Below are 72089 nucleotides of genomic sequence, written 5' to 3' on the forward strand. Positions count from 1 at the left end.
AGTTTCAGATTTCACAGTCTTCAGATAACACATACTAATGCAAATCATGTTACTCTAACAGCATTGTAAGTTTATAAGAGCAATAATTAAAATCTCTCTCTGATTTTGGGCCTTTGACCCCTGTTATTTTTCGCTTTGTCCAGATTTCTTGTTCTATGAGATTGAGAGGTATGCCACTGTCCTTTGTGTGTTTGTTTACCACCATAACAAGGTGTATCTGAGATCCCTGGGGTAATATGGAATGCAGGTGGGTCACCAGCATTCTAAGTAATTGCACCATTACTGCCATGTTAGATGACTCGGTTCTTTCACAGTACTTAGTGCCATTTATAGTTTAAACACTATTAAACTAAGAATTACCTCATATGGCACTGACTACTACTCAGTCTGTTCCTCATTATTCACACTTCTCTGTTACCAAACAAGGAAGCTGTTTCTGCCTTTTCTCGCAGCCTTCACAGAAACCACCACCGTGAACAGAAGGGAAAAAAAAAACATTCCACAAATTCCAGACAGCTACCTACACCTGCACATCATAATCTCTTTAGATTTAATTTAACTCTGTACTTCCTTCTCTGGGTATACAGCTCCTTGTACAAAGTCATTCCACAGCTGTTTCATTTACTTCTAATGTGATGAGCTATAAAACTGGAGCAGTGTCCTTAAAATGTGAATTATAATTCTACAACATGACACAGCTTGTTGGGCAGACTGTATGATGTAAAGTAATCCTAAGCAACCTCAAAAAGATTCTGCAAAAGTGCAACGAAGAAGCAAATTAAGGGTGGTATTCATAACTGTTGCACTGAAATGCAGCAGACATATGTGGTGGCTGCATATAAATGCAAGTGAGGAGCACTTCAGAGACATAAGATGGGCTTATGAGCAATAGTTAGAAACCGATTTAAAAGTCCTATGCAAATGAGAGAATAATGAGATGGAAATGTGTGCAAACAATGTGACTTATTTACTTACTTTCATTTATTTATTTTATGTTTGTTTACAGGATTAGTGCACTGATTCATACTGACCAAGTTCAGGCACAGCCCGGGTGAAATACAAAATATTTCACAAACAAAAAGGCAGAAATATAAGCAATAAGTGAATTGTTCAGATATGTTGCATAGAAAACTGTATATGTGTAATATTTACATTAGTTTCTAAAGTGGGTCCAACCTTCAGCAATTCTGTGAGAGGAGAAGAGACATGGAAAGGAAATTGGGATAGTGGGGTTGGTGATACGTCCTGCATTGAAGCAGGAATATTTGTCTTGGAAGAAGAGGTGACTTTTGAGTTGCATTCTAAATATGGACTAAGTGTTGATTTCCTTTAGGTTTATGGGGAGTGGGGGTGCATGGCAAAGAGTATATGCCTGAGAGGAAAATGCACATGCGGTGTGGTTGATCCTCAGGGTAAAGTGAGATGGTGTGGCCTGTGAGTCATGTCTCATGTTGCATGAGGAGCATTTTTTTTTCTATCAGGTTCAGCTGCAAGGGGAGTAAGTGTCTGAAGTTGGCATCATTTGTAGAGTTTGGATCCAAACAGTAGGTCTGATCTTTGTTTTATGGGTAGCATTTGGCTTTTTCTGGGTTAATACAGTAATGCACAGAGAGGAGTGGGTTTGTAATGAATTGGCAGATGCTGCTGGAGACCGTTTGGAGTTGTTTTTCTGCAGGACGGACATGAAAATCGATAGCACATATTCCAGCTGAGAGAGGTGAATTCCTTTGCCAATGGCTGCACTGGCTGTTTGAGATAGAAAACGGAAGGTCATTTTGTCCCAGACAGGAGGAAATTTATTTTTGTTAATACTCTCAGGGAAACGGAAGTTTAAAGATGGACCAAGCCATAATTCTATGTATAGGGGTTCGTTCTATGAGATTGTTGTGTAAGTCAAAGACAATTAAGAGTCATGTGCTTGGTGAATTTTTTGTCGCGTTCCAAAAAATCAGAGTTTTGGTTTTGGAGGGGTTGAGAATTATTCATGAACCATTGGTGGAGCTCATGTAAGTCTGATTGGAGTTGGGATAGACTGTTGACAGAATTGATTGGTAAATGACTATACTGTTTGCACTGCACAGAGGTTGAGTGCAAGAGGAAGGAGGTCACAAGGAAGTTTGTTAATGAAAATGGAGAAGAGGAGGGAGTAAGAATGGAGCCTTCTGGTATACCACTGATAATAGATACAGATTTTGATATGGAGGATCCTGTTTTAACTCTGAAGTGTCTGTCAGTGAGTATTTGTTTTTAAATCAAGGAGTGCTGTCTGGGTGGATACCAATTTCAACTAGTTTGTTTAGGAAAAGATAGTGGTCAACAAGGTCAAATGCCTTTAACAGGTGTATAAACAGAGCACCTGTATGGAGGCCTTTATCCGTGTTTTGGTTGGGACAAATGTGCTGTCATTATACTTTGTCCAGGCCAGAAAACAAGCTGTTTGGAGGAGAACAGGTGATACTGCATGATGCAGTGAGAGAACTGTGTGTAGAATATTTTTTCTAGCAGTTTTCCCAGACGTGGGAGGATAGATATTGGACAAAAGTAAGAGGTATCTTTTTGGTTGGTTTGCTTTGGGAGGGGTTTAATTAGAGCAGTTTTCTAAAGGTGTGGCATGATGTTTTGTGATAGACATAGATTATACATGAGTGAGAGAAAGACAGGTGACCTCTACTGTGATACATGAACCAATGGTTTATGTTGTCAAATCTAGGAGGGGTATTGGGGGAGAATATTTTCAAGTGCATTAGAAACTTCTTTAGGGTGTATGTGTTTGAAATGGAAGAGGGGGGCTGAATAGCAGTGGGAGTAATTTATAATCTGTGGGGGGAGGGTTGTTCAGTTTATTGATGAGAGATTGTTAAATTCTTTAATGAAGTCTTCTGTGGAATGTTTTGCTGTGCCAAATTGAATGGTCATTGTAAAGTTGGTGTTATGAGGAAGTTCTGTTCCTGTAAGAAGGTTAACTTTTTTTCTACACACGTTTGGGGAATGTAAGAAAATGATTTGTTCGTTTGCTTGGATATTGCTTTTGTTGTGCCTTCACATGGACTGCTTGGGTATGTTATGTAAAAATATAATGGAGGCTTGGTTTTCAGTTGAGGGGTGTTTATTTCCATTTCTGCCACAGTTAATCCCTTAGAGCGAGAATATGTTTCAGTTCAGTGGATACACATTCAATTTTGGTGGTTGTCAAAATGTCTGGGTTGTGCTGGGAGATAAATCATATGGACACTGAGGAAATCAAAGGTCAGTGTAGAGAGAAAGTGGTTCAGTTGTTGAGAAAAGGTAGTTTTTGGGCCCAGGTTGGTTCAATGTTACTCTTTAGGAGTAACAAGATTAAGGAGGATAGTCTGAAGGAAATCTTTGGGGTATATAGTGAGAGGGAAATATATTTCAGAGTCTTACTTTTTTATTATATACAAGTGTGATCCTAAAACATACTAGGCTAAGGTGGATGGGTTTGGGCCTGAATACTTGTGCAAGTGAGGTGTTTTCCTATATATATATATATATATATATATATACAAATGATCTGTTCACATGACTACTGCAATTTGAGTAAAGAATGCTGAACTCATGTCTAGAACACTGTTGTACCTTTCTTTATACTTGTTCTCTTTTAAATACACAAAGGAAAGGAAACGGTGAATAAAGAAATGCATTTGCACATTCTTATATAGCTGATCAGGTCCCTATCAGTTTATCAAGTTTTCAGAAACTCAAATTCCATATGATCGAGTTTTTGAAAACTCAAAGTTTTTGAATGGAGATTGCAGTACAGAGAAGATCGGGAAATTTACTATTTTCCTCTCTGTAGTGTGATCTTGGAGTTGATATATATAATTTGTAGCCCCCCTGCTGGCAAAAACGTAAGATTTTTGTTTTTTAGGGGGTTTTTCTTGCTGTTGTTTTTTATTGATGTTCAAGTTTTCGTAAACACAGTCTTATGGTCTCTTCGATATTTTGTTTGAGTTTCCAAAAAGTCGATCATCTGACATAGACCCAGCTGATCAACAATATATTTTTGTGTGCCTGTGCTAATGTATTTATGTTTCAAGTATTATGCTTTTCTTACTTTTTTTATATTCTGTATCATGGTCTGTTGCTGAGAAATAATCCTAATGAATTATTTGGGCTTAACTTTATGAGAATTTTTATAGTAATGTTCGCCTAATTAAACCTGATACCACTGATAATCTTCTTCTTCTTTCGGCTTTTCCCGGTTAGGGGTCCCCACAGCGGATCACCTGTCCGCTCATGATACCACTGATAATATGAGCTGTCAAATCCCAAAATTAGCTAAACTCTTAGTATTTACCACAGAATATATAGCCATCTTTTACAGTTTCTTAATCGTCTAACATCTCTGCTCATGTCTTTGCATGCAACCCCATGCCTTTGCTCTCTAGATTTCTAGTTTTGAGACTGTACGATTTTCTAGAAAAAGGAAAACTTAGTTTTCTTAAATACATCAGTTTTCCCTTTCCCGCAAGTTGATGCAAAATCACAGTATATTTAGAGTTCAGGGGTGTAGAGATGAACCCCCAGATCAGAAGGGTACAAGGAGGTACAGCCCCCTTGTAAGTACACATCACCAAATTATTCTACTTGTGAAACAGGATATGGCTACATTTGAAAATGTTTTTTTGTTTGATAATTTCATAATGTATATTTAAAGTCAAGTAACAATTATGACCCTAAATTCACATTACTATTTATTTTTACTCAAACTTTTGCAAATCTGTGGCATTAAAGTTTTTTTCTTTTACTTTTTAAAAAAAAGTCATTTTTCCAACACAGTATATTTCATGGCTTAAAGATACTGATAAAGAAAGTTGAAATCAAAGTAAATGTTATTGTTATACAGATTAACACAGAAGAAAAAGTACATATCACTGCATGAAATTTTGATAGTCAGGCTCGTACCATAAGAATGACAGTTTACAGAAGGAAGATAGATTAAATTAGTAAAACTTTAAATAGTAAAAATAAAAATAACAATAAAAATAAGATACTATAAATAAATAAAGTAAAAAACTGAAAGCTTTTTTTACAGCAGAAACTAAACATTTACAACAACAACAGGAACAGACTCACAAGAAATATAAGGATATATAAAAAACAGTACTATAAATCAATAAAAGAGGCACACATAAAACTTGCCCACCACCAGTATATGCCATAAAATTAAAGTCTGCAGTTTTCATAGTGCAGATAGAGATGTATAAAGTGAGTTATGTAGAGTTATGTAAATAACAATGACTGATTGCACATAAATAATGTTTTACCCATTTAGCGGGTTAGGCTACAGGTTTGTTGTTCAGCAGTCTGATAGTGTGTGGGAAGAAGCTGTTATGGAATCTGGATGTCCTGCATCTAATGTTACTGCAGCACTTCCTTGTTGGCAGGAGTTTGAACAATCCATAAGTCAGATGGTGTATATCCCTCAATAGTTTTCGAACTCTACCATAGCATCTGTGTGAATATATGTCCTGTAGGGATTGAAGGTTGGAGCCAATGATTTTTGTGGCCTGTTTAACAATCTTATCCAGTGCCTTTTGATCAGCTTGACAGCAATTTCCATACTAGTCAACATTGTTGTTTGTCAGTACGCTCTCAGTAGTGGCTCTGTAGAAGGTAAGTAGGACCTGTGGGGGGAGGTTAGCTGTACGAAGTCTTTGGGTCTATGTTAGATATTCGAACGCTTAAATGTTCGAATCTCTAAAGGTCGACCTTTAGAGATCGAACATTTAAATGTTTGAATATTAATAAAAATAAAAATAAAAAAACAAACTAAAAAAAAAAAACTAAAGGGTGTAAGCAGGGGGGCTGTGCCCCCCACTCTCCCTGCTACTTAAATATACCAACTTCGAGATTGTGCTACAGTGCAGGGAATGGGAAATTTTCCATTCCCGCACTGTAGTGCACTGAAGTGCGATCTCGGAGTTGGTATATTTACGTGGCAGGGGTGTGGGGATGCAGCCCCCCACATCGGGGGTGCAGGGGGGCATGCCCCCCTGCCTAAACCCTTTTCTTTTTTTTTTTTAATATTATTTTTATTATTATTTGAACATTTAAATGTTTGATCTCTAAAAGTTGACCTTTATAAATTCGAACATTTAAGTGTTCGAATATCTAACATAGACCTGAAGTCTTCTAAGGAATTGAACATGTTTTTGGGCTCTCTTTATAAGGAAGTGTTTGTGGCCCAACTTAGGTCTTACAAGATATGTACCCCTAGGAATTTGGTGCTATTTACTCTGTCCACTGCGGCACCATTGATGATGATAGGGGTGTGTGGCTTATTCTCCTTCCTAAAATTGATGATGATTTCCTTGGGTTTCCCAACATTTAGTGCTATATTCATTAGAACTTCATATTTATTAGTTTCACTTGATATAGGTTATTACATGATAGATGAGTTAAGTCTTTTTAAACCTACCCACTGCAATCCCACTAGTACACCTAAGTAGCTTACCCCAACCATAAAGGATGGGGGGGGGGCTATGTCAGGGATACATTTGAGGTGTCTGATCCATTTGTCCAAGTTAAATTTGAAGAGAGTGAGGGACATGTTTTGTTTTGGAAAAAGTGGATAATTTTTCCCCAGAGGTTGAGACTTCTTTGGGAGAGATATCCATCATGTTGAAAAGTCCTGTTTATGCTGGAGTATAGACTTGGGTCCCTCGATCTTGTATTTTTTTACAATTGGTTTTATGGTATGCAGTAGATCAAGCATGACTTGGTCCTTTTCAGCTTTGTAGGCCAGCCAGAGATCACTCCTTAAGAGTTTGTGAGAGACAAAAAAGAGAAACAGGGCATTTAGATGATGTAGGTAACTTAGGGAGCTCATACCCAAGATTTATTTTTAGAGAGAAACTACTGTTTTTTTTCTTAAGTTGGGTTAGGTGTTTGGTCAGTTAACTATTGAAAAGGGTTTTGTATTCTGGTATGGGCCTGATAAGGGACAAGTAAGTAACGGGGAATCATGATCTCATCTGACCTAAGGAGATGCCCTTAGTAGTCACTTGAGTGAGGTAGATTTTCCAATTGACATTGGATAGATGGTGGTCAAAGGAGAGTTCACTAGGTCTCCAATGACAATGCCTGTTTTAAGGGGGGAGCTGTCATTTATATGGTAGGGTGTGGCAGTATTAGTGTCTCAAGCCATACAATGCTACATTTTTTTGGTGTTCAGCTTTACACTATCATCTTGAGACCATGTGTTTGTCAGAGCTAGGCCCTCCTGGGGGATCAGTGCATCTTTAGAGGGTCTTCAGAGGATTTGAAGTTATCTTCAAGCTTGCAGCCATCTGTGAGCTTGGTCAGACAAAAGCCTTTAATGTCAGATTTGACAGAGAAGTAGAGGACAAATAGAAGTGGGTCCAACACAAAATCCTGTGGTACATCACTGATGGCATAAAATCCTGTGGTACACCACTGATGGCATAAAATCCTGTGGTACACCACTGATGGCACAAAATCCTATGGTACACCACTGATGGCAACTCTCTTACAGGACAGTGTACCAATAAGTCTAATAAAGTGGCATATGTTGACAATCTGATGGGCTATACAGGGAGTTATATTGAATTTTTACAAGTTTATTGATGATACCAGAGTGGGGGATAGTGTCAAAACCATAGCTAAACTGAGGAAAACTCTGCACAGAGTTACCCTAAATCAATGCTTTACTGTCATGATGTAGCTTTTTTCAAGGCCAAATTACTTAAGGTCTATGGATTCTAGTTTTCCTGTGTCTCTGTTTATGAGGTCCACAATGAAGAGGCCCATAACCATATGCATGATGCTGATAAGGCTGGTAAGTCAATAATTGCCAGGGTCTGTGGCAAGCCCTCCCTTATACATGGTGAAAAGGTATTTAAAATAAAAGATTAAATATCACTGACAGTCTTGTCTTTTCTTACTGAAGCTGCTGACTGCAGCTCTATGTTGGCACCTAATTAAATGCAGATGTTTGTTAGTGCCTTGTAGAAATAAATACAAAGCAGCCTTTGTTTACTGGAACCAAAGTCTGATTACTGCTGATTTAGTGCTTTGTAAAAACAAAGTCTGGTTAGTGCACATAAACTTTGCAAATTATTAACATTTTAAACTGTATACTGCGCAGAAACTAATAAAGTAAATTATCTATATAACAGACGAAACGTACAATAATGTACAGTTTGCAGGATGTACTGTCTTCAAGTTTCTTCTCAGTACAGCATGAATGATCCCCAGTGTGCAGATCTAAGCAGATCTCCCTAGAAATCAGATTACATCTCATATATATGTACATTCTTATGAAATAAATCTTTCGGAAACCCTCAAAGTCATTACTTTGGTATTTTCTGATGTCATTTAGGGAGTCTTTTCTGTTTCAGAATGTTTCTGTGTGAAACTAGTCTTTCGATGATGTCATGCAATCTGTTAACAAGCTCCTTTGTGTTCTTGTTTCAAGGAGAATTACATCTTGTACCTGAGTCCTTATCTGTTTTCCTTGAAGCTTGTTACACACAACTGAACATTTAGCTAAATGTCTTTTTTAAGGAGTTATACTTAACAACATTTTCTCAAGCTGTACCAGAACCTGAATCATGTTACATTTCTCATAAATGCCATCATTTTTAATTGATTTTTTCCTTGCTTCTCAGCTAAGAATAGTTTTACTCTTTTTTTTTTTTTTTGCAAACCGAAATACATGCATCAAACTGACTATATTATTCCTACATATATTATAGCAACAGACGTGTATATGCATTTAACGGGTCTATATTACATCACCGAATGCTTAAAAAAGCGAATGGTGATTAATTGACCCTATGTAAGTGAAAGCTTACAATGTCGAACTGTCAGAACAGCTAAATCGCTGTTTCAATAAAAAAAAAAAAAAAAGGAAAACACTTTAAATATTACATTAAGTGAGGGGGGGCTGTGCCCCCACACCCCCTACTTAAATATACCAACTCTAAGATCACACTACAGTGCCGAAAATGGCAAAGTAAGGATGCGGCCAAGCAAATTCTTTCCCAGGGAAAGAATTCTCCTAAAAGCTGCTTCGATATTTTGCCTTTTCAGTCTTTTCAAAGTAACAGGTCTTCAGCAAATCAAAAGACTTGGATGAAAAGCAGTCAGAATTCCAATGAAAAAACACAATCCAAGCCACCGTTCGAAAAAAAGTTTAATAACTCAGAATATAGACAGCATGAATAGCAAAACAAAGCTTTTGAGTAAAAAACTCTTCTTCAGTGTTACACTGAAGAAGAGTTTTTCACTCGAAAGCTTTGTTTTGCCATTCATGCTGCCTATATTCTGAGTTATTAAACTTTTGTCGAACGGTGGGCTTGGATTGCTTTTCAGTCTTTTAAGTTTGACCAAGATGCATTCGAAAGAAAAAAAAAAATATATATATATATATATATATATATATATATATATATATATATATATATATATATATATATATACATATATATATATATCTATATATATATATATATATATATATATATATATATATGTAACACAGGAAAACCATTATAGCTGTTCCCCAGGATTCTGGGACATACCCAGTGGAGATGCTGTGGTTGAATAATTTAAGAAGGAGGTCTGATATGAGATATTTGCTCACTAAGACAAGGAAATTATTTAACATTGGATTTATACCAGAAAAATGTTGATTGGATCAGTTTACTTAACCCAGTAACCAAATGAATAAACAAAAAAGTAAATATTAATAGAGGTTACCAGTGTTGCACTGGGGGTGAACAGGACTAGAAAATCCATGGATATATGCTATCAGTGGTATATTTAACATGTAACTTACTAGGCATTTCTTAAATTTAGGAACAAACACCTGAAAGCCAAGGTAATTTACTAGTTCACACCAAAAAAACCTGGCCGATAAACTAGTAAAGTGTTGGACAAAAGAGAGGAACCAAAATTAGCACTTTTGTTCCTAATTTATTCAAACAGAACTTCTTCAGAAAAAAATTATATTTAAACTAAGTAACCAGTTAAAATACAAAGCTACTTTCCATCAAAACTACCAACATCCAGTCACATAATTTAAATCAATAATGTCATCACTATCTCCAAAACATGTTATTTCACTGGCTAACAAACACATTTGTTAAAATATAAGTGCTGCAAACATTCTAAAATTTCTTAAATTTACTTGATGCGCTGATTGATAAAAATAGTTGAAAATGCAAAGGTTTATAATAGCTAGATGGTGAAAAGTGGGCTACCCCCAAAAAAACTTGCACAATGCTAAGTATCTGTATTGCTGTAAGTGAGAGAGAATGCACACGACGCTTGAAAATGTAAACATGAAAAACAAAAGCTTTTGGTTCTGGGAAAGATCAAGAAAGTTAAGTATATGAAGACATAACTATATGTAAGGGAACTTTTTAAAACAAGCTGTGCCTGAGATGCTTAACATCATGAATCATTCAATGACAAAAGCAAGAATATCTATATTTTCTTTAACCTGAGGTCCCAAACTGAGAATGGAAAGACTGTCTAAGTTAAATGCCAGCAATCTATGTGGTCACTGGATGCCCTCAAATAAAGAGGAAATCTAACTGAAGCAACTCTTAATTTGAGTTTTTTTCTTAAACTGTTATTTAAATGGCAAAAGCTTGTACAGTACTCCATACAGTTAATAAGTCAAATAGGTAAGAGAAAGACTCTGATAAGGTGAAGAATCCTAATGATTTACTACTTCTGATGCTTCAAAATTCAGACACATCTATGGCTACACTGAAACATTCTATCTATAACTGTCGGTGCATAAGCCTCAGGTGACTATCAAGAATGTGTATATGTGTGGTGCGTCACTGTTATAGGATTAAATGTGTTATATGTCCTTGACTCTATTCATCTTAATAGGGGGATCCCCTAACTCAGCTAATCTAGTCTGGCAAATGTATCTAGGATTATTCTTAGCAGCAGTTCACTTCTCCAAAAAGCACTTCACACTGAAAATTCCAGTCTCAAGCTAATTTGAGCAAAAGTAAAAAAAAAAAAAAATTTCATGAGTGGGGGTCTGCACCCACCATACCTCTCCCAGCAGAAGACTTTATCACCTATACCCTAATACTACTATAATCAACCACTTTTTTGGAAGTTGGGTCAAAAAGTTGTGGAAGGGGGCCAACTAGACAGACCATGGAAACCCATAAGTGTAATGAATGTGTCCTTGGAATACCAGCAGATGTTTCTGTGTGGGGTGAGTTCATTCAGCTCCCTCCTTTGGAACAGCTTCTCCCAGATACTGCGAAAAGAGAGAGAGACACAGAGTCTGAATGAATTCTGGACAAGAGCTCAGTAGCTGAGGTCTGAAAAACACTGTAACTAAAAATGTATTGCCATGACAGTAAACCAACAACCTGCTGGTGGTCACCACTATTAAGAGAAAGTGTTAAGTTAAAGAGGCCTTCTGTGTATCATTGCTATGCAAGATTCTGTCTAGATTTGACTAAGTACTGAAAACTCAGACAGACATCAAGGTGCAGCTGAAGTTTGAAGAGTATTCGGCTGTGGATGTGAAGGCTGCTTCTTCGCTATCTGCAGATGATGATATCTTGGACTCAAGTGACTGTGATCTCCAGCATGTATTGGATGGTGCACTTCTCAGTGTAAAGTGGTTGGGATGAAAATCATCAGATCCAGATCAGAAGCCATGGTTTTCTCCTGGAAAAGTACGGCATACTTCCAGCACTGAGGGGGAGAAGCTGCTTCAAGTGGGAGATTGCAAGTATGTTTTCTTTTTGTTTGTTTGTTTGCATTAATTAAGTCTGTTTTAGTCCTATTCATGAGTGAGGGTAGACATGATCAGGAGACTGACTACAGAATGGATGTTGTGACAGCAGCACTATACGTTTTGTACTAAACTGCAAGACCCAAGTTACTAGAAGACACACTAAATTTACTGAGAATTTTATGTTTCCACCAGTTCAGAGAATGACAGCGAGGATCAGATGACTAATACAAGTGAGGGGAGTATTATTTCATAGGACTGCTGGACACACTCTCCATGACAGAGTGAGAAATTTAGCACTCTGGGAGTATCCATTCTGGGAATAGAGCTGCTGCTCCTCTTGTCTGATGGGAATCAGTTAAGGTACTTTGGTCACATAGTGCTGTCCCAAGGGCACCTTCTGAGGAAAGTGAAGCCAGCGCAGCCAAGATAAGACCTAGAACACACTACAGAAAGATTATATCACTTAGGTTGATTGGGAACTCATGGATGACCCTACAGGAAGAGCTGGGAGATTCTTGATGGAAGCAAAATCTAGTCCTACTTATTCAGAAGGTGCCCTTGAGACAGCACTATGTGACCAAAGTACCTTAACTGATTCCTTTCAGGCAAGAGGAGCAGCAGCTCTATTCCTAGAATGGATACTCCCAGAGTGCTAAATTTCTCACTCTGTCATGGAGAGTGTGCCCAGCAGTCCTATGACCAGTGGCCCTCACAAGAGCAAGTGGTTTAGAAAATGGTTAGATGTTTGTTTACATTTGAAAAAGGAAGAAGATGCTCACTGGGAGAAGGACACAAAGTGATGTTTATAGGTGGGAGAGGGGACATCTGTTGAAGATGAGTGAGTGGAAGTGGACGTGATGTTGGATGTCCTCTAAAAGTGTAGTAATCAGACCGAACCAGTTTCTGGTAAGATAATACCAAGTGAAACCTTACTGGCAGCCAGCATCAATTAGACATATAGAACATGGGTGCCGGAACTATAGGGTGAGGATGGACAGGAGCTCCCCCACTTTCAACAGCTGCCAGTGAGCCCTGAAAGTGCTGTCAGAGTAGATATTACATGGAATCATTTGCAATGGCATTTCCAAAAAAACAGCAAGCTCAGGCAGCTGGAAAAATGACAATTTGAGTAATAAATCAACTTTTTCTGGCTGCCCAGGCTTGCAGTTACCATGGAAATATTTGTGTGAGTGTTTCTAAGGCATACTGATTGTCTTTCATTGAGACTTTTGTTTAAATCCAAAAATAACAATTTTAAATGAAGGTTCAAAACTAGGGACAATTTTTAACTATTACTTATTCATTTAAAATTTTAACAGAACAGGTTTTGCATCAACATGCATTTTCTGAACACAGGCTCATAGGATGTTACTAGGCTAGTAGTGGCCCTAGAGCCTTTACAAGCCTAGCCATGTTCATCCCAAGTATCCGCATTTGTTCTTTTTGGGTAATTCACAGAACAAATTTATGAACAGAGAGAGTCTGTGATCAACACTAGCTACCACTGTCCATGAGGGACATGAGTGCCAACCCAGGGGTGAGTTTGCAGTCTCCCATCTAATTATCTAGGTTGCGTTTGAATAGGTTCAGTGAGGAGCTCTGTTTATGTGAATAGGAAGTCTACTCCAGAGAAGCGGCAGTATCTGGCAGACATATCTGTCTGTCCATCATGCGCTGATAATGTCACAGGCTATGTTGAGATCCCTAGAGTGAGTGACTCTTGTGCCATTTGACTTGCAAATGTGCAACATTTCCATTAAGGCAGGATCGGAGATTACCCTATAGACCAGGCACAAATTACCTCTCAGCAGCCTAGAAGATACAGAGTAAAGTGACAGGGCTTTCAGCTTGTCCACGTAGATCATGGTTTGGAGTTCCTGTATTTTCTTAGTGAGAAACCTCTGAGGTCTCTCCAGCTGCTGCAGGTGTCTGGTGAGGCACATGCAAAAGCTAGCATTATACTCTATTAGTAGTCTGATGAGGGTTGAGTACAGTGGAGTTATAACATCCCTTGACCTGGATGCTATGCCCTTGCTTATGAGGTGTGCTGCGTAGAAGGCTTTCCTTACCACTGTGGTAACTTGGTGGTCAAAGTTCAGATTGCTATAAACCTGCATTCCCAAGTCTCACACCACTGGGTTGGAACTCAGGGGACTGCTGTCAATATTGTAATTTGTAGGGAATTCCATTTTGCCAAAGGGAATAATAATGCATCTTTTTGTATTTAGTTTCAGACCATGGCTTTGGCACTAATCATTTGTTTGTGTTAGCCCTTCTTATACTATGCTGACATCATTGGGGGACTCAGTGATTGCTCCAAGTTTGCAATCATCAGCAAACCCGGTGACCCAGAGGCAGTTTACCTTCACCTAGGCTTCTGAGAAATTGATGCCAAACAAGTAAGGGGCCCCGCACAGACCCCTGTGGTACTCCACTAGTGACAGGTCTACTCCTGGAGGTAGAGTCACTAATTTTGACAGAGTGTGTTCTGTTGGTGAATCGACTGGCTACCCATCTATTAATGTAAGGGTTAATCCCAAGCTGGGAGAATTTCTCAAAGATGCCAGAGTGGGGAATGTGTTGAAAGCCTTGACAAGGTGGAGTTGGGCTGTGTGCAATGTCTTACCTTTGTTCATGGCTTTAGTGACATTCTCAAAGAAGTATACCAGGTTTAATAAACATGCTCTACCATTTAATAAGCAAGATCTATCCAATAAAAGTATGAAACTTTACTGTCTGGCAGTAGTGACTGACTGTAATCCTCTGCATACCTCTCAACTTTTGCTTAAGAAATCTGAACAAAGTAAAAAATGATCAGGGTAGGGTTGCCAACTGTCCTCTTTTTCCCAGGATGTCCTGGATTTGGCCATCTGTATCCTGGGAAGGACCTTCCCAGGATGCCATATGTCCTGTTTTTGGCACAGCTTAGAACAGGTTACTGTAATTTACTAAGTTTTCTCATAATCACTGTTTGAGTAATGTATGGTAAGTCAAGTGGTATCAATATCAGAACTGTGATTGCCTACCCACACCATCTCGCCCAAATCCTTAGACCTCAATGCCCACAGAAATTTGCCGAGAGCCCTACAGGCCCTTTCGTCACGCATGCATGCTGTTCCTTTACAAAATTATAACAGAGCCTATCATGGAGGAGCCCAGCCTGCTGTCCGGTGTTCTTACTCACCAGCGCAACAACCTGTCAGCTGCATTGCTAACTTGTTCCAATGAAATGAATAACAGTGCGATAATTAACACATTATATTATCCACTTATAATGCTGTTTACTTGAGAAAAATGTAAGACCAGCAAAAGACTAAAGGCAGCCAGCCCAGCCGTAATAATCTGAGATGCAGTAGCGCATCTGCACCGTGACCGTCTGGATCCAGAACCTGTTTATTTAGCAGAATATTTCTGCGGTGTGATGATGCTTGGGACTCCTGTACAAAGTAACTGTTCCTGGTTGTAACTCTCAGTGATGGGAAGTCCACCACAGAAAGTGAGCACTCAGTTTGCAGAAAGGTAAGGTAGTAATGTATAAACGCATTGTTCTGCCTATACAGTCATACATATACGTGCGTGTGACATAAAGCATATAAGGTTAACATAGCTTTCTGGAGAAGTAGGTCAAGGGTAGCTGGGTAGGGGATCTGTGGGTTGAAGATACAGCATATTAAACAAGTGTCTCCTTTAACTTGCTGGTGTCAAAACTAGTTCATTTGTTTTCTTCTGTTTGTACTGTGTGTCCTAAGGATGGAAGTGTGCCAGACATTAACCTAAGGTCCTCACCCAAGCTGATAAACATATGTGCACAGCAGAAAACACTAGTCTTTGTTTTTAACTTGAACAGCGCGGGTGTGGAAAAAAATAAATTTGTCGCACTCCATTGTACAATGTATCACGAGAAACTTGATTTGCATTTGACTCCATTATTTTTACATTGTTTCTTTTTTTTTCAATTTATTATTATTTTTTGCAAACAAAAAATGCTCAGCCTAGAAGAAACATCTGCAAGCTCACTTGCAGCAATGATCATTCTGAAGGCATTGAAACAGTCAGCAAGCGATTATTTCATTATTATGCATTTATTTACACTTTTGGTTATTATTTTCTGACTGCACCTGCACCTTCTGTACTAAACTTACTTGTTTTCATATGACTGTAATTTGTATTCAAACATGTTTGGCACTTTTTTAAGTTGTCAAGGCTGAGTTCTTACTGCTAACCAACTGTCTTCATAACAGATTTTTAAGTTAGAAAAAATTGCCTTCGTAATCGCTATAGCGAGGGGTACAGAGCTAACTTGAGTGAACTTGCCTCCAAATTAGGATTAATCTACTAGGTGACTCGGTTTTGTGCAGTTTTACTGTTTTTTTTTTCTTCCAAAATGTGTCCACAATATTATGCTTGTGTGTGTGTGTGTATTACATCATTATCTTCCAAAATTAGATGTTTTATTAGGATATATTGGGTCATCAGGTGAATGTGTGAATTGTAATGAGGCTGACTGAAAAATGTACAATGTACAGTTAGTCCAGATATACTCTAAAAAGGTGTGTTATCAATGCCTAAAGGGAATCTGGATTTGCAATGGGGATAGCAGAAGCAGAGTCAACTGTGTGCTGAAAATAAGATCTGGACCAGACTGCTTTGTAAAAACCCAAATGTTCCTCCGGCACACAAATGCGCACTTGTGTTAAACACATTATAACAGGGTGACACTGCCATGTTGTGTCTGGCTGAGCAGGCATTCCATTGATGCTGCAAATTAGCTTACAGTAGTTGCAGAAAGACAGCCCTGGGAAAGCTCATTGGCTACAAAGTAGAACCATGCTAGTAACAGCCTGAGGCTATAGGGTCTTACCAAAGAGTTTGCGTGAAGTGCAGGACTTTCCATAACTTCCCCTTTGTCGAATGGATGCTTCACCCTTACTAAAAACTGATGTAGTCTGAAGCAACGTTTTTGCATAGCAGTCACACAATCTGATACTGTTAGCTGATCTACTTGGGGGTTCACTAGAAATGGATACAAGTTATTATGCAACTGAAGGAAGCGTGAGTAGCGCAGAAACTGACAGAGAATGTAATGATTTGCCAAATACTCCTCCACCTAAAAAGAAAGCAAAGAGGTTGTCACAGTATCATTAAGAATGGCAGACAGAATTTTCCTGGTGTGAAAAAGTTCACAGCATTGTCTTCACAGCTCGATGCACATTGTGTAAGAAGGAGGTTTTGGTTGCTTATGGTGGCAAAGGTGACACAGTAAATCGTAGCCATTCAAAAAGTCATCAGAAAGCTCAGATTGCTGCAAACACTGCTGCCACTGACATTTTCTTCAAGAAGAAGTCAACGACAGTAACAGGAATTGACAAGCAGGCAACGGTTGCAGAACTCGTGTGTGTTTACCACACTGTACGTCACCACATCTCCTACAATGCTGCTGATTGTGGCGCTAAACTGGACCACTTGTTATATCAAGACTTGGCTACTGCTAAAAAGACAGTGTGTGGGCGCACGAAAGCAGAAGCACTGGTGACTGATGTCCTTGGCCCAAAGTCAGTGGAGTCCATTATGAAAGACATCGCTGGTGACAATTCTATTCGATATTTTGTGTCAACTGATGCATCTAATCTCAAGACGAGAAAAATGTTTCCTGTCTGCATTCAATATTTTACTGTTGAAACTGGTTAAAGTAAAAAAGCGTTTAGACTTTGTTGAGCTTAATGACGAGCATTCTACCTCTATCGCAGACATGCTAGTTAAAGTTTTTTCAGATAATGGCCTTGATATTGCATGCATGTCTTCTTATTCAGCTGATAATGCAAGTGTGAACTATGGTGCAAAGCAGTCTGTGTTTACTGAGCTGTTGAAAAGAAATAGTAATATTCTGAAGACAAACTGCAATGCTCATGTGATACACAGTGCCTTGAAAAAACTAATTGATGAACTTGATTGTGATGTAGAAACAATGGTTACCAGCATTTACAGTCATTTCAGTGTATCTGCTAATAGGAGAGCCCAGTTGCAAAATTCTTTTAACTTTGTATACTTAGAATATCACGAGTTGTTGAGGCATGTACCAATGAGATGGTTGTCTCTGGGTCCAGCTATTGACAGATTACTTGATTCATGGCCTGCCATTGTGACCTACTTTGCATCTCTTGGTGAAGACTGCCCAAAGAGAGTTCATATGCATCTGGGAATAGAAAATAATATGCATGACTGTGAAGCAGTAGAGACAAACATTAAAAAAGCATACTTATGTTTTGTCCAGAACATTTGCAATGTGTTTGAGGTGTCGGTCCAGAAAGTGGAGAGGGAAGATTTTACATTGCTTGAGCTCTTGCCTGTAATGCAGCAACTGAAAACTAAAATTGTCACGCATAACTGATAAATTTTTTTGTACACAAAGCAAAAACTATACTTGGGAATGAGGACATGAAACCTCATACAGTGCGTCTGCAGCAAAATTTTTTGGCAGCTCTAGAAAAGTCTTTAGCATACCTGAACAAATGGTTTAATTTCTCAGATGGCAGCATTGTGTGTGTGATGCATCAAATATCTCTAAATACAGAAGTAGCATTCAAGTTCTTTCAAAATGCAAGCACTGTCATGGGCTTGACAATAAAGGACATCGATTTAGACGTGCTTTATGATTAGTTTTGTGCAGCAAGGCATGCTTTATCCAGTATTGTTGCTAATTCAACTGCTACTGCATGCACTAAATGGCAGGAATTTTTGCAGGTGCCTGTGATAGTGCAGCTTTTCCAACCAACATATTTAAGATTGTATCAGCAGCATTGTCATTACCAGGCAGCAATGCCTTCCCTGAGAGGGTTTTATTTTAATGAATGCAAGGTGGCATGCAGACTGAAACAGGGCCACTCTACCACTAATCAAAACAGAACTGCAAGTTTTCCTTAACTACAACATGAGCTGTTTGTTTTGAAAGATGACAAATTGATTTCATCAGCAGCTGGCAGTGAAAAGTACAAATGGAAATGGATTGCTCAGCCTGAGCAGTCTGCTTCTTCCATGAGTACTTTTACAGCTCAGGGTCAGCCTGCTCTGGATTCACGTGAAGTAAACGTTCAACTTCAATCAAAGTAATTAGTTTGTTCAACTGACATTGAATAACGTTTGCATTGTATTGACTATATCTTTTGCTTACACCTCGATGTTATTGCTTTATTGTTTTATTGCTGTTTTCCAACGTGAATGACTATTAGCAATTTAGTAGTTAGCCTAACTGTCTGTGTGGGCTGGCTACTTGAAAATAACAGTTTTGAGCTAAAAATTCTTGCATTCAAGTGTTGTTTTTTGGGGGCTCAAAATACACCAAAACTCATCTACGTGCATCTGTTGTTTAAAATTTTTTTTCCTGGGGACCACCAGGAGGAGCCTGGGAGGGGAAAGAGAAGGGGAGAGGAGGGGGAGGGAGGGGAGGGAAGGGAGAGGAGGGGATGGATCATGGGGGCCAAGGGGCAGGAAAAAAGGCATCCTGGATTTTAATAGTAAAAAGTTGGCAACCCTAGATCAGGGAGAAGGGTCAAAATCAGGAAGAGTTTTAATATTGTTCTTATAAACTTAGAAAGGAGCTAGAATAATGGGTTTTGCACTAGCATTCTTTTTCTGAAGGATATGATGTCTCAGAGTCATATATTTAATTATTTAATGAGCTAACTAAATGATAAAACATTCGCATCTGAGATTTCATATCCTTTCATATCCTTCAGTAGTTTGAGTCATCAATGGTTTACCAAATTTTATGAAGAACAGACCTAAAACAAGAGACAATAATCTGGATGTTCTTTAGTATTTAGTTTGAGCTCATTTTTAGTACTCCAAAAGTTTGCTTGGGAGAGTTCATTCAGGGGAGTTTGGGTATCATAGGGTGACTTAATAACTTCTAGTTTGCAGTCATCTGCAAACTTTAAGTTCCAGAGGTCTGGGGTCTCCACTTGGAGATCTGAGAAGTAAATACCAAAAACAAAAGATCCCAGCACTGAGCCTTGAGATACACTACTGGTCACTTTCATACTTAGTGATGAGGCATCTGCAACTTACACTGTGTGGCCTCTGTCTTTCATCCAGTTTGTTATCCAGCTTACCACATATGGGTTGATTTTTAAAGTACTTATCATTTGTATGATGCCAGCACAGGTAATGGCACTGCAGATGTTTGCCAGGACAAGAAACACCATCATGGCCACCATTTAAATCCTCTGTAATTTTTCTGAAGAAGTTTGTCAAGTTAACTAGACAGGACTTACCCTTTACAAAGCAAAACTATTGGGGCCCAGGCAAACAAGAGTCTTAATTTCAGTTTATGAGGTTAGTCATGATACTCCCCATATTTTGCAGATGAGGCTTTCTAAGACTGATAGGACTTTAACTACCCGGGTCAGTTGTGAGGCCTCCCTTATCAAGCAGCATTACCACTGTAGTTTACTACTCATCAGAAACAAAGCCAGGAGCTAAAACTTAAGTAAAACGGGTTGAGTAGTGTCTGCAAAGGCATATTTAGCACTATTATGCAACCAGTATATGATATGTAGTAGTAAATAAAGACACAATCAGAAGGATTGTTGTATGCAAGAAATCTGACAAAACCAAGCATCTTGTATACTTTTTTCTTATCCAAGTGTTACAGTGTTATGAAATGTTTAATGGACAGCAGCAGACCATGTTGATAAGCTGTGTCATGTACTTAAATGGGGCAAATTATGGTAAACTATGGCTTATGGTGAAATGAAACCCTTGGAAAAGGACTTATTGGGTCCCATTCTGTCCACCCCCCCCCCCGTGTGTCCCTACTTTCCTTTCATCCTGGCCTTACCACACCATTACAAAAACATGCGTCTGGACCGTTTCTCCCTGGGCCTTGGCTGAAAATTGGCTTTGTTCCAAGTCAGACTTTCCTGGTAAACAAATGTTAAATAAAATAAATAAATAAATTTAATAAGTAAATATTTAATCTGATAGTTGGGAGCCTGCTACTTAGGCCTTAGAAGCCATGAGATTCTAGATGTTGTGGGTTACATTTTATATTTTTCCCCAGCCTTTTGTCACAATTACAGCATGGACAAAAATCATGCCTAACTAAAGAAAGTCAGTCTTTTTTTTTTCAAGGAAGAAATAATTTGTGTCCAAGGCTTAATGATCCAAGCTGACAAAATAGTAGTTCCCAATAAACTGAGAAGATAAATGCTTGCAGAGATACATGAATCATATCGTAGAGAAGTGTCTATCTCTGTCAAAAGAAAAAAAAGAAACTATAGTCACATTTTGTGTATCCCTCAATGTTAGATCAGAATGAAAGTGAATTAATAAATGCCCTCAGTCATATATTTCAAGTTACTGCTGTCACACATCATACAACATGACTCTTCACCCCATCCCTAAAAGACAGCTGCCATCAGTGTATCTGACAACCAGAATATAGTAAAATATTTTAACCTGTTGATCACAGATGTACATTCACAATATGCCACCCTACTCCTACCTCCCACCTAAATATATACTTCTGGTATGTGATTGTGAGAAAAGAGAAAAAAAATATTACAGTCATGTATTCCAGTCAGTTAAACTGTGTGTAAATACCTCCCCCATGATTGGGTGAAAAGTTAAAGAAATAATGACCACACTGTCACAGCTCCACAAAAGCCAGAGTGACCTTCTGTGTCTACCTCTGAAGTTTAATTGTGAGGAAAATTCAAAAAATAATGACCACACATTCCCCAGTGTCAAACAAGTTATACTGACTTCTGTGCATACCTCTGAGGTTTGTCTCTCAGGAGAATTTAAGAAATAATCTCACTATTCTCAGCCCCCACCACCCACAATCAGAAGCTATAGCAACCTTCTGTGCAGTCAGTGCACACCCCACTGAGCAGGACCAGTTGTACAACAGGTGAGTCTAGGACAGAACCCTCAATCAGCCTGTATCAAACTCCACTTCTTCAGCCTGAGTTGTGGATCTAGATGTTCTGTGGTGCATTTTATGTCTTATTTTTGAAATATAATCATAGCCGGCCTTAGGTATAGGCCAACTAGGTGGCTGCCTAGGGCGCCGCTCTAGTAGGGGCACTTTTCCAGTATTTATTTGGTGTAGGTAGACCAGGATGGGGGCACCAGGTGGTGTGGTAGGGGGCCCCTGTGGAGCCCTTTTGCCTAGGGCACTAGTTGACCTAAGGCTGGTCCTGAATATGACATGTAGTGTATGGATCAGATCACTGTGATTATACTCTGAATTTGGGAAGAAAACATGCTTGTTAAGCACCATTCTGACATTAGGAAGATTCTTTAGAAGATTTTATTAAGTATCTCTTACTAGTCTTAAGCTTTAGTCACACAATAGAGTTTTAACAGTAAGTAATCTGCAGTCAGTACAAAAGAGCAGTGGGAAGCTGGTGAACACTTAATTTAGACTTTCTTCTAAAGTCCGATTGAAGTGTTTAACAGTCTGAATTAAATCAGCTTTCCACCACTGTTCTGTGGTGGTTGCTCCATGCATGCCAACCATACCTGTCAGTCTCAACCTCTTAGCGCAAGAAATTTGGACAAAGCCATATATAAAAGTGGGACAAATGCCCAAAAATATGAATAATTTTTAAATATTGCTCTTACAAACCTAGAAAATTGATAGAATAACAGGTTTTGCATTAACATGAATTTTCTGAAGGGTGTGAAGGCTGAAACTCAAATGCCTGTCATTATTTTCTGACTTCAATCTGCAATGATTTGCCACTAATTTGCCAGAAAAGCACAATTTTATGAAAAAAACGGAACAAAAATATGAAGCGAAAATCTGTACAGTTGAGAGAGGTATTTGTCAACAGTAAGTGTGTTACTGCACTACAGCATTTTTTTTCTCCCAGTTTTGAATATATGGCTACTATTTATTTATTTATTTGCAGCTGTTTTACCAGGATAGTCCATTGGGCCAAGGAACCCGTTTTCAATGGAGTCCTGGGGAGAAAAGCTCCAAGACAAGTTAAATTACAGTGAAATTTTACATAGGAAAATTTCAAAAACTTTTGTGTTTGAAAAGTACAGAAATATAAGGAGAAATAATTGAAATTAATTATACAATTTCTAAAATAGGAATGAGACTACTTGAATATAGTTATACAATTACTAAAATAAGAATGAGTTGTTGTGTCTTTCGGTTTTTCCCGGTTAGGGGTCGCCAGAGTGGAACTCCGGTCCACTAATGATTGGCAGTAGATTTTTACATGCCGAGTTGCCGGCCCTGACGCACAACCTTCAACGAAGGTACGCCTATCCACACAGAAGATGCTCTAGCTGAGAATCAAACAGGACAACGTCTTACTGTGAGGCGACAATGCTACCGCAGCACCACCACCGCAGATACTAAAATAAGAAGGAGTATACAGTACAATTTATAAAATAAAGTAGTAGGAGGACATTAAATTTAAAACCATTCATTTTCTAAAATAAAGTAGTAGGGGGACAATAGATTTAGAAACATTTGTTATCTGAAATGGTAAAGTAGGAACAAAGTACAATTTCTACAGTAAGTACAAGTTCAGAAAATAAGAGTGACATACAAAAGTACAGGTTCAGAAAATAAGAGTGACATTTTAAAGGTGTGGACATGTGAAAAAGCAGGAATATAGCATTTCCTCAAGAGAAACAGTGGTGTTATGGGTGAAGTGAAATTATATTTGTATGGATATATTGTTGTACTTTACGGTTGTAATAGTCACTGTATTCCAGATTAGTTACTGTTAGGGTTTACAAATTGTCTTTATTACTTTTGTGCAACTATATTGTTCTCAGTATACTTAATATATTGTCTGTATTTTCTATATGGCTCCCTTTTAATTTTTTTTGTTTATGTGAAATTTAGGTAGGATCGGAGCAGGAGTATATCCTTTGTGAGGCAAGATGTGAGTGTAATGAGGTTTTGAATGAGGAAAGGCAGGTGATAGTGCGGATGGAAGAAGGAAGAGTGTTCCAGAGGCATACTAGGGAGAAGGATAGCAGGTGGTTCCCAGCTGGACGTAAGGATTAATGAAGTTTAATTAAGTTTTGGAAATTAGATCTTGTGTCGATTTGATATGTACATTTCAAAAGTATTAGCTAGGGAGGGGCAGAGATATGATTTATGGATGAGTTTATGGGCTTGGATAAGTTGGGTATTAAGTGAGGAAATTGGGTAGCTCTAGCCAGCTAAGTTGGTGAAGGGAATTACAGTGGTGGGAAGAGGATTTGTGACCGGCAGCAAACTTGGATATTTTGTTATAGCAGATTCCAAGTTTTGTTTTAAGGGAGGATTGCAGATTGGTAAAGATAGTTGCCCCATATAACAGGGATGAGATAAGGTATATATTAGCTAGTGTGATTCTAGTGGAGGGAGAGATGAAATGGCTATGGCGGTAAAGCATACCTAGTTTTGTATGGGTTTTTTTTATGTTGATTAGTAGACGTTTATCAAATTTTAACTGGTCATCAATGAGTATTCCTAATAATTTTGAGTCGGAGATAATTTCAAGGGGAGTGTTGTTTTTGCTGGTAATTATGAATGACAGTTTGTCAAGAGGAGAGTTTTTGGTGGGTTTGAAAAGCATGAGTTTAGTTTTAGAAACATTTACAACCAGGTGGTTTTCTAGCATCCATTGCTCAGTTGCAGAGAATGTGGCTTGAGTGAGATGTATGAGATTTGTGAGGGAGGGGGGAGGAAGAGATTATAGTAGAGTCATCTGCGTATTGAATAAGAGTGGAATTAGGGATGGCTTGATGGAAATCGTTGATGAATATGTTGAATAATAGGGGGCTATGAATGGAGCCTTGGGGGACACCTGTTGGTGTATTGAGGAAGGGTGAGGAGGCCTTATTCCATTTTACTGCTTGTTGTCTATTTGTGAGGTAGCTTGAGAACCACTGGATGGAGGAAGGGGATAGGTTTAGTTTAGTGAGTCTGGTGAGGAGTAGGGTATGGGAAATAGTATTGAATGCCTTGGAGAGGTCTAGGAGAAGAGAGGATACGAAGTGACCCGAGTCACGGGCTTTATTGATTGTTTCAAGGAAGGAGAGGAGGGCTGTGGAGGTACTATGGCCTGGTCGAAAACCATGTTGTGTGGGGGTTAAAAGTTGGTTATTGATAAGATAGGATAGAAGTTGTTTGTGTACACACTTTTCAAGTAATTTAGAAATAGGGGACAGAAGTGCAATTGGCCGAACATTTTGAATGTCATTATTGTTACCGCCTTTATGGAGAGGTCAAGGTTACTAGATCAAATACCATACAGTGCAGCTTTAGTTTTGTATTTTTCTATGAAATTTCTGTGTAGTCATTCCAAATGTAACTTATTTTTATACTATATACATTTTGCATCGTGGACTTGCTTCTGTTATGGTTGCAGGCAGTTAGAAAAAACTGCTCCAGTCTCCAGTAGATTACTAAGTCCCTATTTTGCCTTCCAGCAATCCCTGATGTAAAATGTTATTAGCTAGAATTAACCATTATTTTCTTTTTAGCTTATAATCTCCACATTTTTATATTTTTTCCGAACCTAAACAGCTACAAAATACGTGACAACAACAGGAAAAAATCAAATTATCCTTAAGTTTAATAAAAATGATTAATACTATACAGAGTGTAAAGCTTTTCAAATTCTAAAGCAGCGTCACTGTAATTGCTTAAATGACTGTGTGTATGAGAGACACACACACAAAGCACCAGTTACATTCAATTATTGTACACTAAAAATTATATTATATTACAGTAAAGTTCTATTTCCGTTCATTGTAGCGGGACTGTTCTCTCAGTGATTCGATTTGAATAACTCGCTGTACACAAACTTCCCGTGTATTCACTGTCTTTCTGACCCATTGCGTACATATTTGTGGGAAAACGCGTCACCGCGCAAGCGTACGAACAGGCAAGATGGCTGCGCGCAGGTGTTAGAATTTTGTGTTATGGCTAAACTTTAGTATTAACATTTTTTAAACACAACTGATAACATTAGGCAAACAGGAGGCTTAGCGGTTACTGTTTCTGTTATTGTACTCTTGCAATGGATAAGCCAGCTGCCCATAGCGCTGGCCAACTCAGCGCAGACAGAAGTAGTTTGGTGAATGAGAGTCAGAAAAACACGAAGACGGTCCTTTGCCAGCGATGTGGTTCCAAAGTGCTGTTACCTGGCATAGGTGTGCTCACTCAGAAGGAGGTAGTAAAGATAATAAATTCATACATACAATTCATGCATATCTTTGCTTTATTTGCTGTATGGATGAGGTAAACTTTCTGATCTTCATTCATGTAAATCCGCGATTCTTTGCAAAACCTTTGAACATCTGTCAGAAGAAAATGCCCTTCGTAGGTGGTAGAAGATGTTTGTAATTTATAAGCTACAGTATAAGCCGTTGCATAACTTGCTTAGAGATAGGATTGGTAGTTCAAAGATGTTTTGGCAGTATAGAAAATGATTTATTTAATTGTATCAAGTGTATTTTTAAAACGTGGTGGACAACAGCGCAGGTAAGTACAACATAGAGACATTTTCACCCCTGCAGACTGTACAGTAAGACTTTATTTCGTTTTAAAATACTGTGTGATTTGCAGGTAATCATGGGCTACATAGTAGCCTTATGTGCAAAAGATGCTAGTACTATCTGGTTAAATAAGACCTGACCTGGACGATTTAGTTAATGAACTCTGTTACCACCCTTCATATTTGAAAGATATTGGCCAGCAAATAGTGTGCAATTTTCTAAAACGTTGTGGTCGTGTATTCACTCCCCTTTACGTTTTCTTGGGTTGAGTGTGCCCAGACTAAATGTCTGTTCCTGTTGTATTTGTTTTAGTTTCTGCTGTATAAAAAGCTTTCACATTTTTACTATCTTAGTTTGATTTTTGCTACTTAAATTTTTATTAATCTGTAAACTGTCATTTTTGTGGTACAAGCCTGACATTTTGTGCAGTAATATGCACTTTTTCCACTGTGTTGATCTGTATGACAATAAAGTTTACTTTGACTTTAAACCTTTGTCAAACAGGTATTGCCTCTCATTGCATTACATGATGCCTAGAAAACCGATCACAAAGAAAAGCTGATCACCTGACAGCCTTATATTTATTTATTTATTTTTTTACAAAGAAAAATACAGAACTGGTTTGGTAAGGGCTGTTCCTCCCCATTATAGGGAACGAGGAAAGTCTAGCACAAAGAAAAGCTTATTACTTCAAATAATAATTTTATTATTTAACTGGTGCTGTGGTAGTGTTGTCACTTCACAGTAAGACTTCCGGTTCGATTATCTGCTAGAGCGTCTTCTGCGTGGAGGCATGCATGAATGGGCGTACCTTCATTGAAGGTTGTGCGTCAGGGCTGGCAACTCGGCATGTAAAAATCTACTGCCAATCATTAGCAGACCGGAGTTCCGCTGTGGCGACCCCTAACCGGGAAAAGCCGAAAGACACAACAACTGGTGATGGTCTTATAGTAGTTTATTTTTTTTTTTCAGTGATAAGTGCAGAACACATCTGGTAAATGCCATTTTTCCCCAGTCTCTCAGCAATATAACCTAACAGTTATATCAACGTAATTGGTTGAACATTATGCTGAAGTTGTTTTATAAAGGGGGTGTTAGTACTGCCCCCCCCCCCCAAAAAAAAAAAAAAAGTACCAGAGCTCTGTGGGCATTTTTGTACAGTTCAGCATAAACTGTCAGGTTTATGTGACCAAACTAATTTGTACGGGCTAGCATAGTGCCAGGTAATGGAATTTTGAAATAGAGGAGAAAACAAAAGATACATTTTTTCCGTACTTTTATTAGTGATTATATAAATGAGGCATGACTAAGGCAATGCTCCCTTTTAGGATTACTTCTTTATCTTGGAAGACAAAGCACCTAGCCACCACAGTGCCTAAGAAATAACTGCAGTATAACTTTTTCCCAATTTTGTAAACAGCTTGCTACAAAAAAGTCAAAATTTTTCAGATATAAATTAAAGTAAATAGAGAAGAGTCTTTATTGTTCTATATTATTTCAGAGTAATACAGTTAACATGGCAAACAAAGCTTAATAGCTTAACTTCAACTGGAGTAGCCATCCTGATTTCTATGGAATTGTGGCTGTGGTTTATTTGATTGACTGGATGTTGACTGATTGCACTAAGCAGATTAGTGACAACTGACCATATGGGAATCAGCAGCATGTAATCATATAATGAAATGTCATATGCAGAAAGAACAGTTAAAGATGCAAGATATTAAACAATCCCCAGGACACACTGAACACAAGTACAGTTAATATTCTAATTAAGTTTTAGTTTATTTCCTTAAGAATTGATTTTATGTGAACTTTTTGCAGACCATGGAATTCTCAAAAGTATTCTCCAGCATCATAGTTTAAAAAAAAAGTGTTTTTTTGGTACACAGCATTACTTATAGTCCAGATTCTGCATCTGTATGTCATTAATGAGGAAAACCACAGCTTTGTCTCTACAACTCTTGTTGTCAATTTAAAGTGTTTGCTGTTTAATACCTTTGCCATAGCTATTATCCCAAGAAGCAAGCAGCTTATTTCATAACTGCAGTTGCCATCTGCAGAGATCCTTGAGCTAAAGAAAATAAAAATGTCACTGCCTCCACCACTTCCCTATCTTTTGCAAGGAATTGATGGGGCTAGATAACACTGTCGCAGTTTTTTTATGTTGAGCAGCAATTAGCTTTTGTGCTTTCTGCTTTTCTCCTTCATGAACAGGCTGTTAACCCTTCATCACCTTCAGCCATTAGAATGGTATCAGCATATCTAAGGTGGTCAGTGTTTCGCACAGCATTTTTGATTCCAGCATCTGATTTAAGTAATCCAGAATTTCACAAGGTATAGTCAGCATCTATGTAAATAGGTAGTGTGACAATATACAGCCTCTTCACACACTGTTACCAAATATGTGTTAACTGTTGATTCTAAGACTGCATACTGAAGCAAAAATAAATGACCTTGAGTGGAAGAATAAAAAATATAAGTACATTATCCATTAGACAATGTAAATTTTCTAATCAGTTTTGTCACTCTTGTCTTTAAGCTTATTTTTACTGGAAGTTGGAAAAGTTGTGCACTGTTTGGCATTTGAATTTTATGCTAATTAGATTTCCAGATATTTCTCTGGATTTATCTACTTTCAATGGTCTTTGTTCCCATTTTCAGTGTATGCAAGTTGAGAGGTATGGTAAGAGTGTAACGGCATCATTTTGCAAAATTTTAAGCATGTAACCTGGAATTCCATCAATTCCTATAGCCTTGTTACCAGAAAGGCTTTCTAGAGTCATTACTCTCCAGAATGTCTGACTTAAGAGAACATATCATCTGTATTCGTGATGTTAGGGTCTTTCTTTTACTTCTCTTCTGACTATTCCTCCCACCTCTTCTTAACATTCTTCTTCTGCTAGGTTACTCCCATCTTAGTCTTTTATCAGGTCTAGGTTTACCTAAAATTTACCTCTCAGTATCACCAGTCTTCTGGAATAGATCTCTTGTGTCTCTTTCATTCTGTTATCTCTTCTGGGTCTTTTTACTAATCATTTGCACATTCTTCCTTTTCTGTTTTTGCTATTCCCTAAAACTGCTTTCGGTTTGATGCATTTTCCATACCTCCATTGCCTTTTGCTCTTCTTTTCTCAGCCACTTCTGAAGTCTTCATGGACAGCCATTTTGCCTTTTTTGTGTTCTTTTCCCACCCCTTGGATAGTATTGCAAGTTTTTTTTTATATAATTCTGTAGGTAATGTATCCAGCAGGTCTAATCTCTTAAATCTGTTCTTTACCTCCACTGCGTATTCATATGGAAAATTGAGTTGTGTCTAATTTGCTTGAAGGCATTCCTTCTTTTCTTTAGTCTGATTATAATTTTGCAGTGAGGAAGCTGATGGTATGAGTCACACTCAACTGTGTATCTTGTTTTTGACTGTACAGATCTTATCCGTGTATGACTGCAAGGTATATGGTCAGTCTGATTTTTGGCATTGACCATATGATGATGTGCATGTGGACAGTTGTATCTTAGGCTTCTGAAAACTAGTATTTTGTGTGACCAGTAAATTATGCTGGCTGAATTATACCAATTTATATACTGGTTCATTTTGTGCTCCATGGCTAAACTTGTCTTATTACAGTTATTCTTTCACTAAACTTCCTATTACCTATGGAGCATGTAATATATCCAGAATCTGCCGCAGAACCTCAGAATCTTTCTCTTCCTGCTTGGTATCTGTAACTGGAACATAAAATTGCATCACTGTAATGTTGAATGACTTGCCTTGAAGCTTGAAGTTATTCTATCATTTTTGGGTTGTGTCCCAGCACTGCGGTTTTGCAACCCTTTTATAACCCTTGAGGTCTACTCTATTTTTTCTAAAAGATTCATGTAAGTAGTAGTAGTAGATGGGATGAAGATCTTGTGTAAAATTGGTCTATCCAGTCCATTTTATTTCACAGATTCCCAAGATGTTAAGGTTTATTTTTATCATCTCACTGTAAACACATTAGGTTTCCCTTGATTCATAATTCTCACTTTCAAAGTTCCAGTGTAACATGGTTGTTTGCATTGTTGGACTTTCCTTTTATCTCTGGGCACATCATCAAATTACCTTCTTGTTGGCTTTAATCAGTCCACATTGAGGTCTAGCACTACTCATACTTGTCCTCTTCTCCTCCACAGAAGTATATTGGAAACCCTTCTGGCTTCATTTTGACAGATCTTTGGTTGCTTTTGTTGGCAGTATTTTTTCTGTTCAGTGGCTTGCCTTAAAAAGTATAGCTAATGGTGCAACAGTACTTTAATAGTATTAAGAGAACATTTTGTTTCTTATTGCTTGATGTTTGTTGCATTTTACTTGTTTTGTTAGCTTTCTAGTTTGCATGGTATTAGTTTTTTTCTGATATCGAGAGTCATTTTCATCTACTTGTGGACTGAGGCCAGCAAGATTTAAGACCGCTTTAGGATATATAGGTGTGGGGAGTAGGAATAAAATTCCCCACCAGACAAGCATTCCCTTTGTGTGAAATGCTTAGGTGAGCAATGCAAAGTCTTGAGTTTTAAACCTTCCACAGTAAAGGATAAAAGTAGTGGATTACAACAGTAAAAGCTTGAAGGCCTCCTCAATTGTTCTTGTCTGGGCTTCTTCTACTCCCAAGTCTTCCCAACTTGAGCTTAGGGAGCTTTAGATGACTCCACCTTTGTCTTACAGCTGTCAGGTTCTGCAAGTTTAGTTCCACCTAATAAGACTAAACATTAATATGTGGCATGCCAGTGCAGGGGCTACATCATGTCACTATATATTTTTTTACATGTACAGAGCTTGTGCTGTGTAGATTTGCATAAGCATAGTAATGGCAGCTGTATTCTCTGCTGTTAAAGATATGAGAAGGTTTAAACTGGGATTACCTAGGGGCTGTACTTTCCAAAAACACTGTTGTAAGGATGGGTGTGGGTGTTGTTTATGTAGATCCTGACTTGACCTGTAGATTGGAGCTGCAGGGGTGAGCAGCAGCTTTAACTTCCTTTATTTTAATCCTTCAAGCATTCTGTTTTCTTTGGCTGGGAGCTTGTTTTTAGTTTAAAAGTTACATTTTGCCCTCTTCTCAGTTTTCCTTCTTAACTTGCTTGAAGATGGACTGAAGTTATTACTGACCAGAAAAGCTGAAAAATGGTTTTGTGATTAATACATAATCTTTTCAATGTAAGTTTTTATTATGCACGTCACAGAACCAGAGTTTCCATTACATATTATATTCCCTGGTTATTTAGAATGCTTGGCAGTCTGCATAGAGATAAAGCATCAGATTTGTACAAATATGCATACTTCCTGTAGGCCTAAATGTTCCACCCATGGATAGCTTATCAGAACCACAGATTTTATTGTTTAACCTTTAGTTGCAGGGTGCATTAGCTGTGGTTTAAAGCACTATGGCTAGGGACCATCAGTTGACCTCTCAACCTTTGGATGGAGTGTAAGGATAACATTGTAAAATACTATGGAGCTTTTTCATTATCTGACAAGCGCACTGGGATGTAATTGATAAAAGGCCCCAAATACACAGTTGTACAGTAAATAAAGTGAAAAATATCTCCAGTTTCCCAGCCCACACCCCCTACTAGTCATTTCATGTGCCCAGATTGGTGGAGTTTCTCTCTGAAACCCCACCCCATCATACCATAGAAAACCCCCCAGTAAACCACAGATATTGCCACTGTTAAATTTTCATTCATCCCCCATTACTGACAGTTTAGTAACCAAGGAAATTTATTTTATTATTATTGAATGCACCCGGTATTGATGAACCAGAAGGAAAGTCAGTTGCACAGGAGGTACCACACACTGATTTATTATGAGACAAATCACACAACAAGCTAGAACGATCAAAAAAAAAAAAAAAAAAAAAAAGTTCCTTTATCCGGTTTCATTGTGCAGAGGGATCTGTCTCCTAAAAGATATAACAAAAACCTTTCTTGGTGGTTAAGATTATAATATAATCTGTTTCGCTTATTAGTTGAAATATATAGATCTTTGTCACATGCTGTCTGAGATGTTGCTATTAAAGGGTGTAGAAACAAATTGAATGTACTCTTGTGTTTTTAAAAAAAAAAAAAAAAATCATCATTGCCTCTGTTGTCATAAGAGGGAAACAAGGTTGAAAAATTCAGTGTCCTAGTAAATGATTTAAGTTCAATAAGGGAGTCTACTAAATCAAATTTTTAGTATTTCGAAAGAAAAGAATGGTTATTACACTAATGCAGTTTTACCAGTTAACCTTGTTGTTGAAAATCAAAACTTAGATAACTGCCTTAGTTTTGAAGAACAATGACTGTAGTGAGTTCCCTCCCCGTAGGTGATCTGAAAGATTGTCTAGTAGAACTAGTAGTCATTGTAAAATAAATAATTGGAATCGACCCTAGGCACACAGTGGAAATAAGAAGGGTTTTATGGACAGGAACAAGGCCAAAAGGGGACAAAACAGAGGAAGGGGGATAAAAGATAAATTATTCCATTAATGACACATGGCATTTCATCTTATCATAGGGGGATATTTCTCATGCATGAAGGGTTCAAAATATATAATTATAGTAATAGATTTTAATATTTATTTTTTTAAGAGGGGGTTTACCTTCATACTCACTGAAAAAGTTTGATTTAGTGGACTCCCTGATTAAACTTAAATTGTTCTAGTTTGTTGTGAGTTGTTTTGTAATAAACCAGTGTGGTATCTCCTGTGCGATGGACTTTCCTTTTTGTTTATCAATATTGGGTGCGTTCATGCTGTTTTCAGCATTGTACCAAAGAATTTATAAACCATTTGTAGCAGTTTCCATGCTACCATGTAAAAGTGGTACAAGTAACATAGATGAACAAGTGAACAGGACATTATAGTTAAATTTGCTTTAGTTTTCAGCATTTTGAGCAAAGCTGTGACATACATGGGAGAAAAGCTAATCTTCCTTTGGTGGTATAAAGAAAAATGTGATGCATTATAGCAGGTGGAATTGGAGATTTCCAAAGTAAAATTATATACTTTAAATTCTATTGTTTATATAACTTACAAAATATCAGCTATACCTTTCTGTTATGCAGTTATGTATTTTCTTTTGATTTGCAGCTTTTCCTTCCATCCATGAGAAAGAAGGATGCAGTGCTAGACGGGGATGCAGTGGATACATCAGTAAATGATGGGGTTGTTGGAGACACACTACAGGATCACTGGCTGGTTGAAAATATGTATGCTTTTGAAAATGTTGGCTTCACTAAAAACATTGGCAATATAAAGTATCTGGTCTGTGCTGATTGTGAAATTGGACCAATCGGATGGCACTGCACCGATGACACAAAAAGCTTTTATGTGGCCTTGGATCGCGTTGATCACGTGTAGAATAAAAGGCTAATTGTTAGAATCTTGAGACCTAACATGGGGCCGTTTCTGAATTGTTACTTGTTGCTCCTATTTGGTGGTAGCATTTGCTACAGTGCCTAAACACATTTTGTTGTATGAAAGTTTGATGTTGAGAAATGCACTGCCTGGGTGTCTTGTGGTATTTTGTAATAAAACATTTACTCTATGTTCTTTGTTCAGGCAGTTTACTGAATTTAATAGAGGTAGGTTTTCGGCCTTATTAATGATGCTTCTGTAAAATGGAGGACCACCACCTGTACAGCATGCAGTGTTTAAACATTCACATTTTCTGTTCACTGTGATTGAAGTACCGTGAGTGCTAAAACTGAATAGGAAGGTGTGCCCTTTTGTTTTATTTTTATATGTGCTGCTAGCTAGTGTTTCCAGAAAGTAGAGTCTAAATTTATGTAATGGCATATTGTTGTTTATGTGCTTAATATTAAAAAGTTATGCAACTGCTCATGGTTCTTTTCATGTGCTTGAAATTAAAGCAAGTATATGTATGTATTCAGAAGCGGGAGTAGTGCACTTTTCCTCCAGCCATCTTTCCGGCTGGCCAGTTTGCAGTGTGCTGAATTTTCCACTTTTTCTTCTCGGGCATTGTGGACTGCTTGGGTTACACTTTGCTTGTAGGGTTGTGGGAATACAGTCAGCAAAGACCTCATTAAACAGACAACACCAGATGTAATGCTGCAAAGAGGATACTCCTCCTCCCAGTCAGTCACACAGATTTGCCTGGTCCTTCAGAAATGCTGCAGCTTAAGTTTTGCTCTTCATGTAGCTGTTGTCTGGTACAATAACAACCTTAGGATAGCACAGTTGTAGGATGCAGTCACCCTGATGTGGACTGAGAATCCTGTTTAGCTGTAAAACTGTCTACTTTTGTTCCCATTTCAGAACTTAACTCACTGAAGGATTATCTGTAATTTTTCCCACATCTGTGTTCAGCTCTTCTGCACTTGATTTACTGGAAAATTACCATTTGCCTGCCGGTTCTCCATCTCTTTTTGAATGCAACATAGTAACAGCAGTTAAATGACCTTAAAAGCATGTGTATGGTTAGGCAGACGGAGGGCTGTATTACCTGTGCTGTTGTGGTATGCATTAGAGTGGTTCAAGGTCATGTGTGAAGCCAGCAATGGACCATACCAGTGATGTGCACCCCCACCCCTTCCACACGCAAACACCAGGGAGCTATGTTTTGAGATTACATCCTAACACCATAACTGACTCCTCACAGAGGACGTGCTGCTTGTGAATTATTAATTCTAGTAATTTGTTTCAGCACAGACTAAAACTGCCCAAAAATTCAAAACAGTCATCTACTTTTAAGTATAGATTTGTAAAGCACCAGCCAATCTTTGTGCAGAAGGAAGATTTCTGCACTGCTGGTAACCAGGATTCTGTTCAAAGGGTAGGTTTACGAAGGCTCTTGCATCTGGCATATTGCTGTCCTTGGTACTGGGGAGTAGGATATTTGCAGCCAAAGATTTGCGCATCTGAGCTGTAACTGAGACTTGGGGAATACAGTCATGAAGAATGCATTTATGGGCTATGTTGTGGCAAAAGTTCCAAGGACATGAGGAAGAGCATGTACACCTCATGGCTGTCTTTATGCTTACAGTTATGACTGGGATTGGGGAAAAGTATAAGTTGTACAGCACCTAGGGTGAATTTGAGATGAGTTCCACTGAATGATGGCTGTAAAGTGCAGGCTTCAGTAAATCAGTTATGGGGATTGTCAAGTTTTTAAGATTATAAACTGGAGTGCAATACAGAAACTGATAAAAGCAACTTTTGAGTGGTAGAGGGTGAGATAATGCAGTGGTTAGCTGAACTTGAATGGAAATAAATTTGCTGACTAGGCAGAAAGCAAGCTTAACAGGTCAGTCAGTATTTCTTGGCTGTGTGAAGGTGATGTCTTGCTTTATTTCCCACATTACTCACATTGTATTGTCTTGTCACTAATTTATACCTTTGATAAATTCCTAGTCTTAACATTCGTATTTCAGGTTATCACTTGTGTAATGAGCACCAGCACCATAAATCTGTTTTTCTTTACAGTGAGTACTTTTAAAAAAAAAAAAAAAAAGTTTTGAATATGGCATCAGCAGAATAAACCTGTTTACTAAAAGTAAAAAGTGTGACTTCTTTTTCTTCAAGAATTTGAGCCATAGATGCTACATAGCCTTTGTATACTTTTCCTTTAAGGATATGAATTTTGAAATGAAAGAACCATTGCTGTCAAAAACTGAAGAAAAAAAAAGTTATTGTAATTTTCTGTACCACAAGTAATGTTGTAACGTTCTTTATAAACAGGGTACATTGGTCTAAGGGCCCTTTTCAAGAGGAATCCAGACCACAAGGCAGAAAGTTACAAAAAGCTATAAACTACTCAAGTGAATTAGCTGCTTATACAGCATAATATAAAGGCTATATGGAACATGACACTTGAGTAACATTACACCGAACCATTAAACATCAAGTACTGGTAAAATAAAGTAAGCATCTTTGTGCATGTAGCTAGCACTTACGGAAGAAGGTATAAAAACATCATTAAGCATTTAACCCTTCTATCTGGAAACCCACTGATTCAAAAGGAGATTAATAGTGTAATCACATTATTTGAATGTTATAAAGAAAGTCTAGTTACTTTGAAGTTCTACTGGTGATGAGTTCCAGGTGGTAGGCAGTATTTTTTTGTGAATTTTCACCGAATTCTAAACTACATAGGGTATTTTTAGTGTTAGGGTGTCCAGTATTTGTAATTTAAGATGTTTTTTTTTTTGTTTGTTTGTTTTTTAAGATCTTGAAGCCAGAAGAGGACAGTAATTCGTGTTGCCGTTTTTGTTCTGGAGACCAGTAGCTTATGTTTTGGACAGGGAGGTGAAAGGTGTCCTATCCTGTTTGCAGGATGCTTGTCTTACATGAAAAATTCCATGTAACATATTCTAACTTTGGGGTTAACAACACATATTCCTCTTGATTTTGAGGTTAAGACAGTGTATAAACTTCAATATTGTATCTGTAAGTACCTTGTCTGTACCCATATATACATAAAGTCAGTTGCATGGCATTCTGGTACAACCTAGCTGTTATTTGTGTTGTTGAGTTTGAGAGATGGGAATTTAATTTATTGATTTGTCTTTGCTGGGACAGCCCGACTGGGTAATACCCATTTTCAATGGAGATGTGGGGAGAAAAGCTCCATTTTCTTAGATTGCATTATACTTAGTTTCAGTTAAACACAGAGTAGTTACATTTCTATTTACATTTATACACAAACAGTAGTTACATTTCTAGGATTTTACAGAGGTGGAAGTTACTGAAGAGAAAACCCACTTGCAACTTAATGGACTGTACAGGCAGCAGTTATGTATAAAACTTGTTTTGTCATTTCAGTGAGAGGATGAGAGTATTCTGTTTAAGGATAATATCATATGATAAACACAAAGTTTCAACTTCGAGATGAGTATATGCAGGACCAGGATTGGTTAATATGTTTAAGCAGTGGTTTAAAACTATTGACTTTTTCGGCGAGATTTATTTATGTGGGAATGCTATGTCAGAATTTAGTAACCTATTGGGAGTAGAGTGGATTTCTTTCTACATTATTTAACTTATTTGTAAGTAGTAAGAATGTTATTAAAATTAATTAATTAGAATTAATTAACATTAAAAAGTAGACAAAAAGTTTCCTTATGTTTTTGAGGTATACCAAATGTCATATTGTTTTGGTAGTTTGTTTCAGTTATGTCCATTGTCAACCTCCGTTAGAGTCTTTCTGTTTCTCTTTGCATATCTACTGTGGATTTGCCAGGTTTGAGGAGTGACCGGTTCATAGTTCATCTGTATGTTACTACTTTCAGCCAAGAAAGTTCAAGGATAGATCACTGCTAAATAGTAGTAGTACTTCCCCCTGCACAAAGCCCCATGGCACTCCCGTTTAATAAAGTCAGTATCTGAAGAGAATGGCACAGGATTTACATGGAGAGCTTGATCTGAAATGCAGCTTTGTAAATCACCATTTTCAAATCCAAGCATTTAAGTTTCCTGATTAAGGGAGAGTGGTCAGCAGATTCAGGTGCCTCCTTCTCATTTATACTACCTTTAGTGACATTAATCCTTGTTCACATTAGTGAGAATTCCATCACTAGGATTGTAGATGGCTGTCTGTATGTATGTGATAGTCTCCCTTTCTAAAAGAGGTTGCATCTATGAAATTGAAAGAAGCCCATGTTTATCAGCATATTCAAATTTTATGAAAGAGCTTATCTCTAAGCTCTGTTACAACAAGATGAAACGAAAACAAATTATGTTCAACAGATCATCTAACATCCCCTTTTTGAGTCTCTTCTTCTCTCAAGATTTACCGAAGATTGACCCACTTTAGAAAGTAACGTGTATATTGTACGTTACACTCTGCTTGATTGTACATTGGACTGTGCTTGTTCACTACTTTTTTGTTTCTATGTAATTAGTCTTAACTACTCTTTTATTGCTTACATTTCTGTATTTTTTGTTTGTGAAATGTTTTATATTTCACTGGATGAAAACTGAATTTTGTAAATATTGATCAGTGCATTACCATTGTAAACCAATATAAATAAAAAAATAAACATTTCTGAATAATAACTAACATATTGCAAATGTGGGTTATTAAAATGCATGGACTCCGAGTAATTCAAATTAATAGTAAATAAGCACTGAAACTGTAAAAAGAAAAACAACTGACCATAGACAAAGCAGCAGATTTATTAACACACACAGAGCTTCAGCTTAAAAACAGCCTTCCGAGACTTTGTTTTTTTTTTTTATTTTTATTTTAGTGTTTTTTTTTATTAAGTATTGAAACTGTCCTGGCATTTTGGACATAAAAAAAAATCTGGCTCACTCAGGAGACCAAATAAATTAACAATTTACAACTCATCGGACTGCACACACATGGAGAAAAACTGCAACAAATATAGGTTAACATAGCTAAAGCAATGTTAGAGTAGCCCAACGGGTTGAGGCAGATAATGGCCAGCTCAGCACAAAGAAAACATCTCGTAGAATACTCAAATCCACAATGAAACGGAATCAAGGCTTTAGAAAAATCCCCGTAGCTAAAAACAAACCAGCAATAACATTAACTGAGGAACACACATACCCAAGTATTCATTAAAGGGCTTAGCCTGAGCCATAAAGTCCCTGCTCCCATGACACAGTATTTTGCAGTTCAGAGATGTGATGAGGGCTAATTTGCACATCCTTGAATCACAGTTAATTAACATTCTGAGTGTCATGGTAGTTAACTGCTGTGACCACATTGTGTAGATATTGCCATCACCCCAGTCACTCTCCCACACACCACAGTCCTTGTTCCTATCCCTTAGTTCTCTGCCCTTTACCTACATCTCCTTTCACTGCTGTAAGCTCAGACCCATGTTGCAAGTCATATCCCTGGTGTGTGATGGTTTCCTGTCACCTCCAATCTCCATACTAATTTAAGTGCCATTAAGGCATAAGTGTAGTATCCCTGGTGACTAGTGGACCCCAAACTCTGATCCTCGTACTGGTTTAGGAGCCGGTTACAGCATAAGTGTAGTATCACTGGTAGCTAGTGGTTCCCCTGATCCCCTTAGTAGTTTAAGTGCTGCTAGATAAACCCTGCCAACTACTGCAATGTGGAACGGTCAGCCATGTTAATCTACACATCTGAGTGATTGGCTCAGCATGTAGATGCCTTCCTGGAGAGAGTCCCAGGAGAGAAATCACATGGCTAATTAGAATAACCCTCTCCCCTAAAACTTGTCTCATTTCTATACAGCATGGCCATGGAGCTAGCTCTACACAGTGTTGCACATCATTTTTCTGGACCAGTGCGCCACACGTGGGCCATCTCTGAATTCAGAAAGGTTATCATGATGTGTACAGAAGATGGACAAGTTATGTTGCCTTTATTAATTTCCCCCACAGTCAAGCAAGATGGAACACAAAAAAGATAACATCAGCCCTCAAGGTTAGCAGCCAGCAAGCAAACCAAATATGAAGAACACAATAAAACTTTTACTTTCCTCCAAGTCCAAAGTTCAAAACCAAACAGCTGCACTCCTCTAAAGGGATATAATATACAGATAGCATTCCTGGACTAACAGTAACATTCATCAAAGTGATGTTGCAGAGTCTGAGGTAGTATTTTCCAAATGACCGTGGAGTTCTTTTGTTAAAATAAACTGTCTTTTATATAAAAATAACGAATACAAATAAAATGGCAGAGCACATTTTCAGTGATCCTGTAAAACAGCAAAACAATAAGATTGGGTAATAAAATAGAGAGCAAAGAACAAAATGTTTGTAGGCAACTATATGCTAGAATTATGGGCTGTCCAGTGCAGTAGTGATGTGATGTAGGTTACCCATAAGGATACATCAACCTCATGGAGAGGCAGTTCAATGATTTTTACATTCTGTTACCTGCCCACTGTCCAAAGTACCCCTTGCAACAGTCCACAGGCTAATCTTTGTGTACTGCATTAGTCTGTGGTCAAACGCATATGTAACTGATGTATGTTAAATCAAGATAGAGATGGATATTTGCAGTGTAGATTAATGGTGTGTTCATGTTAATACGTTAATTTTGTGCAGCATGGTGGCTGAGTGGTAAGATTTTGACTTATTACCTGGTTCAGGGTTCGATCCTGATCCCTCTGTTTACCCTCTGGAGTTTTGCATGCTGTCAATGTGTATGGGTTTTCACCACATACTCCATTGCTCAGGAACATATGCTGATAGATTGGCTGATGTAAACTCTCTATGTATGTATGTATGTATTGTATTTATCCTTGGAATGGTCTATGACAAGCCCACTTTTCGGTTACCAAATGACAAGTAAATAGACAGGACTGGATATAAGTTTAGATGTGGATGGGATGTAGGACCCAACCTACATATGGAAATAAGAGTACTGCACATAGATAAAATAAGCATCTCCTTTGATGAGGCTCAGAGTATGCTGTGACAAGCAAACCTATGTGAAAGAATAGGAGCTTGCTGGGAGCTTTAGCAGTCAGTAAAGATTTCCAGTGAAAATTGCATTTCAGAGCTAATGAGTTTGAGGAACTGTCTACCCATGTTATATTTTCAGTTCTAAAGGATCATTGCTTAGCATGTGTAACATTTGAACTACAGAGCTAACCTTACTACTTGAACCGTAGTTTTACCATTTGAATCTCCTGTGGCACTGTATTGGCTGACATTTACTAGCCACACCTTAGTTTTGCCAGTAAAAGCTTCTCTGCTCTTACTTTGACTGGACACCACCCAAGATTTCTGAATGCCATATGTATAATCCCGATCAACACCGCCCCTTCCCTTTTTCTCATCTCGATGAGGTTTTTGAAATATATGCACAGCATATTCATGACTTTGTGAAAAGGGGTTACATTGGGGCTACAGTCATTCATCTTCTTTGTTCCCTCCAAACCACTACTGTCATTCCTTCACTATATATTCATTTTCTGTTGGTATAATTCACAAATATCTATTCAGCTTTAGCCATCATCCCTTGTCATAGATAATTTAATCCCCCGAATTCTTGATAAACTGCAACTAGGTCAGTTGCTGATCAAACCTGTTTTGTTATCAACTGCCCCATTAAAGAAGGTTATGCCTCTGCTGTTTGGAAAGCAGGCAGCCAGACTGCTACTGCACAAAGGTGACCTTGATTAATTGTCACGCTGTAAACTTCTTTCACTGCCCTCCAAAATCCTAAAGATATATGTGCAGTCATCTTAGATTGTTATCCAGCATAGCATGACTTTAAACCAAAGTATAGTTTTGTACAAGTTGTTGATTACAACTATAGCTTTCTCAGTTGTGGCAAGTTGGTAGATAAACACTTTCAACAGGTCCAACAGGAGTGTAACATAATACTGCACTCTAAGATTGAGTGTGTTCTGGAAGGCTGTGACCCTTTAGCTATTTGGGACCCAGAGAGGAAGTAGTTAGATCTAGTACAGCCAACTCTTACTTCTCAGTCAACTCCTCAATTCCTTGGGGCTTCATATTAGGCCCACTTATGTTCACATTATTTGTGAAGGACTTGCTAAACCACTTTACTGATAGGTTCATAGGCAGTTACTAGGTATGTGGCCCAGGAGACTATTGAGCCTAGCCTGATTTCCCAAAGTTCTGTCTGGCTATGTCACTTACAGAAGGCCACAGTGGGCAAGTGAAGGTTAAGGGGATCAAATCCCCTACAAGCAAATCTGCAGTCTGTGGCTACCACTCCACCCATACGTTATACGAAGGAATCAGTACTGCAAAGCTAAACAAGGATATACATTTTGAGCCTCAAGAGCAGGAGCACACTCAAGCAAATCTGCAGTCTGCAGCTACCACTCCACCCATACAGTATAAGAAAGAATCAGTACTGCAAAACTAAACAAGGATATACATTTTGAGCACCAAGAGCAGGGTCAGTCCACCCAGGCATTCTACTTGTATTTTTTATGAGAGTGAAGCTATTACATTAGCAGTATTTCTTAGTAGTTCTCAGCGTGCTAATAAAACTGACTGTTGTAGCCTTGTGTCCTCCCCCCCAGCTAGTGCAGTAATCCTAACTGTCCAATAGACAGTATACATTTAATTCAGATCCCTGTGACTAAATTAACCATCAAGCAGCCCTCTCAGTGCTTTCTGCCTTAGTTTGTATCACTTGGAGGCCCACCTGTTTATTTGCATCTCTATACATTCCCCTTCATTGCTAACGTGTCTCCCTACTCTAATCTGTGCACAAACTGGTTACTAATCAGCAAGTCAATGTGAAGACGCACTCCCAACCTTAATAAAGTTTGCTGTCTCTTTCCTTCACTTTACAGATATTTTTAATTCTTACTTATCCCCTGTGAGGCCTTCACTGATAGTTTTCCACTGGTTGCCTCTCTGGTTTCTTTGCATTCCACCTGGTTTACACCCCTTGTGTTATCTCCCTCCCCCAATACTAAGTCTATATTAGAATCCTGCTGAGCATGGAGCTATCTTTAAATTTCTAGTCTCCCACCAGGACACAAGTGCCCTTCAGCAATTGCATTCTGCTTGCTGGTAAGCCATTAGACCTCAGGAATTTGTTTAAAGTGTTCAGATTTGTAAAGTAATACTTACTTTTTACTCTTGTCTTGGTGGGCTCTGCCCCGCTCCGTTAGCCATCGCTAACGCTCGGGCTCTCTCCGCTCCCCTGCCCTGCCCCCTATTACCTCTACATTTATAGTAATCACAGCCAAACCCACAGCTCACCCTCGCCTCCACCAATCACAGCTCCTCAAGTCATATCACATTATACCACATCAACTTGCTCCACAAAAAATACTCCCAATCACTCTTATTCTCATTAGGCATTTTTTAAGTCACCCACACTACTTAACCATCCACATATAGTGCAACCCTATAATTTCTATTCAGACCCCCACCTAATACCATCTTAAACTTTATAACCATGACTATCACACAACTAAGTCTAGTTTCTCATAATTCTTTACAAAACCACAAGTTATCACTCTAGCAATATCCCTAAACTTAATAGAACAACACTACATTATGTACTCTCATATACAGACACTACACATTATAATAATATCTGTCCACAATTGTTCAAGAACTACATAACGGACCAATTGAGAACTAAACACATATGCTCTCATTCCTACTCCAAAAAAACACAATACTTTCTCACATTCCTCACCAAACTCCAACATCTGTATCACCATTTTAACACCAGGCTCTCCATAAATGGGGATATCCACCCCAACCCAGGCCCAAATCCATCCCGTCCAACACAAATGTCAGAACAGCTGTTCTGAACTGTTTGTAAGTTTCTTGGAGGCCAGTGCTTGCTTGGGCTAAAGGGAAGTCTCTGTGTTCACCAGTGGCAGTGGTTAACACTGAGCAGCCTGCCTGTCCCTGTAGGAGTGGTTACTGCCTAGAAGCTGTAGTTTTATTGGCCATTTTGGGTCAATTCTAAACTCCTTGATCTCTCTCTCTTAAAACTCTGCAACTCTCTTTTTGCGCGGTCTTGCGCACAGAGCAGCGTCACTTAAACAGGTTTAAACTATTCCCGGCTCCACAAAGTGTGCTCTTCACTTTTTCCCTTAGAACTGCTCTAAATCTCTAATTAAGCACTCTATTCTCATTCTAAAGCCCTGCACTTGCTCGTATAAGTAATCTCATAGGTAAACACAAACTATACTCCTTCTAAGCACCTCCTCCCTATTGGTTCTTTCTGATCAGTCAATAAGTAGTTCCCTATATTATTCAGGCATGTCCAAAGTTTAGTTTCGAGTTTACTCTCCAGTCCAGCTGGTGAATCTGGGAATCTTGAGGCAATGTTACAACTGCCTTATGTATACAGACCACCCTCTCCTCCTCCCAACAAGCTCAAATATATGTGAAAGATGCAACTATATAGCCAAACTGGAGGATAAGCTCTCTCAACCCAGTACTGACACAGCCTGTCAGGAGGAGAAGGTAACCACACAGACCACAAATCCAGTCTCACATAGACCTATCGTATCAGCAAACCAAACACATAAACACACAAAAACATACTCGGAGGCTCTAAATAAAAATCTGCCTAAGCAGCAGAGACCTCCAAAGCAGACATCCAAGCAACACCTACCACGAAACAATATCCACGTAGCACATAGCTCACAAAGTCAGTGTGCCATACAGTCACAGCCCTTAAGGCTAAACAACACACCTAATACACTTGTAATAGGTGACTCTATTGTCAGACACACTGACATCCTACTCATCAGGCTGAACAAGGAGAAGGTCACTGTAAGCTGCCTGTCGGGTGCCAGGATCCACCACATAACACAAGCACTCAGGTCACTCCAAAGCAAGTACAAATATGACTCCATCATTGTCCACGCGGATGTGAATGACCTGAGATGTACCTCCCTGGACTACATGAAAAAAGACGTACAGGAGCTCTTTCATCATGTAGCCCAGGCCGGTATGACCCTGACCTTGAGTAGCATCTTACCCTCACCAAGAATGATGCCACAGTATAAAGACAGAATGATCAATTTTAACAATTGGCTAAAGTATTGGTGTCATTCAAAGGGGATCCAGTGTCTGTCAGCCTGGAATAACATGCTCGACAAGCCACGTTGCTTCGCTGGGGACGGCTTGCACCTGTCACCCCTGGGTTTTCAAATACTGGCAAAGGCTCTTGCCTCCCCCATACTGCCTTTTTCAGGCAAGGCTCAAAAGACAAACCCACCCTCATAGACAACACAAAGAAAAAAAAAAACTAAGGGTAATGTTGTTCAAAGCCAGAAGTCTAAACCTCAAGATGCACGCACTCGAGACTCTCCTCAGTATGGAGAATATTGATATCTGTGTAGTAACAGAAACCTGGTTCAAGGCTCCCGAGAGCACCCCAGCACTAACAGGTTAAACTTCATACCATGCTTTCCAGCCCCAAAACTCAGATCGAACCACAAAAGGAGGGGGAGTATCCATATTTATCAAAGATACCCACACCTCCAGGTTAGTGGCACTGCACGAAGCATCGGAGACCATCCATGTGCAACTAACAGTGGGCAAAAAAGCCTTTCAGTTTGTAGCCTGCCTACAGACCACCCTCTCAAACACAGGAACCTCACTCGGCTTTCCTGAGAACACTGGAGAATATGAAGGTCTCTCCAAACACTATTATAATGGGTGACTTCAACTACCCAAACATCAGTTGGGAAAACTACTCAAGCCCAAACACCCTCGCCCAATGGTTCCTAGAATTTATAAACTCAAATGCTATGGAACAACTGGTCACCACTCCCACAAGAGGGGAAAACATATTGGATCTGGTCATCACCAACATGGGGTCTCTATGTTCCACACCAGAGGTATACCCTTCATTGGTAAGATCAGACCATAAACAAATCTCACTGGACATCCAAATTCTGTCCCCACCCCTAGCCAAGGAAACCATGGTGAAGAACTTCTCAAAAGCAAACTTCACACTTCTCAAAACTGAGGTGGAATCCTTCAAAGCCCCTGGGCCAGTGGAAAATACGGCCCAAAATGCAGAATCCTTTACAAAAGCATTCTATGGACACCTACAGGAATGCATGAAGCATGCTATCCCAAATAAACCCAAGACTCACTCCTCCAAAGGCAGGAGACCTGTCTGGTGGACCCCGGCCATAAATAAGCTATACAACCGAAGGAGAAAGGTACTACATGACAGAGCAAAATCCCAAAAAGGGAAGGCATCACTGATCAGCACTAGCAAGAAACTACGATCCCTCATAAAATCATCTAAGGCCAGCTTCGAAAGAAAAATTGCACAAGACACTAAAAATAATCACAAGGCCTTCTTTAGTTATGTCAGAAACTTGGGAGGCAACTCCCAGATATGCTCTGAGTTAGTGCAAAATGACAAAAAATACATTGAACCCACAGACACTGCCAACATCCTGGCAGAAAGGTTCAGTGCAACCCCCCCCCAAAAGAGCAAATGTCTATCCCAACAGAGTGTAGCCTTCCTGAGATCACAGATGCACAGGTGAGAGCTGCTCTCTCCAAAGCAAAAAACACAGCATCAATGGGACCAGACGGTGTCCCGGGCTGCATCTTACACGAGCTCCAAGAAGAACTAAACCCTCATATAAAATCACTGTTCAATCTCAGCCTTACTACAGGATATGTACCCAAGGAATGGCGTACAGCAACAGTGGTCCCACTCCACAAAGGTGGTGCCACAACAGACCCCCGGAAACTATCGCCCTATAAGCCTGACTAGTCTGGTGTGCAAAGTTATGGAGCATATCATCATGGAAATCATAAACAAAGACATTGGCAACCTTCAGACACTGGATCCTACCCAATTCAGCTTCTTTAAGGGCAGATCTTGCCTCTTGAACCTGGTCGACTACTTTGAAACAGTTACCAAAGCCATAGATGAAGGGAATGTAGTCCACGCAGCCTACCTGGACCTCGCAAAAGCCTTCGACAAAATACCCCACTCGGGCATCATAAATAAGCTCACCAGCTTAAATATCAACCCCTATGTCACAAGATGGGTTTCAAACTGGCTCAGGGATAGAACCCACATGGTCAGAATAGCAGGTGCCATGTCAGACTCTAAACCAGTTACAAGTGGTGTCCCACAAGGCAACCTACGATTACTTTCATCCTTATCACTATTCAAACATCAGCTAAAACTACACTTTAAAGAACATTGGTTATGCCCATGTACTAACCCAGATTAACACCAGACAGCTATCATAACCCCCCCCCCCCCAACTACCCACTAGGGCACAATCACATCCTATTCATTTATAGTCAATATTGTAGTTTTTCTTATTTCCTTCTAACTTCATTAAACTTACTCTTCACTTTTCTAAAATCCCTCACATCTTCCTGATATTGTTCTATGTAAATGTTAACTCCTATGCTACCTATGACATTTCACTCTTCCTGATATTCTTCGATGTCAATGTTAATACTTATGCTACCTATGACATTTCACGCAAACCTTGTCTCATGTAACAACTAGATAGTACCTTTCACCCCTCCACACTTTTTTTTGTCCAAATATTGCCAAACATTATTCCTAGGGCAGCCACGGTGGTGCAGTGGTTAGCATTGCCGCCTCACAGCAAGAGGTTCTCCGGTTCAATCCCCAGCTGGGGTGCCTTCTGTGCGGAGTCTGCATGTCGTCGCGTGGGTTTCCTCCCACATCCCAAAGACATGCTGCAGGTGGATTGGACACTCTAAATTGGCCCTAGTTGTGCATGTGAGTGTGCCTTCTGTGGAAGGTTGGGCGCCGGGCTGGCAACTCGACACTGTAAAACTCCACTGCCAATCAATGTGCGGACAAGGTGATCCGCTGTGGCGACCCCTAACCGGGAAAAGCCGAAAGAAGAAGAAGAAGATTGCCAAACATTATTCCTGTTGTATACACTACTCATAATACTACTTACTCAACACCCTAACTTTTCCTTCTCTAATGTTGTTTTTTCCTTCTTTGCTAACCTAAACCTTCTTTGATTTTAATTTTTTCTTTTACCATTTTTTTTAATCTTTGCTATTTGAAGCTACTTGAGTTCATTAGACTACACCCTTTAGCTGTGAACGGCATTAATTCTTTGTAATAATTTACTGTTTACAATTTATTTTTATTTGTAGTCCTGTTACATTACCTTAATGTTGGAGCTTATCTCCCCGGGCCTCTACTGAAAATGGACATGTATCTAGTTAGACTAGCCCGGTCAACAAATGTAAAGTTAAATAAAAATAAAATAAAATAATAAAAGACCACTTTGTAAAGGGGGTGGAACTGTCTTACTGTATAAGTCCAACTTAACTGTATGTCAGTTACCAAACTCCTACCCCTTCCTCAATAATTGGGACATACTTATCTCACAACTTCAACTTCACCCTAAAAAGGTCATCACCACAATTGTGATCTATATTCCACCTGGTAATACAACTTCTTATCCTGGTGTTCTTCCACATACTCACAAGAAACCCTTATTCTGGGGGATTTCAACCTAGATTGGTTCACCTGCATATCAGAACCACCAAGTAATCTAATATAGCTCCATGGCTACCAGCAGCTAGTCCACACTCCAACTAGATGTGATAAAAAATCTAAAAAGGAATCCATCCTTGACTGGGTCCTAACAACCCCACATTGTACCCTCATGCAGGCAGTCTCCCAGACACCTTAAGTGACCACAACATAATATACTTTATACGTAGTAGAACAAGCATATGCAAAACCACTAACTATATATCCACTAGAAACACAAAAAAATTCTGTCCTGAGGTCCTCAATACTTTACAATGTAACTGTGACTGGACCCCCCCCTAAAAACCCTCCCACTTGACCAGACTGTAGCATATTTCAACAAAACATTTCTACAACACCTAGACACTGTCGCTCCATTGTGCAAAATCAAAGTTAGAACCTCCACAACCCCCTGGCTCAGTAAAGAAACCAAACAAATCCTCAAGTCCAGAGACACTGCCTGGCTTTATCATAAAAAAAAAAAAAAAAAAAAAAAACAAAGAAACACAAAGCCTAACTAAGTACCAAGAACTTTGCAACCGTGCAAAAAAATGCATTAGGCTGGACAAAAAAATCCTACTACACGACATTACAAACTAAATATCAACACAACCCCCACAAATGTTGGAAAAATGTAAACCAGCTACTAAAATTCACCCAAAAGGCTACCCGCAAACCAACCACCCCTGACACTAAAGTTCTCATCGAAACACAATTCAACTCCCAGTTTGTTAACTCAATTCTATCCTTAGTATCACATGACAGTTCCTTCCTCACTATCCCCCAACTCATAAACAGATCAGTTGTTGAAAACTATGTGCCCAAACTCTGGAAAATATATGTTACACCCGTACATAAAGGTGGGACCTCCACTGAACTTAATAACTACAGACCCATTGCTTTACTCTCCCCCCTGGCCAAAATCCTAGAAACATGCATCCATACCCAGATGCTAAAATATCTCCTAGACAGCAACATCCTGTCACCTACTCAACATGGTTTCAGACATGCCCATAGTACCACTACAGCCCTCCTCTGCTTCACAGACACAGTAAACCATCTCAAAAATGAAGGCCTGCAGGTGTCAACTCTTTTTTTGGATATGTCCAAAGCATTTGATACAGTCTCACACCAAATCCTGCTAAACAAACTAAACCAGTATTACCTATCAAATTCCACTCTTACCTGGTTCCAAAGCTACTTAACTGACAGGTACCAAGCTGTGAAATGGGAAAATTCTGTCTCTCCTCAGCTGCCCATAACTATAGGAGTCCCACAGGGTTCTATCTTAGGACCACTACTATTCACAATCTTCACAAATGACCTCCATACCTCCACACAGCATGCATCTATCATTCAGTATGCAGATGACACTACCTTAATCTATGCTGCATAAAACATTCCCACCCTCCTGAAAACAACTCAACTGGCATTCTCTGACGTTGAAAACTACCTAACCAAAGCCCAACTTATCCTCAATCCAAAGAAAACTCAGCTTATGATTATAACCAGTTCTAACAAAAACACTGATAACAGTCAATTCACTATCTACTCCACAAATGCTACTCCAGTCGCTCCAGTGGCACAGGCTAAGCTATTGGAAATAACCATAGACTCACACCTAAAATTTGATAGTCATCTCAACTTAACTATTAAAAAAGTACATGCCAAACTGGGATCACTACCGTATCAAACCATTTCTTACCAACAACATATCTATTACCTCCCCAATAAGTGTCCTGCCCTCAAAAACCTAGTACAACATCACTCAGCCAAAAGGCCTCAGATCATCAAGCAAACTACTACTAGAAGTCACCAACAGCTACAATAGCTTTGGAGATGCAATATATAGTAGTTCAATGGCTAAAAAATGGAACTCTGTTCCCACTAGCATTCAAAACACATCACCCAAAACCTCCTTTAAAGTCCTCATCAGGCAACATCTCAAGCAAAGTTGGCAGTGTCATGATTGCTCCCCAGGCTAGTGAAAGCGGATATGGTACACATACTAAACCTAGAGTACTTGATTAAGATTGAAAACTATTCTCACAAACACTAGCTAATCTACAATGTATGTACTGTACCTGTGTACTATGTATGTATTCTACCTATGTTCCAAATTTCAGCTGTACACCACAAATCTATTAAGTACCTTTATTTTTAAATTAATATTTTTTTGTTTGTTCTCTCCACTGTAACTGTTGATGTGCTGTATACCACTGTATATGTGTTTTGTAATCTGTGTGTATATGTCCTCCCCGCGGTTGGGTAGCATTCGAAAGACATGCGTGCGTAAATGGGCGTGCCTTCATTGAAGGTTGGGCGTTGAGCTGGCACCTCGGCATTTTATAAAAAAAATCTACTGCCAATCATTAGCGGACTGGAGTTCTGCTGTGGTGACCCCTTACCGGGAAAAGCCGAAAGACAAACAACAACAACTGATCATGTCTAAATGTATCTGTAATTTTTCTATATGGAGCTTTTCTCCCCGGGCCTCTGCTGAAAAAGGGTCTTTTTGGCTCAGTCAGACACCCCCGGTTAAATGTAAAATAAATAAAAAATAACTAAATACTACAGAAAGAGGCATGTTAACAGCTCATAGCCTTAATCCACAGTGCTGTTAGACATTGATGACACATTCAGTATGCAAATTACTTGTGACTAGCTGTTTAACCTCAGTGTTAGAAGTCTAGATAATTCAGTCACTGCTGCATCTGCTGCTTAACTAAGTGGGAATGCATATGAATGTCTCTGTGACTAATTTTCCTTTAAGAATTTCTTGTCTCTTGACTCAGAGTGTTCTGCTATTGCTAATAATAATATACCCCAAGTCAGTCAACTTTTCATCTTCACATAACCTTCCTTGACTTACTGCCAATGCAGAAAGTCAGTTCCTTTAAGTTTCTTGGTTAGTGAGCTAAAACTGTTCAAACATGCAAACAGCATGGTGAACAGAACTGTCCAAAAAGCAGACAAAATAAAGTAAAAATTGTCAGTCGTATAATATCAGGGTGCCCTTGACCAATTCATAACATCTTCAGTTTCTCCTATATTCTGCATATTTATCTGTTCTTCAGGTCTTTTGCTATTTTTATGCAGTTAACTAGGAACAGGATTACAACAGACTAGTATATTTTGTTATAGGCCATCATGGTCAGACCAGTCTCTGTAACTCTGACTGGGTACAATTAATTTTTGTTTGATAACCAGGTATGTGGGCTATACGAGACCCCTTTTGTCCTTCCATACACTAGGAGACTTGTATGAGTGATAATTCACTTGCTCAGAAGTTTTTGGACTTCATCAAAGGAAGCATCCTGGAGCAACTAGTTAGCTCCACAGCTAGACGTAGAAATATCCTAGATCCAGTACTCATGAACCTGGGGGAGATGCTGCTCCTTCCTGTGCATTAACTCCTCCCTGGTAAGATCTGACCACAGAATGAACTCCTTTAGTATTAAAACTAACCTAGAACCCCTATCAAACTCCAAACCTGTTAAGAACTTTACTAAGGCCAATTACCTTAAACTGATGGTTTATTAAACTTCTAAGCCCCTCTGAACCTGGACGACACCAATGCCTACTCTGAATTGTACAGAAAAACACTGTACTACCACATTCATACTACACGGAGGAAACAGTACCTGTCTGATTGAAACCTATGATTACTGGCAAAAATATATCACCCTGGTGGCCCCCTAGTGTAAAAAGGCTATTCAACAAAAGGAAAAATATCCTCTGCAAAGCCAAGAAGAAACAGACAAAACAGTGCAAAAAGATACTCACCAGTCTAAACAAAAAAATTAAAGAGCTGGTCAAATCTGCCAAACAAACTCTGAGGCAAAGATAGCCTCCCAGGTGAAGGATAACCATAAGGCTTTTTTTAAATTATGTTTGTAACCTCAGGGGAACCATTCAGCAATGTGTCAAGTTAATCAAGAATGGCAGGATTTATACCCAACCTGAAACTATAGCAATCGCACTGGCTGACAAGTTCTGTTCACCCCCCCAACTCCTACTACCATACCCATAGAAATACCCACACCCATCTCCCTATTAGTCATTACAAGGGAACAGATGCTTACTGTGCTTGCTAAAGCCAAAAACACATCCCCATGGGTCCTGAAAAAATTCCAGAAAGATTGTGTTTTAAGATATTTAAGAAGTAATTGGGTCACTAAAACCCCTCTTTAACCACAGCCTCCAGATGGGCTTTGTCCCAGAGGAGTGGAGGACTGCAACACTAATCCCTCTGCACAAAAGGGGGCCCATCAACTGACCCAGGGAACTACAGACCCATACACTTAACCAATCTTATCTGCAAGGCTGTGGAGAGAATTATCATGGATCTGATCAATATAGCAACATAAGAAATCTCCAAACACTGGACCAGACCCAATTTGGCTTTGTCAAAGGGAGGTCTTGCCTAGTCAAGCTGGTGGACTTAGAAAGTCACCAGGGCCATGGATGAGGGTAAAATGGTACACACTACTTATCTATACTTGATCAAAGCTTTCAACACAATCCCCAACTTGGAGATTATAGATAAACTGATTGAGTTAAGTAGAAACACCTACATTGTTATATGGATAGCAAACTGGCTCACTGACAGGACACGTGTTGTCCAGACAGGTGAATCCACTTCTGATAAGAAACCTGCTACTAGCGGTATCCCACAGGGCTCAGTGTTGCCCCCCCCCTTTGGTATATAATTTTCTGAAGTGAAGGCTGATGTCGGGGGCCTCTGGCTCACCAATCTTGTCAATGACTGTAAGGTGGGAGCAATCACTGAATCCCCAAATGATGCTGGCATCCTACAAACAGGCCTAAAAATGACAAACGGCTAGTGCCAAAGCAATGGTCTGAGTCTAAATGCTAAAAATGAATAATTACACCCTTCGGTCAAATATTTTACAAGCTGTCTCCCTAAATTACAATTATCTTTGTTATGTATAGTACTTCACTTTTGCTTAAATTTTGTTAAAAATTATAAAGGAAAAATGGCAAGTGTATATTATATATATATATATATATATATATATATATATATATATATATATATACACACACACACACATATATATATATATATACACACACACACACACACACACACACACACACAAAATTTCAAATGCCCTTTTTTGTCAAACTCAGTCATGCAAGTTATAAATCAAACATCAATATACTATTTAACTGATAATATGATGGCTCCTAATTTAGCAAATGTATACACCATTTATTTTGCTGAATAAACTGCACTTAGCTTAGCATTAGTATTTTTTATTTGAAAAATATACAGCTTTTGTTGAAATGTCACTTTTTTATGTTCATAATCCAGTTATTCACATTTTACAAATAAAAATAGTTTTAAAAAGCCATATAAGGAAATGTTATTTCAGAGGTGGTGACAGCAGTGTGTTTCTGGAAAGTGAATACTCACTCTACACCAGGCAGAAGAGAAGTAAACTTATCCCAGCAATCAGGGAATTTTGAGAGGCAGGTGTGAGTTTCAAGCTGGTGTATCCAGCTGTCTTCAGAATATTTTTTCCCTGGAAAATCAAACACATTTTGCAGCAGAACAGGGCGGGGAGGAAAAATAAAAAAAGTGTATCCAACAAAAAGTGAGAAAACAAACAGAAGGGGACTCTGCTTCTCATCCATCTGAAAACAAAGCCCATTGAAAGACTTTGCCAGTGAAACCTTTTCCAATATTTCAAAGGAAAATGTTTGAGAGAGACAGAGAGAGAAAAGCACAGCAGCTGACTAGACGAATCAGTAGAACCTTGGATTTGAACCAGCATCTGGTATTGGGAAATGGAGATGAACAGGAGGAACACAAGCAGCACTGAAATTAACGAATAAATGGGAGACTATAAAGTATCAATCAAATTTGTGATATATGGCTTTGCAAGAAAAAGTGAAGGAGAAAGACTGGACTTCTGTTGAATTTCTTAAACTTTTGGGTGGTCTGTAAAGTATACACCCCATTTTATGCTGTTAATGTTTAGAAGGACACCAAATGTGAAAAAGTAAGTGTACATAAAACAGTCTTTGTTCTTATTAGTATTTGTATAAAACATCTCATGACATAAACTGCATGTTATATAGTAAAGCAGTTTTGTGTAGTGTATAGTCAGGGGTATTTTAAATGTGGAGGGCTATCCTCAGTGACTATTTTGTGTGTTAAAGATGTTAAACAAGTACTTTTTTGGTTGTAAGAAATATAGGCTTTACAATATAACAAGAAAAGGAAGGCTGGACAAAACCAAATTTAAATGCTAATATATTGGGATCTTGGACTGCTATGGTGGGGGTGTGGAGCAAAAGTGCACAGATTATACTACATGTAGAAGTAAGATATTTTCTCTTTTTATATGGGAGTTATCTAGATTAATTCCCTTGGTTTAAGCTATAAATAAGTGTTTTGTAAGCAAGGAGGCTTGAAAAATAAGATAAAATTATGAAAGCCATGAAAAATGCCACATTTCATAACATCTACATAGATGTTAGTTCTTTTTTCCATTAGCAAATGTTCAGTGGGAGTCAAGAAGTCTGCAGCTGAAGGCAGCTGACATTGTCTTCTGAATGAAATTTAAAAATATTAATTTCTGACCAATTTTACATGGAAAAGAGCTGTCTGTAGGTGCAAGCAAGTAATCTTTTTCAATACCTTTAGTGAATTATCACTTAAGACAGGCAAATATACACTTATATAAAAAGAAAAAGAACCATATTAACATGTTCCCAGTTACAAATACTATATATCACATGTATTCTTTTGTATAGCTATCATCAATCCAGCATTACATGAGTTCAATTCTTGTCTTCCCTTAATTCTCACTCCTCTTTCTCCAAAATATTATTCTGCATGTATTGTTCCCACAATTTAATTTTTCTATGAAATTTACTTCGACCCTTTTCTAAAGATCCCACTTCCAGTTCTTTTATTTCTATTACAATATTCAGTACTTCAAATACAGTTAGTTTTCTACCAATTGTTTTTGTTTGGAAGCCACCAGAATTAAACTTAACAAGACATCACTGTGTCTAGGCAATTCAGATCCTATATTCAAGCCATACCTCTCAACTATCTAGATTTTCACAAAATATCCACATTTTTGCCTCTTATTTTTGGTCTGCTCCTCATAATTTATTTTGTGTATTTTTTTTTGTTTGCTTGTTTTGGGGGGTTTCTGACAAACCACTGAGGATTGGCGTCACTAAATAATGACAATTGAGTTTCAGACTTCATTTCTTGCAGAAAATGCATACTAAGACAAATCCTGCTATTCTAGCAACTTTCTAAGTTTATAAGAGCAATAGCTAACATTTGTCCCTATTTTGTGCATTTGTACCCCCAGTATTTTAAGTTTTGTCCGGATTTCTTGTGTTAAAGAGGTTGAAAGGTATAATCCCAGCTTAAAAATCATGTCCTTAGTTATACCCATTTGCTCACAAAATAGTTCTGACAGAGTACTTTGTAGGGAATTTCTAAAGTCTGAAAACTCATTACACTCCTAAAACATTAATTCCCAGTTATCTCTTTCTTCCCCATCACACCTCCAACATTTGGCATGTACGTGAAGAAAAACTCTTTGGAGTCTGTTTGGGATATAAAAATACCTATGCACACACTTTCAAGAAAAAATTCTAAATCTTATAGACTTTGTTGCATATGTGGGAGTCATGCATATGTCCTCCCACTGTTTTCTTGTGAATTGTTTGTCCAATCTCTCTTCATTATTTTTTCTAAACTCCTGTGATTCATTCCTATAGTTATCGTGAGATATTTTATATGCCCTACTAATTATCCCTTTTTTAACAGCAGCTTCTGTCCTAGATTCAACTAAAAACTCTACCATAGCAGTTCTTTCACTCAGGATTCCCCTATCCCTTTCTCTTTGCCTGCACTCTGATATCAATTCCTGATAGGGAAGGCAGTCTCTGTCATGGAGTCTAAATGTCTTCTTGGCCTACCCCTATTCTATTACTTTCCCTCTCCAGTTATTTGTTCCCAATACCTTGGATCATTTGCCAGTTTCTTCAGTAAATTCCAGCCCCAACTTACCTATTCTCTGTATCTTTAATTGCATTCATCCCTTTAGGCAAAATCTCCTTTCTACATTCTCAAGTTCGCTTAGCTCTTAGAATGCTTTATGCACCTTTATGAATATCTGAATTCAAACTCCATCTCTCTCCTTACTTCTTGAATTCCCCCTTGCTTCATCATTCCTTTTCACTATGAATCATGTCTTTCAGCTTCTGTTATGTATACAAGCCTTAACTGTGTAGCTCTAAGACATGTCTTCAGATCAGGCAACCCTAAACCACCTTGCTCTATTGGAAGGACTAGCTTATCCCACTTGACCCTTGCCCTCTTCCTCTCAAAGATACATTCCTTAAACTCTTTAATTATTGTCCACAACTTCTCCTCTGGTTAATAAAAACATACCTGACCTGTATATAAAACTAAAGGGACTAAAAACATTTTCATTGTTTGTATCCTGCTATCCCTATCCATAATCAAGAGCTTCCAGTTCTCAATTTTTGTTTGCTTAGTGTCTTCCTACATATCCTTTGCTGTCATAACAGAATCCTTTTTTATCCATACTCCTAAATACTTATTTTATTGTATCCACATAAATAAACCAATTAATGTGTGGGTACATAAAACAAAGCATATACTGTATTGTTAATCGAATTAATGAGTGGGTACATAAAACAAAGGATATATCTGTAAGCTGTCTTCATTAATTTTATATCCCAAAAAGACTTGAAACTGTCTCAAAATGTTCCACAACATGATATGCCCTTTTTTGGTTTTATCGGGTACAAAATAATGTCTGCAAATAAAGACAATTTTTCTTTATTACCATACCAATCATATCCTTGAATTTCTGAGTCCCTTATTTGCTTTGCCAGTGGCTCTAAATATAAAAAAGACAACAATGGGGAAAGAAGCTACCTCTGCCTTGTTCCTCTGCTCAGATACAACTTGTCAGAGAGGAACCCTCCCACTTTAATTTTTGCCTCCAATCACTCATATATCCTATTAATTAACCTTATTATTGAATCAAGGAATACAAATTCTTCCATTGCCATACTCATAAAATCCCAGGTTACTCTGTTGAATGCTTTCTGTGCATTAAGACTCACCAACAACAGCAGTATTTTCTTACATTCTGCTTCCCTCTGGATCATCACTATCTACCTTCCCTGCACAAAACCACATTGGTCCATATCTATCAATGGTTTAAAATTGAAATGGGACTATATGAAGCTGGGTCTGATATGTCTTTGCTGTCTTTGGGCATTACAGCCACCACAGCTTTCTTCCAGGATGTTGGTGATTCCCCCTTTTTTAAAATACTGATAAATAAAGCATTCCAGATCTTTAGCACTTTCTTCCCTCCTAGCTTCCAGATTTCCATAGGAATACCATCTATTCCTAAAAACCGTCCTGCAGATTAATGTCACCATATTTATATCATCTCCTCCTATCTTAATTGTTAGTTGTTGAGACTCATCTATCTCTAATCTGGGCATACTTAAATCTTCCATAAATATTTTCATTTATACCCTTTCTCTGCTTTATAGAAATTATCAAAAAAAAATCCAAAATATCTCTTATACCTCTACAGAATCTCTGGTTAATTTTCTTGCTATTAGCTCCACAAAGCTTGGCAACAACCCTTTCTACTTTCTGTTGCCTAAGTTATTGTGCTAAATGCTTTTTGTGGTGTGGAGTTCGTATCAAAAAACAGTTGCATGACAGCGATCTTTCTAAATGCATGATACTTATTTTCACTTTAGCTCTCTGCAGTTGTTCCTCTTCTTGCTCTGTGAGATTTCCCCTATTCTGCAATATTTTAACCTTTGTTAGCCTCTCTAAATAACTCCAGTCAACATCTCTAAACAATGCCTGTTACTTCTTAACTGTATCACTTTGGCATTTATTTCTACCCTATTTTTAAGCTTCACTTTCATCTTATTCCTTTCATTGGCTATAACTTCTAAAGATTTTTTTTTTATTTCCCCTAATATTTGTTTGTTTGTGTCTTTCGGCTTTTCCCGGTTAGGGGTCGCCACAGTGGAACTCTGGTCCGCTAATGATTAGCAGTAGATTTTTACATACTGGCTTGCCGGGCCTAACACACAACCTTCAACGAAGGAACGCCCTAATAATTCTTGAATAATTTTTACTGCCCATTCCTTAAACTCTTCTCTTTTTAACAAATAGGGAACCACAGGTGTCGCATTTTTACTTTGTTACCTTGCATTTTTATCTTAGTTGTTATTGGTGCATGATGTGAAATAGTTATTGGGTGTGTGTTAAAGCTTTCAATTATATGCACATGTTCCTGTGAAATATAATTTCTGTCTAGAATAACCCAGTTATTGTATCATAGGGAATAATATGTAAATTCTCTCAAAGTTCCTACTACTGAATTTACATCTTCCACACCAAATATTTTCATAAATTTCTTCAGAATCTACCATCTTTTGTTATATTTTCCTTTCTAGGTCCCCCAAATACACCCTCACTGCAAATCAAGTTCTAGTCCCCACCCATACGTAATATTCCCTGCTGTAAGCTGATAATATCTACCAAACTTTTTTAAGCTTCATGATACCAGTTTAGGTGGAATATAAATACATGCCAGCATAATCCTACTTCCTAGCCAGTAGCCCCTTACTATCACAAATCTACCATTATTACCCCCCCTTATAGCACTACTGGAGCTCCTCTAGCGATTAGTATAATTACTCCCAGATTCCTTTGTCCCTGCTATTTATCCTGAAATCCTTTCATCAAATTCACATACTCCCTTCTTTCCAAATATGTCTCCTGTAGCATTGTTGTTTGCACTCTGCATTTCGTTATATACTCTTACTTTTTGCCTTCCTGTGAAGCCATTCACACCCCAAGATAAGTTTTTTGCTTGTAAAAGCAATTTACAAGAGAACAATGGGAGGTCATATGTATGGCTCCCAAGTATGCAACAAAGTCCAGAAGGTTTAGGATCTTTGTTTGGAAGTGATTATATAAGTATTTCTATACCATAAACAGATTTCAAAGAATATTTCCTCAGGTAGGTAGCAAATGGAGATGTGATGGAAAAGAAAGAGGTAACTGAGAACATATACTTTGGGTGTGTAATGAGTTGGCAGATTTAAAAAATTCCCTACAGAGTACTATCAGAAATATTGGGTGTGCAAATGGCTTTAACCAAGGAAATGATTCTTTCGAGCTGGGACACAGAATTTGAATTGCCTGGACATAGCAAACCCTATTAAGTTTATTTCTGTTGGCTGCCAAAAAAGCAATTATTAGAAAATATAACTCAATGACTAAGTCAACCATATTCAAAGCATAGAATATTATAAAAGAGAAAAAATAACTGGAAGGGGATCTTTAGAAAAGGGAAGGAGCAAATTGCATAGAAATTAATGGAAATGGTGAGAACAATACATGTAGAATGATGTTCAGGAGGAGGAGGAGTGAGATTTAAGGAAGGCAGGACTTCAGCAATTTATGTGATAATGGACAAATGGTGGTTACAAGGAAAGAAAAGACATGTTATGTGTAATGATTGCAAATGGAAAATGTTGGTAAGGTTTGTTTTCTTTTTGGTTAATGTAAGTTTGCCTATGGAAAAAGAGATAATTCAATATCGGTATTTAAAAAAATAATAAAGTTAGAATGAATGCCCTGCCAGGCTCTCAATAAACTTGCCTAAATAGATTATATCTCAGTTACATACACCTAAATCAAGGCAGGTCAGAGAATCCAAAGGAATGAACTAAGATACACAAATGAAATTTTACGGATGTCTCATTTCAAGACCTTGGAACAGCTAGCAACCCCTCACCTGACAACATCAGCTGTCTTGCAGAGGTAGAGGGCTTCAGTAGCACTTTCAGAATGGTAAGGCCCAGGCCATGTATAGTATGGAAGGTGAGGATAAGAATCTTAAATCCACTTGTGACTGCAACAGTTAGCCAGCACAGGTGTAATATGTTGTAGGAGTGCAGTCAATAACCTAACAGCAGAGTGCTTTATGTGTTTGCAGATGGACCAAATCATTGTTCAACAGCCAGAGGTAAACAGCATTTTATCAAGACAGGACAAGGCGAGTGCATTTATCATCATTTAAAATCCCAAAGATGGAATATAGCATCTCATCTGGGCTATATACTTCACATGCAAGCAGGATGTCTTGTAGACAGACAGCATCTGATCCTTCAGTGTCAGTCTATCATCTAGAACAAAGTTCAGACTTGAATGTAACCAAAACATTCCAAATGACTTCTTCCATAAGTTATTAATGGTAGCAGCAGAGAAGTACAAAAAAGAAAGAGTAGAATACAAAAAAAATGGTAGCAGCAAAGGAACATTAGATGGCTGGACAGCGGACTACACCAGCATTGCCCTGTTGTTGGCTGTGATGAGCTACAGTTGGCTACAAGTCATCCACTCAAGGACAGAATCCAAGAAGTCTTCAAACAATGGAAAAATCCGTTTCTCTTTAAAGTGAAAAGAACTGGCACAGATGAAAATCTTCAACATAAGACTAATAAATACCCCTTCCTACATGGACCACCCTTAGTGGCAGCAGGTTTATTGAAAATAAAAAGGGAGCCAAAATTGAAGCCTGTGGAACAACACAATTAAGCATGCAAAAGTTGAAATAGACACAACATGCTGATTACATCCTGAGAGATAAGAAATAAACTACTGAAGGAGCATATCTGATAACCTCAAGTGTACATGGAGGCCCTTAAGGGAAATCACAATATCCTGAGTTAGATGCCCCTCAAGAGATCCACACAGACAGAAACCAGTGAATGTATCAAAGAAGGACCAAATCAAACGCTGCCCTTGATGTCTCACCCTCAGCATGTTGTTAACCACTCTAATGAGGGTTGTTGCTATACTGTGACTATATTTAAATCCAGACTGCCAGGGTTCTAGCAAGCCATGTGACTGATGAAAAGGTCAAAGACAGGACAATACATTTCCAGCAATTGACATCCAAACATGGTTTCTTAAGGAGTGGTGTGATCACAATCTCTTTTAATAACGATAGAAACAACTCCTTTAAAGTGAACCAAATTGTTTAGAGAATAATTGGACCTAGTGAATTCAGGCTAGTTTTGTTCAGCCTCAGTAAGCCCCAACCTTGAGTAATTGATTAAATGCACAGTCAAAACAATGGCCATAAACTTGCCATAATTAACCTAACCATACTTTGCTCAGTACAAATAAATGTCACTAGTCTCCAATAACTAAACATGCTAAGTGGATGAATCCTAGGGAAAGGAGCATATTATCTTGGCAACCATGTATACAACAAAACATACAGCTTCCTTACAAATCACCAGAGGAAAGAAAGTCCTTCACAGAATGGGCTGCAAAGTCTATAAATCATTCAAAAAACAGAGTGCCTAATGGTTTAATGCAGCCTAGATCTCTACAGACACAAAAGTGAATGGTAGACTGCCACTTCAATACTCTTGTGACTGGGACTTTCCCCAAAGGCTAGGAATAAATGATCCCCTCAGCCTTAGGAGTCACTCTTGGGTGTCTTTGGGAGTGCAAGCCAGTTTGAAACAAATTAAAAAGAGGACATTGTCTGGTCCATCCTCACATATCTGATTATTAACTATCCATTGTTTTAAAAACAGAAGGTGGGAGTAAAACTCTCCAAGACACATTACAGACCATTTTTAGCCAGGACCAAGGATAAATACAGCATAAATGATCATTTACAGCAGTCAATCAACCTGCATATTTTTGGAGGCAACCAGAGTACGCAGAGAAAAACACACAGACATGTGGGAGTATACGCAAGCTTCATGCAGACCAAGTGGAGAGGTCAGTAATGAACTCTAGATGTTGGAGCTAGGAAGCAAACTCCACACGCGACTGTTTACAAGTTTTAGAACTAAACCCTGGACCATGGAAGTTTGAGGAAGAAATCAGAGTTACTGAGGCACCATACACGCTTATTAAAAGTAGAGAGACAGTTCTTCCAGTTCAGAGTAAGCAAGGCAAAGATCTGGAAAACATCCAAGTAGTCTCACATGACTACATGATAGATACAGTAAAAGTAGTAGCCTCTCAAAAAACAGATGGTGTCAAAAAGAACCCCTCTACCTACCCGAAGCCTTACTAACATTTCACATCTAAGCAACAACAAAACTGGGATAAGTCTTGAACCAACAGTCAACGGCTTTAGAACACAAGAACATTATAAAAGTTAAGAGGGATGTTTAGTGGTGCAATATGGATAGAATTCCTAAATATGGAAACAAATATAAATGCATACCACCTGCCACAAAATGCAACATGAACTGCAATGTCATAGTACTTAAGGGAAGGAATGGAAAAATATGAAATGAAAGACTGTTCTGTTCAGTTTAGAATAAGGACAAAAATAAAATTTCATTGTATAAGAAAAGTCTGACAGAACTTTAGATACAGACAGCTTTACAAAACTGGGCACACTGAAGCAATATTCAGAGGGTGAGTTGGGGTGGAGGAGTTAAGCAGATATACTGGAGGAAACAATTAAATAAGATGGACACACAGTATCAAAGTGTGCAGGGAGCTGAGGTACAGCATTGAAAAGAGGAGCACATTCCACATCCCCTAATGCAAGGCAAATGGGGGAGGGGGAGATTCGGTATTTTAATGGTTCACAATGCTCAAGTTTCTTACCCTATTTGGAAACATTGATTAGTGTCAAAGACTGGTTTTAATCAGAATGGACAATTCAGAATTCCTTTTCCCTTGATGGATCAGAAGGAGACCATTTCCAGGCAGTTGTCTCATTTCACACTGTCTATATTCCCAGCAAAACCTTTACAATTTTTTTGGGGGGAATAGGGGAGTTGATACTACTGTAATAAGACAGGCAAGTGTTCTTGACGAAGTTTGTGTGTGTGTGAGATACCTTTCAACTGTACAGATTTTTGCAAAATGTCCAGATTTTACCCTCATATTTTTGACCCATTTCTTATAAAATTGTGATTTTTCTGGCAAATCTTTGGCAAATCATTGAGGGTTGAATTCAGAAAATAATGACAGACATTTGAGTTTCAGACTTCATACCCTTTAGAAAGTTCATGCTAATGCAAAACATGTTACTCTATCACTTTTCTAAGCTTGAAAGAGCAATATTTAAAAATTGTCCCTATTTTTGGGCCCTTGTCTCTCCATTATTGATGGCTTTGTCCAGATTTCTTGCTCTAAGAGGTTGAGAGGTGTGTGTGTGTGTGTGTGTGTGTGTGTGTGTGTGTGTGTATAGATAGTCAGATAAACGATAGATACATAGTAAGCTTAATCCTTAATGTGCATTTTCTTTTCTGAGGTATCACTCTTGTAGATTTTCAGCACCAGTTTTTGTTTTACATTTAACTTTGCTACAGAGCCCACATGGATAAGTTCTGAATTAAAGCAAAGCATACACATCCCCAGCCAAGCTAAGCATGTATCAGAATGAAGCAAAGGGTTTTCGACTGCAGACACTCCCTGTTCCAAATTTACATATACAGCAGTTATCAACCACATCAGGATGCATAAGTAATCTTAAGAATGATTCATTCACATCACACAGGCCACATGTGCCTGCTTTGGTAGGCAAGGATTCTGTATGATGCTGATCTTGGTGCAGGAATGTGTTGTTTTCATAGCTATGCTCATTCAGTGATAACATGGCAACAGACAGCACATGCTTAACATTTTTCACACTTGTTCCCCCAGGAATAAACAAGGATCAGGAAATGAAAACACTCTCGGTAACCAGGTCACTGATTCAAACAAGGGTTATCATTCATTACTCTAGTGACCAGCTTTAAGAATGAGCCTTGTCTGTCTTATTCAGACAAAACTGAACATCACAGTTCTAGTCCCTGGGAGGGTGGCTGGTGGAAGCCACAGGCCAATTCAGCATGTTCATTTGTAATAGCAGGATTTAACGCCAAGTGTTTATCGTATGCTCATCACTGTAGGAATATTTTTGCCAATGCATTTTGACTGTTTACTATGGGATTTAAGTTTTCCCTGTATTAGGTACTGTATTGCTCATACAGGTGTTAATGACATAGTTTGCGCTCCTGTTATCCTGCTGCCATGATAGTCATACATGCAAACAGATAACATCTGCCTTGTGGACTCACTCAGCAATAAACATTTAAGCATGCATGATGTACTTCTCTCCTGGAAGAAAAAGTGAGGTAAACTGCTATCATCTGACTAAACACTCTTCCCTGTCCTTGACAAGCTCGCACATATCCTGGTAATGAATGATAGGTTTGGATATGGTTTGGTTAATAAGTAAAAACATAAGAAGGCTGTTACCAGGGAGACATAACTAATAATTAGCAAGAAAAGAAAAACATATTTAATGCACCCCCTCACCCCACCCCAGCATACACATATGCAAAAAAATATTTATGTTGCCGAGTAGGAACAAGCATTAGTTAGAAAGCGAAAAACTAGTGGACCATAAAGTTCTTAAATCTGACATTTAGTGAAATACTTTAGCCGACCCCTTATTAGCACAAATGTCTAAGCAGCAGTACTGAAAGATATCAAAAGCTATTTCAGATGTTTGCCTGTCAGTGTGAGAAATAGGTTTCCTGATGTTTACTCCAAGTCTTCCATTCATTTCATTTATTAATCTGGCTGAATTAGCATTTCTGAGACCCATTTCAGTTGTGGCACATGCCACAAGGGCAAGGATGGCATTGTTGTAGAACGGTACCTCCCTGGATGCACAGTACCATGAGCTGCCTAAACCCCTCCCACCTCCTAACACCTGGTGATGTATTTGAATAATGAATAAATATTCATGGTGATGTCTTCATCAACTTCATGAATATTTATCAGGTATTCGGGCACAGTAGCTCAAGGGGGCACTACAATTCAATAATGATAAGGAAACAGCACTGTAACTAGAACTACTACTAATGAAAGACGCAGAGTATGATGTTAGCAACAAGCTGTTTATTAATACATATTTATGCATTAAGACATTAAGACAGAAGGTCGCATGCATACCTCTCAACGGTCTCTGATTTATCATGATACTGTTTAGTAATTTACTCTTTAATAACATAGAGATGTTCATTTAAGAAACGCCTATCTGGGTTCCGCCGGAGGCAGATGCTTTTACTTGGTCCACATTTTACAGGGTTAGGTTTAGGATTAAGGTTAGCCCTAGCTCTAACCCTAACCATAACCCTAAGTGGCCTGTTGAACCAAAATGTGGACCAAGGCAAAGTAGTAATGTCTGTCTCCAGTGGAACCCATGTGTACAGTGGTGATTTCAAAATCTATCAATCAACTACTAATGTATGCATGATGTCACTGTCAGATCTGCATGGCACAAAGAAAATCCACAGAGGGAGAACTTGCAAACTCTAAAGAGACTGGATGGCAGAAGTGGAGCTGTGAGTCCAGGAGCTTAACCAATGAGCCTCCAGTCTGCTCATGGTGCTCCTTCCTTTAAAAGTCTTAGAAGGCCGACGTCTGCTCTAATTCGTGTTGCAGCAAACAGAGTTATCTGGATTCCAGTATAATTACCTTCTGCATGTATATGAAAAATGAAGCTGTAATACAATTTTCTATTATAAAATGATTTGTGTTCCGATACATTAACCCCATTAACATCTTCTTTGTTTACCTTTGTACTTTCACACTTCTGTTTGTAGCCTACCCCAAAAAGAGTAATATTTTGCAAGATGTAGATTTTAAATGTAGTTCTTTTAATGGGCTACCACTACTGTCATTCTCAGTCACATAACATTAACTAATACACACCGAGGTCCTCTTACGTTCATGGGTGATTAGTAAGCTAATGATCCCAGGGGACCTTTTTAAGCATAGCCATGATTTCTACACCCCCCCCCCCCATGAGCACTATGGGTGTATGATATTACTCTGAAATGTCACAGTAAAGCCACAAAATAAAGACGCCAAATAGTTGATCGTGAAAGGACCGAAAAAGAAAGGTAAAAAAATCAGTTTTTCTTTGGGCAAGCCCTCCTCTGGGTTATGTACCTGTCCCTCTAGTAACTATTTTTTGAACATGGGTAAAGTAGATACAGCTGATCAAAAATCAGATACTATCAGCTTTTCCTGAATGAAATCATGGAACAGAGGGGATTGGGAAATTTACCATTTTCCCACTGTACTTCAAGCGCACAGCTGGGATCTATATTTAACTGGGGGGGGGGGTGTTGCTGCACTGATGAAAATACACAAAAAAATCTGTTTTTAAATCTTTTCATGTTTGACCATTTGGGTTTGATCATTTGTGGTTTGAGTTTATGACATTTTGATCAAATGTCATAAATCCAGCCCTGTTACTAGTCAAAGACCATTTCAAGGACTATGATGATACTTTATTTAATTGGTACAAGGGAACGGCTACCAAAGTCTTATGTTTATACCCAAGAGTTAAGAAGTGACTTCAGCACAGGGACGCAAGTGATCATACATGAGCATTTTTTTTTCATTTAATCCCCCCCATGTATATGTAAGGTATTTCTCACATATAAAATGTCAAGACTGCAGATGTTCCTTTCCTTTAGGTTTTGCATCTCTGTCTAAATAATGATACTGTGATACGGTTTCGGGTTGAATTGTCATCCATATTAACTTATTTGCCTTCAAGAAACTTGATTGCCTTAACCTCATGTTGACATTTTCCTCACCAATATATGTGAGAATTTTAATAAAACCATTAAGGAACATCTCACAGAATACTGATGCAACTGCTGTCGTGAGAACGGTTAATGCCGTTGACATCTGCTTTCCATAAATTATGAAGGACCAACATTTCTCTGCTCTATCTAATGGAAAACTATTCTTCACACTCTTTACATACTAAACAATAGCTCACGCTCACTGTCGTGTCATTATGTATTAATTTACGTTGTTACTACTGAAAACCCTACAAACATTGGTAGAAGAGCTCACTGTCACAGCAAACAGGAGTTTATTTTACCATATTACTGTCCTTCTGATATATATCTGCGGTGGTTGTGCTGCGGTAGCGTTGTCGCCTCACAGTAAGACACTGTCTGGTTCGATTCTCAGCTAGAGCGTATTCTGCGTGCAGACATGCATGAATGGGCGTACCTTCGTTGAAGGTTGTGCGTCAGGGCTGGTAACTCGGCATGTAAAAATCAACCACCAATCATTAGCGGACTGGAGTTCCGCTGTGGAGACCCCTAACCGGGAAAAGCCGAAAGACTCAACAACAACTGTCCTTCTGATATATGTCATTATGTAAATAAATTGCATGTTGCTCTGAACCCAGGTCATGAATGAAGTGCCATTAGAACAGTTCACCTACCCAGTCAACACATAGTAACACATAAACAAGCAAGATATGGTTGACTTAAACTTTCCTCAACATGTATTAGATGGTGTTTTATACGAATGTATGTCATTTGATCTAAAATTACAATATCTAAACACAACGGGTATAAGCACAGCTCATCTAAACACAATTCATATAACCTAGCACAACTCAAAAAAGACTTCCCACTATACTCACCCTTAACTTATGTACAACAACTCCACAATTACACTAGTGAAAAAAGGGGAAAAACACTGGAAGTGCACCACCATTTCACACAACCCAACAAAGTGTAATAAAGTAAACTGCAATATTACTTATTAAAATTAATACTAGTCATCAAAATTCAATAACTTTCCTTTACTGGTGAATCTCATTAGCTCAAATGTGATTAGATGATTTTTTTAGGCTACTTTTGATTAAATAAAGTGACAGACAATGTTAATGGAACAAGCTATATATATATATATATATATATATATATATATATATATATATATATATATATATATACCATTGTGCCAAGTAACAGAATAGTGAGTGGTACTGGTGGTATGATCCATTGTGAGTGGTACTTGTGGTATGATCGATAGTGTTTTATGTTATGTAACAGAATAATCATTGGTACTGGTGGTATGATCCGCAGGGTTTTATGTCATATAATGGAATAATCATTGGTACTGGTAGTATGATCCATAGTGAGTGGTACTGGTGGTATGACCCATAGGGTTTTATGTCATGTAACAGAATAATCACTGGTACTGGTGGTATGATCCATAGTGAGTGGCACTGGCGGTATGATCCACAGTGTTTTATGTCATGTAACAGAATAATCATTGGTACTGGTGGTATGATCCATAGTGAGTGGTACTGGTGGTATGATCCATAGTGTTTTATGCCATGTAACAGAATAATCATTGGTACTGGTGGTATGATCCATAGGATTTTATGTCATGTAACAGAATAATCACTGGTACTGATGGTAAGATCCATAGGGTTTTATGTCATGTAAAAGAATAATCACTGCTACTGGTGGTATGATCCATAGTGAGTGGTACTGGTGGTATGTTCCATAGTGTTTTATGTCATGTAACAGAATAATCACTGGTACGGGTGGTATGATCCATAGTAAGTGGTAATGATGGTATGATTCATAGAGTTTTATGTCATGTAACATAATAATCAGTGGTACTGGTGGTATGATCCATAGTGAGTGGTACTAGTGGTATGATCCATAGTGTTTTATATCATGTAACAGAATAATCATTGGTACTGGTGGTATGATCCATAGGGTTTTATGTCATGTAACAGAATAATCACTGGTAATGCTGGTATGATCCATAGTGAGTGGTACTGGTGGTATGATCCATAGTGTTTTATGTCATGTAACAGAATAATCACTGGTACTGGTGGTATGATACATAGTGAGTGGGACTGGTGGTATGATCCATAGGGTTTTATGTCATGTAACAGAATAATCATTGGTACTGGTGGTATGATCCATAGTGTTTTATGTCATGTAACAGAATAATCATTGGTACTGGTGGTATGATCCATAGGGTTTTATGTCATGTAACAGAATAATCACTGGTACTGGTAGTATGATCCTTAGTGAGTGGTACTGGTGGTATGATCCATAGGGTTTTATGTCATGTAACAGAATAATCACTGGTACTGGTGGTATGATCCATAGTGAGTGGTACTGATGGTATGATCCATAGGGTTTTATGTCATGTTACAGAATAATCACTGGTACTGGTGGTATGATCCATAGTGAGTGGTACTGATGGTATGATCCATAGGGTTCTAAGTCATGTAACAGAGTAATCACTGGTACTGGTGGTATGATCCATAGTGAGTGGTACTGGTGGTATGATCCATAAGGTTTTATGTCATGTAACAGAATAATCATTGGTACTGGTGGTATGATCCATAGTGAGTGGAACTGGTGGTATGATCCATAGTGTTTTATGTCATGTAACAGAATAATTAGTGGTACTGGTGGTATGATCCATAGCGAGTGGTACTGGTGGTATGATCCACAGTGTTTTATGTCATGTAACAGAATAATCATTGGTACTGGTGGTATGATCCATAGGGTATTATGTAATGTAACAGAATAATCACTGGTACTGGTGGTATGATCCATAGTGAGTGGTAATGGTGGTATGATTCACAGAGTTTTATGTCATGTAACCTAATAATCACTGGTACTGGTGGTATGATCCATAGTGAGTGGTACTAGTGGTATGATTCATAGTGTTTTATATCATGTAACAGAATAATCATTGGTACTGGTGGTATGATCCATAGGGTTTTATGTCATGTAACAGAATAATCACTGGTACTGGTGGTATGATCCATAGTGAGTGGTACTGGTGGTATGATCCATAGTGTTTTATGTCATGTAACAGAATAATCACTGGTACTGGTGGTATGATACATAGTGAGTGGGACTGGTGGTATGATCCATAGGGTTTTATGTCATGTAACAGAATAATCATTGGTACTGGTGGTATGATCCATAGTGTTTTATGTCATGTAACAGAATAATCATTGGTACTGGTGGTATGATCCATAGGGTTTTATGTCATGTAACAGAATAATCACTGGTACTGGTAGTATGATCCTTAGTGAGTGGTACTGGTGGTATGATCCATAGGGTTTTATGTCATGTAACAGAATAATCACTGGTACTGGTGGTATGATCCATAGTGAGTGGTACTGATGGTATGATCCATAGGGTTTTATGTCATGTTACAGAATAATCACTGGTACTGGTGGTATGATCCATAGTGAGTGGTACTGATGGTATGATCCATAGGGTTCTAAGTAATGTAACAGAGTAATCACTGGTACTGGTGGTATGATCCATAGTGAGTGGTACTGGTGGTATGATCCATAAGGTTTTATGTCATGTAACAGAATAATCACTGGTACTGGTGGTATGATCCATAGTGAGTGGAACTGGTGGTATGATCCATAGTGTTTTATGTCATGTAACAGAATAATTAGTGGTACTGGTGGTATGATCCATAGCGAGTGGTACTGGTGGTATGATCTACAGTGTTTTATGTCATGTAACAGAATAATCATTGGTACTGGTGGTATGATCCATAGGGTTTTATGTAATGTAACAGAATAATCACTGGTACTGGTGGTATGATCCATAGTGTTTTATGTCATGTAACAGAATAATCACTGGTACTGGTGGTATGATCCATAGCGAGTGGTACTGGTGATAAGTTCCATAGTGTTTTATGTCATGTAACAGAATAATCACTGGTACTGGTGGTATGATCCATAGTGAGTGGTACTGATGGTATGATCCATAGTGTTTTATGTCATGTAACAGAATAATCAGTGGTACTGGCGGTATGATCCATAGTGAGTTCTACTGGTGGTATGATCCATAGTGTTTTATGTCATGTACAGAATAATCACTGGTACTGGTGGTATGATCCATAGTGAGTGGTACTAGTGGTATGATCCATAGTGTTTTATGTCATGTAACAGAATAATCATTGGTACTGGTGGTATGATCCATAGGGTTTTATGTCATGTAACAGAATAATCACTGGTACTGGTGGTATGATCCATAGTGAGTGGTACTCATGGTATGATCCATAGTGTTTTATGTCATGTAACAGAATAATCACTAGTACTGGTGGTATGATACATAGTGAGTGGTACTGGTGGTATGATCCATAGGGTTTTATGTCATGTAACAGAATAATCATTGGTACTGGTGGTATGATCCATAGGGTTTTATGTCATGTAATAGAATAATCATTCGCACTGGTAGTATGATCCATAGTGAGTGGTACTGGTGGTATGATCCATAACGTTTTATGTCATGTAACAGAATAATCACTGGTAGTGGTGGCATGATCCACAGAGAGTGGTACTGGTGGTATGATCCATAGGGTTTTATGTCATGTAACAGAATAATCACTGGTACTGGTGGTATGATCCAGAGTGAGTGGTACTGGTGATATGTTCCATAGTGTTTTATGTCATGTAACAGAATAATCACTGGTACGGGTGGTATGATCCACAGTAAGTGGTAATGGTGGTATGATTCATAGGGTTTTATGTCATGTAACAGAATAATCACTGGTACTGGTGGTATGATCCATAGTGTTTTATGTCATGTAACAGAATAATCACTGGTACTGGTGATATTATCCATAGTGAGTGGTACTGGTGGTATGACCCATAGGGTTTTATGTCATGTAACAGAATAATCACTGGTACTGGTGATATTATCCATAGTGAGTGGTACTGGTGGTATGATCCATAGTGTTTTATGCCATGTAACAGAATAATCATTGGTACTGGTGGTATGATCCATAGGATTTTATGTCATGTAACAGAATAATCACTGGTACTGATGGTAAGATCCATAGGGTTTTACGTCATGTAAAAGAATAATCACTGCTACTGGTGGTATGATCCATAGT

The 72089-nt window shown here is 38.4% G+C and overlaps 1 protein-coding gene across 1 annotated transcript; it reads left to right on the forward strand.

Moving 5' to 3' along the window:
* Positions 1-25645: 25645 nt before the first annotated feature.
* RABIF (RAB interacting factor) lies at positions 25646-34144 on the forward strand. The gene is made up of 2 exons (XM_044076677.1): positions 25646-25962; positions 33394-34144. Exons 1-2 carry the CDS (start codon positions 25810-25812, stop codon positions 33661-33663), a joined length of 423 nt encoding a protein of 140 aa, XP_043932612.1. The 5' UTR covers positions 25646-25809; the 3' UTR covers positions 33664-34144.
* The last annotated feature ends 37945 nt before the right edge of the window (positions 34145-72089 follow it).

Source organism: Protopterus annectens, chromosome 7.part0 (assembly GCF_019279795.1).
Source record: "Protopterus annectens isolate FY-2018-M chromosome 7.part0, PAN1.0, whole genome shotgun sequence".
In the NCBI taxonomy this organism is placed as follows: Eukaryota; Metazoa; Chordata; order Ceratodontiformes; family Protopteridae; genus Protopterus; species Protopterus annectens.

Bases quoted from the DNA above. Each gene is read 5' to 3' on its own strand.
- RABIF (XM_044076677.1), top strand. From the start codon at position 25,810: ATGGATAAGCCAGCTGCCCATAGCGCTGGCCAACTCAGCGCAGACAGA. The intron at 25,963-33,393 runs GTAGTAAAGATA...TTTGATTTGCAG, and splicing joins GTGTGCTCACTCAGAAGGAG to CTTTTCCTTCCATCCATGAG.